This window comes from Passer domesticus, chromosome Z (genome assembly GCF_036417665.1).
Source record: "Passer domesticus isolate bPasDom1 chromosome Z, bPasDom1.hap1, whole genome shotgun sequence".
In the NCBI taxonomy this organism is placed as follows: domain Eukaryota; kingdom Metazoa; phylum Chordata; class Aves; order Passeriformes; family Passeridae; genus Passer; species Passer domesticus.
The window spans coordinates 78196707-78268795 of record NC_087512.1 but is presented as its reverse complement, the minus strand read 5'-3'; the positions used below and the strand labels follow the sequence as shown (position 1 = coordinate 78268795).

Sequence of the window (72089 nt, the reverse complement as noted above, 5' to 3'; positions counted from 1 at the left end):
TTAATGCAGGCCTTTAATGCCCCACATATCGACCTAAGCATATTGCTCTTTTAATGTTGCTTTTTCATCTGCCTCCATGTTGATGGTGCAAATCATTAAACCATCTCCCAGGGACACATTCCCAGCTGGGTTAATGGGATATGAACCCCATGACCAGTGAAACTCTGGTAATTTACATCTGCAGATGCTCTGGCCCTCGCAATGCTCTTTGTTTTTCTGCTGCAGAAGGAAAATTAGTGGCTCCTTTTGTCAGCCCTCAGCACTCTGAACAGTGATTGAATCTTATTTACTCTCAGCCTTCCTTACAGGGCTCTGGCTTTGGAAAGAGGCGTCCAAGAGAAGTGGAATTTCCAAGGCTCACTGGCTGTTTCAGTGCCTCCTGAACCTGCCCTCCTTCTCCTTAAAGCCATTCCTCCTTCTCCTCTCCCTCCATGCCTTTGAGGAAAGTTCCTTCCCAGCCCTTCCTTTAAGGGAAAACTAAATTTTTATTATTTTTTTTAATTACAAATCTTAAAAATTTGAAATGTAATTATTCAGTGCAAATTATCCCCTGCTTTGGCGTGAAGGTCACAGTGTCTTTAAAACTTAAATAATGAAACTTAAATAAATAAATAAATTAATTAATTAATAAATCGTAATGTATTTATGTATTTCAATGTATAATATAAATAATCATAAATAATAAAAATAATAAAAATAATAATGATTATAAATAATGATAAATAAAGGCCTCTTAGGAAAGGCCTACATGGAAAGGCACTTGGGAAAACTTCAGCAGCTGAGATGTCCATCAGAAAATAAAAGAACAGTTCAGTAATGGCTATTAATCTAAATGTTGGATGAGCTCAGGCCCATCAGTGTGGAGGAAGGTGTCTAAAGTAACACAGAGGGAACAGATCCCACTGAGGATTTGGAGCTTAGTGCCCAGGGTTTGAGGTTTTCCATCAGGATTTTGAGGAGAACCTCGTTTCCTAAGGGGTTGTACCAATGGCATTGATAAATTGGGGTATGTTGGGGTCCCTTCAGCCTCCTGCACTCCCTCCCCAAACCTGTTCAAAAGATTTAACTGGGACAGAGGTTCAGCACCCTTGGGAGGTTAAGCAGCCTAAGGCAGGTTGGTCAAGCTGAGGAGAAGCAAACTGTCCTGCAAGCTCCTCCACATGCAGTTGGAAATCAAAAAAAAAAAAATTCACATGATGGGGGAAAAAATGTTTTATAAGCATCTCAACATAGGGAAAAGTTCTGTGGGGGCTCAATGAGAGCCACAAACCCACATGTAAACCAAGCTTTTATTATTTCTGTCACTCAAGGGATTTCCTGGCAGGTATTGTCAGATAAAACTCCCATAAAGCCAATTCCTACTTACATTTTTCTTCTCCATTTTGTTTTGCCATAAGTGACTAAAGCCACCAGTGCTGAGTCAGTGACAAGTGACCCAGCTGCCAAAAATTCAGTTTGAGCATCCCATTATCACAGAAAGCTTTCCAGAGGACTGAAAACTTTCAGAAGAAGCCAAACCCTCACCAAGCTCCCCATGAGGACTCTGCAGTGGCTTGGGCACGGAAAGCCCTCCAGCTCTGTGTGAAACACCATGCTCAAACCCACATTTAGGTCTCACAAAAAGCCCCACTTTGGCCGGGGTCACAGAGGTGATGGTTCCTCTTTCAGGTGGGAGAACAGATTGTTCCTCATGTGAGCCAGATTTGCATTATGATCACAGGAGACTTGTCAGAACCCAGGACATCCCTCTGGATACCCTGGATGGCTCAAAGCCCTGGCAGGGGCTCAGAGACCCTGGCAGGAAGCCAAAGACACCTGGGAATTGGATCTGAATTCATGGAGCAAATTACCAACCTTGTATGAAGAACTACAGGTCACAAAAGTTTAAGTAGAGTAGTAGTAGCAGTCACAGGGTGAAGGGAAAAAATGTTGGAGCACTGTACAGGGGGGTTTTGAACCTTGTACAGGGGGGTTTGGAATTCTGTACATGGGGGTCAGGGGTTCCAAGATGGAGGGATTTGGGCGTGCCCTGTCCTTCTTCTTTCTTCTCCCTGGCATCCATGTTCAGGATGATGTTGGCATTCACAGATTGGTTTAGAGTAGAAAGTCACTGTCTAACATAGGTGATAGGTATTGGAAAATAACTGTAAACATCGTATGGGTAGTTTTTAGTATAAAAGACAGCACCAGCCCAAGAGGTGGAGAGTGTGCCTCAGACTGACCTGCAGAACAGACCTTGGCAGGCCAGACAGAAAATGTTTGAGAAAAAGAAATAATAATCAACCTTGAGAACGTGAACCGAAGGCTTCTCGTCTCCTTCTTCGGCTGCTGGGTTGGGGAAAAGAGACTTTTAACAGAGACACACCTCGGGATCTTCCCAACCAGACCAGACCAGAGGAGATCCCGAGAGACTTGCAGGGATGAGAGGAGGCCTAAGGTAACAATGTCCTTTAGCTGCCTTGGGCCAGCTGATGTGAATCATACCCCCATTTTTTACTTTCTTTTTCCACCAGGCTAGACCACAGTGAAACAGAGACATGATCTGGGAGGCACCTGGGTTATTTTGAGCAAGGAGTTTGAGAAAAACATCCTTCTTGCCTCATTACATCACTTACACCTGCAAGTCACCATGGAGACTCCATTTGTTATCAGGGTGACTCTGCTTCAAAGGTGATCTTCAGCACTGGCTCCAGGATGGAAGAGAAGAAAGCAGATCCAAGGTCTTTAATTTGCTAATACAAATCAGAGAGCCGTGCAGAAAACAGGCACCATGGAAACAAGCCACTGCATTATGGTGCACGAAAAGTCTAAAAAGCAGGCACGTTAATTTTCAGCCTCTCAGGTTATTTTCAGGCATCAAAAGGATTGTTTTCAGTCTGCTCAGGCTCAGATTTGGACAGAGGGTGGGCAAGCAGGCACTCGAAATGCAGGCCTCCATTCAGGAGCACAGCAAAGTGCCCTCTTGGCCAGAATATTTCCCTCCACATCCACTGCAGTAAGACCTGCTCAGTTTGGGTTTGCCAGGACCCTTTTAGCACGCTGAAATGAGCTCAGGGCTGTGCAGCCTTGAGGCAGCCCATTCTGTGCCGTTAGAAGGGTTGGGAAGCTCCTTTCTCCCCCTCAGTTTCCTCTCAGATGAAAAGGTGCATCCAGGGCTGATGGTGAGGGGGCCCTCTGAAGTGAAACAGAGCTTTGGGTACCTCACTTGGTGCTGTGGCCTGGCCTGTCCCATTCCAGAATGGGAATTCCTCCTCCCACCCCCAACCTGCTCTAAATTGTCCAGACATTACAAGGTGACAAATCCTCAGAGAAGCTTCCACGTGGATGCTTATTTCAAATGCAATACTTGTTTATGAACCTTAAAACACAATGCACAAAGCTTTATTATTAAGCTTAGAACTTCTTAATATCTCGCTAGATATATTTTTTTTGCAGCTTAGAGAGTTATTTTAGACAAGTGTTAATAATGCACAGACCATTGTTCTATTTGTCCTTACTTTTCTGCTTTTTACACAGTTTTTCTGCGGACTTATTTTATGGCTACTGCCTAGCTCTAATCACAGTTCTGCTGCCTCTGAGGCCTGCCTCTTGCAGAGTTCCCAAAACCCTCTGACTTTACAGATTCCCACAGTGGATGTTCCTTTCCACATTGTCATTTATCAGTGAAAAAAGTGCTTTAGTGGCACGGAGACCAAAGGAGCTCTGCCTTGAAGGATCAGGGGGATATTTTAGCAAGCACGTCCCAAGAAGCTAAATGCATTATTTTCATGGATGAAAGTCAGCTTTGACCTTCTGGCTCCTAAAAGTCTTGATGAACACGACTGCTTTACACCTTGTGGTGTGACAGACTGGTTCAGGGTAACAAGAGCCTCATTTTCATTTCCAGAACAGCTGGAATAAGCAAGTTATAAATCATAAAATCCCAAGAAGATGCAACAGAAAGAGTCACTGCTCATTTGTTAGTGGTGAAATACTAATTTCGTGGCAAAATTTTCAGTACCAGCTGTTAAAAGGAGAGGGAGAGATTTCCACTTCTTGCTAACTTCCAGCCAAAGATAAAACTTCATAACAAAACAAATTAGTTTAGAAATGTTTAGGAATGCCAGGATGCTACTTCCCCCTGACTCACCAGTGTTAACAGCTAAACTTAGGTACCCAAAAAAAGTAAATTAAGCCATACTACAGATCCATCACAGCTGTCCCAGAGTGAAAGGAAAGAGAAGGTAGCAAGAAACCAACCCCAAGCAGAAGGCAGGAGGAGAAAGCACAGGCTTGTGCCTCTGCTTTGTTCCACTCCCACCAAAATGGCTGGAAAACCCAACAGACCCTGAAAAAAGAGATTTCCCTGCTTCTCCCAGCAGGATGATTTCAGCACACAGATTTTTCAGGTGCTCCCTGTCACAGCCTGCAGGGAGTTCACTGTGAAATTTCTCCAGCAACTCGCCCAAGGGACTGAGCTGGTTTTCTCTTCAAGGCAAGCCTGGGAGCCCGGTAACTGAAATCTGTTTGGTATTTGTGATTTATTCTACTCACTTCTTCCCAGCCCTGGAAGGCTGAGCAGGAACCCTGAGCTGTATGGAAAAAATAAGGGCTTTCCAGTCACATTTTGTATTCAGTCCTCACTTTAATAAACTGGGCAATGTTTAAAACAAAAATGCCATGCTATTACAGGTTTTTTGTGGAGGACTTTTGCCTCTTGAAAAATTGTCACAAGCACTGATAGATGCTCTTAGCTGGAGGGGGTGAGGTGGGGAAGTAATCCCACTGTGGGAGCAATGTTTTTGAAATAAACAAATGGGCAGCTGCTTCCACAACAATAAAGGACGTCAGAAAATTTCACAGTAAATAATCCAGGACACCTATTTATATGCCAGCTCAGAAAATCCTTCCCTCCAATTCATCACTGGATAAGTCACCTAACTCTTTCTGATCCTGCAAATTCTTTTCTTTTCCTATGAGAAACTAGGAAAGAAATAAATTTAGGCCTAATTTAATTTTTCATGACAACACTGATGGATTTTTAAAGAAGTAACAATGTCAGACAAGCTTGCTTTGTTAATTTCTATAGGCCTGCTAAAAAAATGAAGAGGTGTCAGAATTCAGTATTCAAATGGTGTTTAGGCAGCTTCCACACTTCAAAAAAAGAAATAAGAAAAAAAGAAAAAAAAAAAAAAAAAGAAAAAAAAAAAGAAAAAAAAAAAAAGAAAGGGCAGGATATGGAAATTGAGGCTAAGCTTTCACAGAAGATAAATCCCCGCTGGAATGGTAAGGCTGCATGACAAAAATAATTAATTTTGAGGACCTGGAACTGGAATTTTGAGGATCTCCTGGATCTGGAGATCTTCAGTCATCCTGGGTGAGCCACAGGATTATATCAGAGCACTCAGAGCTCCAACCAGGCTGGACCTGGAAACCTCCAAAGGTGGAGACAGCACAACCTGCTCCAATGTATGATTCAAATCTTATTTCATTCTATTAATAACAAAGTCCTCCAATGCTCAGAAAAGCTTAGACACCACTGAAACCTGGAAAACATTCTGTGTGAACAGTGCATCCCCCTGCCAAGCTGACCATGAAGTCAAGGCTGCCCAGATGAAAAACCCAATCAGATTCCAGCCCTTTGTGGTTCACTGATGATGGCAAAGCCACACAGCCTTTCCACTCCAGCTAAAGCAGCAGATAATAACTCTGGCAGGACATTGTCCTTCAAGCAGAGCACAGAGAAGATGACACAAACTCTGCTGGGAGCCTGCACAGGCACTTGCTGTCAGCAGAGGACACGATGCTCCAGATTCTGAGGGTTTGCTTGCAGAGTTCAATGTGCCACAGCTTGGTGATTCACAGCCTGTGGTCTGCACAGGCAGGACCACGAGATGGGACAAACAGAATTAGGGCACCTCAAAAGAAAAAAAATTTAAAAAATGAAACAGCATCAGCAAGAAGTGAGGAAAAAAAATTAAATTATTAACAATGGCACCGACAGAGAGCTCAAGTTTTACAAACTTGTAAATGGAAATTATTGAAGGAGCACAACAGAGTTTCAGCTGCCTTTGGGCTGACTCCAAGTGCCTCAAAAACTGCCTTTTTAACCAAAGTCTGATGCAATCTGCTCTCTTCCTTTCCAGTGGTCCAACCTCCAAGCCTACAGATTCCACATGCTCTAAGCTGTCACAGGAGTCAAGAACCAACAGCTTTTCATGCCTGCAATAAACAGGTGTCCTGTGCATGAACAGCAACACCAGGATATCCAGAACAGGGCAGATAAATGTTTATGCACAGGACCAGAAACATTAAATTGCAACATGGAAGTTTTCAGATTTATTGGCATGGGCACAAGGGATAAAGCCAAGACTTTCAGACTTTCAGCATCACAGAAACTCTGCCTGGGCACTTAGCACTGGCAACCAAAGAGAAAAAAAATATCAATCCTCATAATTTTTCATCTTCCTGGCCCCATGCACAAACGTGGGGGAAAATAGAATTGGGGGAAAGGAGAATACATTAATTTTTCAAATTTCAATTTTCTTTCACTGAGCAGAGGCACTAGGTATCTAGATGTTATTGAATGTGATTTCTATTTTCCAAAAGAGTAAAATTGGTTATTATCTGAAACATCAAAAACAAAGAATAAACAACCCCCCTGAAAAAAAACAACAAAAACCCTCACAACAGAAAAAAAAAAAAAACCCAAGCAAAAAACAAAAATCCCAAAAAAATCCCCAAATTCCCCCAAACCAAAACAAAATCACAGGCAGACACCAGGCATGGGAAGTTTCCTTCCAGTTCATTTAAAGCTGCAAACTTAGAACAGATCAGAAAACCTTAGAATAGAGGATGTAAATAAGGTTATGTTTAGTTCAGCAAAATACCAGAATGGGAAATCTTTCCAAAAACCTTCATCCTACCACCTTCACAATCATGACTTTTTCCAAGTGAAGTTTCTAGTCCTTAGCACTGTTTAAACTGTTCACATCTGATGAGCAGAGCAGTGATCCAGCACAGGACCAAAGTCACAGGACTGCCTTTCCCACCCCTGCACATCTCTCTCAGGTGTTTCTTGCCCTCAGATTCACATATTCAGATTTGGGATAGCAGCCTCCATCGAGATTCTGGCACACTCAAAGTCTGTCTGACAGAAGTGACACAGCTTTGAGTTGAAATTACTGAAGCCCAACCCTAATATTGCCAGCTACACATATTTTTGTGTATCTCTAAACCCCTCAGGGTTTCTTCAGGCATCTCCCTTCTCCAGACATCTCACTGGTGTGTTGCTAGGACTCTCAAATTTGTGATTTCAGCACTACATCCCCCACAAAACTCCCCAGATTTGCAAGCATTTTTCCTTCTCTTTCCCCAAATGCAGAATGAATCACTTCTCCCCCTTTTTCCCGTCCTTTTTTCCCAGTTACCTTGCCAGCCCTGGTCAGCTCTGTGTGACCTCTGCCTACGCTTCTCTAAATCCTAATTTAGTTTGACAACTGAGCTGCTCATTCTCCATCTCCCCAGTGTGGCTCAATTCCTGACCACAAAATCTGAGTGTTAAGCAGGAGGACAACCAACACTGTGGCTGGGGTCAGAGGTGGAGGGAGAGCAGGGTTAAAAATAAGCAACCTGTATTTCCACCTGAGCAAGGCCAGTGTAAAATGATGACCCTGCTTCTGTTCCCAGCAAAGAAAAAAAAAAAAAAAAATTCAGAGCATAGGGGTGTCCACAAACACACAGAGCTGGATATTAGCAGCATCCAGGAAAAGGTGAGTATACAGAAAACTTAAATTTGCCTCAGTGTTCTGATTGTCTTGTCTTCTCCTCACCTCCAGAGTTCAACTCCACTCAGCAACTTGTCCCCACACAGCCACTGAGCAGGGGAACAAGGGACAGAATCAGAAGGGTAAAAAGCTGCAAAATTCATGGCTTGGGATAAAGACGGCCTCGTAGGGACAGCAAAATCCATGCACACAAACAAAGCAAATCAAGGAATTCTTTCACCACCTCCCATGGGCAGGCATCCCCAGGAAAGCTGGACTCCATCCCTTGGGAAGACAAAACCCCTGAACGTGTGTGTCCCTTGCCCTTCCTTTGTGTCCTCACCACTCCCTAAGCTGGCCATGATACCACACAGTCTGGAATGCCCCTTGGGTCACTTGGGATCATCTGTCCTGGCTTCATCCCCTGCCAAATCCTTGAGCTCTCCCAGCCCCTCACTGCCAGGGTGGTGAGAGGAGCAGAGAAAAGCCTTGCTTGTGCAAACACTGCTCAGCAGTAAATAAAACATCCCTGTGTTATCAACACTGTTTGCAGCACAAATCCAAACTACATCCTCCTACAGCCATCTCTGTCCCAGGCAAAACCAGCACACTCACCATAAAGCAGAACAGAGAGAGGAAAAGGGATAAAATTCCAGTCCCCTGCAAAATAACACTAATTGTTCCATGCAGGCTATGATGATGGTGATGTGACAGCCACACACAGCGAGTTTATTTCAGCTGGAGCAAGTAATTTGATGACAGGCTGGCAGCTTCTCCACCTACAAACCACAATCATGCAAATAACATCTTACCACTGAGACACCTATTTATGTAAGCACAGGCCTAATCACTCACATCCAAGGCATTCAGAAGGTGTTATTAGGGCATGATAAGGCTTATTAGGGAATAACACAGCGCTCTAAAGACACCACAACCTTCAGCTGTGCAGCGAGGAAACAAAACTGCAGCATCAGTGGCTTCACTTGCAGAATCCAAAATAAATATGGCAGAACTCTGCACTAGAAGCAGCCCCATTAGGCAAACCTATTTTTCTTGCCACCCTACCTTGCAACAGGGTGTTTTTATCCTCTAAAAACACCAGTTTGTATCTGCCACCTGACAGCATGAACACCATGTGAATCAAATCCATGGCTTCAACTCTCAGCCTCATTTTGCACCAGAATGGTTAAATAACAGGTGTGTTAAATTCATTATCCAACACTCCATGTTCTATCTGGTGTTGGGTGAATTTTGTGATAAGGGTGCTTAGATAAACTGCAGTCCAATATTTAAACATTTGCAAATAAGATTAATAGATTAGCAACCAGTTTTAACGAGTTTTTTTGGCATGGAAAGATTATCAACCCTACTTTTTCTTTATCCTCTGGAATTTTATAATATCAGTGTTGTTAGTAAAGACACTTTACATATTCCTGTCCTCTTGGGAGGAAAGATAAATGCTTAGAAGGAACGTGATATGTAGTCTGTGAATTTTTGGTTTATGTGGACACCATTTTTAGTTCCACTTCTTGGATGGAAATAAATGTCTTAACCACAAACTTCTTTCTTTTTTTTTTTTTTTTTTCTTTTTTTTTAAATGCACCAAGTGCAATGTGACTGCTGATATAATAAAGACATTTGGTAAATATCTAAATCATGCCAGAGGTTTAGAAAATACTTGGCCTCTTGATTCTTCCTTGAGAAAAGGAAAAATCAAGACACAATGATGTCCCAAGAGTGACTGCCAGAACTCATTTTTAGTTTTTGTGACTCTTCCCAAGAACTGTCTTACCCCTTTCATCAGGGATCCTCCCTGTTCTCCCCACCTCCACTCTTAGCTCCCAGCTACCTTCCTCTTTAAACAGGGCAGGACTCATGAGTGACAAAGGGCCACACTTGGATAAATCTGGAAAGCAACAGGTCATCTCCAAACAGCCCTGGAGCAAAGGGAATTCTGAACTGGGATCACAAGGCTGCCGCTTGCAAAGAGCAGTGGATGAATTTGCAAGCCTCTCCCACAGCAAAGAGTTAATTTCAGCTCTCCATCCTGCTGCACCTGCCTGGGAGCAAAATCACCCTTGTTCATGGCAAACTGAGTGCTTCAGGAATGACCATTTGCCACGGCTTTTGAGGCAACATAGGCACCCTTAAACTAGATTTAGAAAATGGCTTTTTGTGTATTCTGCCTCCTTTGTTTGTGTACCAGAGAACCACTTGCTGCAAATTCTGTGAAATGTGAAAAATACAGCTATGTACACATTTAGCAACAATTTCTTACTGCAGCTGAAAAAAAAAATTACAGCTTTCTTGACTTAAAGTCATATTTAATATATTCCTGTAGCTTCTCATCTTAACCCTGCTGCTCTTCCAAGATTGAATGTTACCAGTTGTTTTTTTCAGCTTTCCACAGGTCACAGCTCAGATTTTAGGACTCTCATGGATCACAAATTACGTTCATGCTCAAAAAGCACAATCCCATCAGGAACAGTTGTCCAAATGGACTCTGCAGCACTGCTCCAACAGTGTCCTGCACTATCCTGCCATTTGCCAAAGGGAAATTTGATATTTTAACATGGAGACAGGGGAGGCAAGCAGTATGTTTGTTAATACGAAATGCAGGCTCCTAGGCAGACAATTTCTCTCATTTCAAGCAACACAGAGATTCATAGAAATAAAAATCAAATTATTTTCCTCTCCACCTTTAAGCAGGAGGACCTTAGTGCAGTCAGACTACCCAAGAGTACTGTATCATGTCTGTGAGGTAAATGCCATGGTACAAACTGTTTTTTTTTTTACTGCCCTTGTTGTTTTGTAACCTCTTCATCATCTCCCTCAGAAGTGATTTTAGAACAAAAGAGCTACACTAAAAGCTACTGGATAAGCTAAAAGAAACAAGTAATTTCTTTGCCTTTAAAGTGTCCTTATAGATAAACATTGATTTTGTTCCCAAATGCTCCATCCATCTCTTATTTACACATCCAGAGACCCACCAAAGGTTTGCTCACTCTGACTCTCCATTTGGCCCTGTCACACCACTCCATTCTTTTATCACACTTGTAACTCTCCCAGGCATTTCCTTTCACACACACTGCCAATTCCAGGTCCAGAGTCCTCACCTCACCCTCCCTATGGAGATCTTTATCCCAGATGTTCAGCACTTTTATTGTCCTGTTTCATATCCCACTCTGAAGACTATTTCCTGCCCCTTTTCCTATCCCCAAATCCTGTTCTTCCATCCTCCAACAGAAACTGGTAGTGCTGCCTTTTCAGGAGGCATGCTTTCTTCAATAATGAAAAGAAATGGGAAAAAAAAAAGGAGATTTAAAGACAAGGTAGTTGGGGTGGGAAGAAACAAGCTTAATTCAAAGATATAATTAAAAATATATGTCTGACTTTGAACAATTCTACAGATACAGGCACACAGACATGTGGGAGACATTGCCCTTTTTTTTTTATCTTTGGCTGCTGCACATTTAAAGTCAAATGCTTCACATTACAAGGACAGCAACCAACCCTTCCCCTGGGATGGCAAACAGCTGCCTGCTGGTGTATCTGGTTACTCCTTGTCTATCACATCTAAAATCTCTTATCTCAGGCAACAAGAATTTCAAGGATGTTGCTCCTTGCCCTCAGCACCACAGAGTACTCTCATTTATGTGTGGAGCCATATAAAAATAGAGAGACACCTATTTTAAAAGACACTTTGCACCCCGGGTCCCTGAGGCATAACTGCATGGAGCACACACAACACAAAACCTTAAGGACTGTTTTTGGTGCCAGACCTTCAGCACGTGGAGGCACACAGCAGATAATGCTTTATATCAGCTCACCAAGGAAAATGCCAAAGCAAAGGGATGACGTGGAGGGAAGACCTTAAGACTCTAGCACTATTAGTTATTTCAGACTACTATCATTACTGAAGGGTCTTTTATTAGTTTCACTGCAATTTGGACAGGAAATGCCAGAGATGCTGCTGTCTTCATGAAAATGTGCTTTGATTGGAACTCGAGTTAAATTGTGTGTGTTTAACATTTATTTCTCTTGCACAGAAGGAAGAAGTTGAGCCCTGACAAAACCCAAGAAGTTTCACAACCCTTGTTTTTTCTCCCCCTCACAGGTCCTATATTCTTTGAAGAAATACATCAATACAGAACTGGCACTTGACAATCAGAAGTCAGCAACATCAGTTGCAGTCTGCAGATACATGCATCAGCAGCAGTCATATATTCAGTGGTAACTGAGTACTTAAATTTTTCCCATACATCACTTAATCACAGGTGGAATAAGCCTGCTTTTCTGGATGGTGTAATGAAGACACTACATTTTGTAAATTGTTGCTTCATAACCACATAGTGGTGGTTGTAGCTGTGTCAAAATAATGTTTTCAAAGGATGGTGTGTTGAACACTGTTGGCATCCCAAAGCAGGCAGGGATGAAGAAATAAAAAGGTTACTGACAAAGCTGTTCTCCCCACTCCCACCTTATTCTTTCCATTAAACTAGAGAGTATTCTCAAGCGCAGAAATTCTAGGTTAGTTTTGTGCACAGAACTGGATTTAAGAGAAATTGGAAAAAAAAAAAAAGATGGATGTGGCTGCCTCCAGAACTCTACAAAACCAAATGAAATATCCAATGAAACCACGGGTCACATATCTGCATGCATTATTTGAGGACTTGGCTTTGTGTCTCTGATTTATTCATGCATGTTCTTGAACTGAAGCTCAACCCAGCACTCCAAAATCTGGCTTCAGGAGTGATTATCTCACATTCCTAAAAAGTTCTGTCAGTGTGGGGCAAGAACAGGGCATTTAATCAGTAAAATGGCTTGGCTTTTAGCTGGATTCATCAGGCAGCTCTGGACGAGGTAAATGAACCACAGCATCAAAATGCAGCTGTAGAGAGGACTTAAGAACAGACAACTACAGAATTAATATGACTTCAGAGTAACTTTTTAATCCCAATTAAAAGTGCATCATAAATAGCTTTTGTCTAAGCAGATATTCAGAAGTTTTACAACAAAGGTAAGGACTACAGTACCAAAACTTAGGAAGAAATACTTTATTTTCTCAGCTACTGTTCAGAAAGCCCTGAGGAAACTGATCCCCAAATCCCTAAGAGATCTGCAGCAGAGAAGCTGAGAAGCACTCTGTGCAGACAACTCCTGGTAGTACTTGGTAGAAAACGAGGCACAACATACCTAGGCAGCTTGCTCAGGTCACACCTCCTCAACACCACATGAATTCCATGTATTCTTCCCTTTTGGCAGCTACTACAAAGAGAGACATGATTCTCCCTGGCAAGTATCCCGCTATTGGACAGGTAACAGTTTTTGCTAGCATGTAAGGTCAGACACCTGTTGTTCATCAGAAGTCACAAAAACACTGTTTCACTGCTGGAAAAAACGGGAACAGCATGACTAGTAAGGCTTCAAACACAGCAGCCATATATCCCTCAGTCACTCAGCATACAAAGTTACAAATGAACAAAGCTACTAGCTTCTTTTTTTTCCTCTTTTTTTTTTTTTTTTACAAAGAACAAGCTCAACAGACTTTAATTCAAATACATTTATAATAAGTAAACATTTCAAAATCAAAATTGGAGGGAGTGGACTGAAACACCCAGACATTCTTGCTTTACTCTCCACCCTCCTAGAGAAGGAATGGTTATTTCTCATAGCAGTTTGATCAGTACAGAAGACTCCCACAAACTAAAAGCTTTTGTCTCAGTTAGGTATCAGCTATGTAGTAAAAGTACATTCAAGAAGTCCTTGTATCAATTTGGTGTTTTTCAAGTACCTGACAGCTGGTCCTTTTACAGATAACAAACAGCCCCTTTTGGCGTGCAGTGTTACACCAAAATTCATCTCTCCCAGTTCACAGACAAACTGAGAATCCTGTTTAGATGAAGTTCACTAGCTGACTCAGGTATTAATGTTAACTTCTCTACAATGAAAACATTATGAAATACTTATTTCCTATTTAGCAGTATCACATCTCCTATTGATAGATTTGGGTTGTGCTACTGATCACTTAGACGACATTCACCTAAGAAATTTTAAAAGAATAAAATCTGAATAATTAAAATACACACTATCTGGAAAAATATCACAGATGTAATAGAAAAAAAAAAGTAAAAGGCTTTAATACATTTCATTGTTTTGTGCAGATATTTTTACAGACTATGGCCAATCAATGAAGAAATGAAATACAAATGTTTCAGTCTTTTTAGCTCGTTTTTCAAGACACTTGACATGTACTTTGAGCTTAAGTAATAGCTAAGTAGTTAATCCACTGATAAACACAATCAGCAGAAAATAATTTTTTAGTTTACTTGTACCACTAAATCATTAAAATCATTAATATCATTAGTAGTACAGGAATTCAGTGCTGTACCACTAATAATATTTTTTCCTGGTTACTGTAGAGGTAAAATTGTAATCCAGGTAATTGGACTACAACAGTAGAAAATTCAAACTATCCCCATGTTGTGTTCAGGTAACGTTGCACAGAACAGCTTTAGATTAAATTTACATTTGTTTTTATTCATAGTATTGCAATGATGGGCAAAATTACCTCTAAAAGTAAACATGTATAAAAAAAAAGAGATTGTTAACATTTTATGATGACTAAACAAAATAAATGGTAAGTAGGTATAAAGAAATAAGATTCTGTAAAACTCTGTAACCAGAGTTTATTTTCAATAGAAAGTTTCGAGTGTCAATTTTTTTTACATTGGAATAAATTCATAGTTTGCTTGATATCTCAAGTTTTCAACTTCTCATCCTTATAAAGTGAATAAATCCCCAAAAGTCCTTACTTAACAGAAATAGCTTGAACACTACAATCTACTCAAGAGCAACAGAACACTTACAGCTGTACTATAAAAGCTGGTTCAACAAAGTTGGGAAAGTGAAATTTGATTTGATAAAGTCTCATTGCAGCAGACAAAAATGAAGCTTGCATTTTGTTTGCTGGCAGAAAAAGAATATTCAACTCACTAGAGTGCATATAACAAAACCAAACATGCAATCTATTGCTTTTAAAACTTTTACTGCAAGATAACATTAAAAGAACAGTAATTAGGTATCTATAATTTTTTTTTCCCAAAGAGAAAATATGTAAACAGGATAATAATTTTTTTCTGTATGTATATAGTTTCTCAGATCATTTCAGGGGGACAAAGGAGGGGGTGGTGTTTCTCAATAATCAGGACACTTTTAACTGTAATGGGTTTTCATTGGAAAAAAAAGAAAAAAGCCAACACTGTTCTAATTCAGCATTAGACAAAAATACTGTGTTTCTTGCACTACTTTAACACAGCTGAAAAAAAAAAAACCCGAATACCCCCATTCTGGCATTCAGGATTACATTTGCTCAGATCTTTTAGATTTCACAAAGCTGCTATCCAGTGTTGCCATGAAATACAGACTGTAAAATCTACGTAGCACAGGCTACTTCCAATGTCAATACTAAGTGGAAAGGAACATGAAGCAGTGCATTACACTACATTTCTGGAACTAGTACAGTAAGAGTGAAAACCTAGAAAAAGTTAACCTACAGTTTACAGAAGGAACTAATTATCTGCAGAAGCTGATTTTTTGGTTGTATATATATATTTTTTTTTACACTGTGCGAATTTCTGCATCTGCTAATTTAAAACAGACATTTAAAACTTGTTGCTTTCTTTGCTTTGTTTCCTATGTTCTCCCTTACACCCACCCCCTATATTCCATACACCAAGCATTATGAATATAAGCCCAAATATCCTAGACAATCCAGTGAACAGAGTTAGTGTAATGCACTGGTGTGAGGTGTGAAATAGAAAAAAAATCCTCTCAGTCTTCGTCGAAGTTCTGCTGTAGAAGAAAGTTGGCAGCCAGGTTTTCATTCTTCTCGCAAGCGAAATATGCCTGTATGACAAGTCCTTCAGGAAATCCTAATGCCTTTAACTGAAGAAAAGAAACATATTTAGGAGGTGCATTTTGCATGTTAGGCTTCTTTGTATGTCTAGTGTTTTGAGACGTCACTTAAGCAATTACTGCCTTCTTGAAAATAACACTGATGCCTAGCTCAGTGCAGATTTTAGCAAGTAAAAAATAAGGTGCTGCCTCTGCCTTTAGTAAAGAGGCACTTGAAAAAGTGATTGGATCAAGTCTAATGAACCACCATAAAAACTTGTCACTTCTTTAGTGACACAGTAAGTCTAAAACAGACCTGGGTCACGGTATTGTCATGAAGTAATGGCACATTGCACTGCTGCAGGAAAAAAACCCAACTTCAAACAATGCTCATTTTAAACAATTATACAAAGCTCCAAAGCACTTTTAACAAAAAATTGCCTGGAACAAAAGCTCCCAGCCTGTGATCTTTAGTAAGCTGTCCAGCACATCACATTAAGCCATGTTTTCAATTGTTTATCTTAAAAAATTAACTACACACTGCAGCCAAGACAAGTAAGCTGAGAGCAATCTGGTTTTCAGAAGTCAAGGAATTAATTAATGTCTGGAACACAGTGACAACAGGGCATGAGAACATCAGAGAAGAACTTATTACTGTGCCAAGGGTTTAGCCAGCACTTAGGGGCACTCAGCAAATGAATTCTTGTTTTAGCCAAAGGCAAGTACACTCCACTATTTGGAGATTTTCTTAAAATCCTCACAGCACCTGCAAGGCATTTCATGTATGGGGCAGATCAAATAACTATGAGAAAAACTGTGTCCTATTATCCCACACCAGACATTCTTAGATTTTATTTCTAGCCCACAGACAGCATGAAGGCATCAGCTGCAATACTAAGACATTTAAATTTCAAGATTTGTCTTTAATGGAAAGAGAAAGAAATGTATGGATCTCTGCTGGGTTTCAGAACAGGCTGTAGAGGTAATAGAGCTCTACTGCATAAAATGGCTTTAAAAGGAAATGCAGCAGACTAGAGAAGATGAGAACCTGTGAAGAAGTACATGCACAAATAATTTTATTAGACTAATTTTATTAATTGCCTATTTCCTCAAGATGTAGAGGACTGACACCCATATTCCAATACGTATCTTCTAATAAGCCTTACTTAAATTTTGTTTTACCAGATGAAAAAACATTGTCTTTGCAGTACCAAACCACTATCACAGTATGACAAAAGTCTTGCAATTTGTGCTGAGAAAAATCTCAAAGGCATTGCCATCTATGCAAAACCATTTTTAGTCAGTTACACAGTATTTATGTATGCAATATACCATCTCAGAGTGTATTTTCATGCTTACCAGTACTTTTAGAAAACTGTAATTAACTAATTGTCATGGACAGACAAATAACTGGGTAAAGTCTTGATTGCAACTAATCTACTTAAGTGTTCTTACTTTCCAAGTACTTTGCAAACAGTGTTCAAGCAGCCAGGTCTTTGTACCTGTCATGGCATGATCTAGAACAGTACTGGCTGAGGCTTCTGCAAGAGGAATTACTTCCTGAATAATTCCTGAGGGAAACCCATTCCATCATCAATTGTCACAGGATGGTCTCTGATCACTCAAAATGCTCTGCCTCTTCTCAGTAAGGCAGATTTAAGATATTTTAGACTCAACTGCTATAAAGCAAGAAGAGATATGACTTGAAACAAGGTTACAACAAGCTGTGAAATGCCAAGCATGAAAATACCAAATATGATGCAAGAACTACTGAGCTAAACAAAGTTTAAGTTAGGTAAGTCTTAAGCATGCACTGGAGTCAACACCCAACAGCAACAAGAATTTAAAAGAAGAAAGGCTCACCCTTTCTATAGCTTCTTTTTCCTGAGGTGTTACTTGAATGTAGTTCATATGAGCATTCCCAGCATCTCCTATTCCTCCAGTGCTGGCACCATCATCACTGCCACTTAAACCTTGGCGAGACTCTAGAACTGGCTCATTCAACATATGAATAAAATGTTCCTGGTGCTGGCTTATTTGCTGTGATGCACAGAAAAGTAGAAGAAACACATGTATTTAAGTAACTGAAGTTTAAGCATGCCAAGAGGCAAGTAAAAATATTTATTTTTAGAGAATTAAGAAGTTAAAGGGAAGTGCAAAAAGTACACAGAAAAAAAAAAGTTATATCTAATTATAACAAATGCCATTTTTATGTTTCAGTTGAACTGCAGTGATCCTTCCCACTTCCTCACCCCCTCCTGCACCTCTTATAAAGTCCCAAATTTGTATCCAATGTCATAGAAAACACATTCTGTACAGCAACAACAGCTGGAAAGTCAGCAATAGAATGTTGTAACTGCTAGTAACATATTATCCCAGACAACATCAACATATGACTCTCTTGCAAAAGCTGAATCAGAATTAGTAAACATTATTTTCTGGTTTTAAGATCCACCTGCAGTAGTTGGGGGTTTTCCCGTCCAATCTGCTGTAGCAATGCTGGCAACAGGGAAGGATTTTGCTGGATAATTTGTCTCATCTGCTGGAACTGAGGCTGATTTCGTAAAAACTCAAGTGGATGTCCTGAAAAAAAGATCAGTGAAATAACATGTCTTTTAAAAAGTTATTGAGAATTTTAATAAAATGCATACCTACACTGCAATTGTAGATAGCAACAGGTGGATAATACACCACTCAATGAAGAATAAAAGAATTTGATTTCTCACTCTAGCTTTAAGCAAAACTTCTTTATTCTAAGATTAAACAATGCATTTCCTCCTCACCTAGTCTTCTATTAAGATCCAACAGCCTTGTCCTTATCTCCAACACTTTCCTCTGGACGGCTCATCTCTGGTTAATCTCAATCAGACACATCTACCCAGTCTCTCCTCTCTTGTATCTTGAGCACCATTTCTAGACAGACCTTTCCTACCCCTTCATTAGGCTCCTTTCATGTATTTTATCTATCTCCTTTCAAGGGGGAGATAAATACATGATAAATACTCTTATTTACAGCAGGCACCAACCACTGTCAAAGTGCTGCACTGCTGAGTGAGGAGTCATTTATAGGGCATTTATGGGTCCCTCCAGTGCTGTACTTCATGGCTTAATTTCAGGTTTCTCCCTTGATATCCCAGCTTCTGTGTGGGAAATACATTAATATAGTCATAGTGGACAGTCCCCAGTTAATCACAGAGAAGAAAATCAGAGTTTAAGTGAGAGAAAACACATGCTCCCACTCCCCCCATCCATAGTCTTGCACTTCAGAATCCAGAATACTGAATTAAACAAATTGTGCAAGTTCACTGCATTTTTTGAGAACTTTGCACATGACATACAACAAGCCACTTGTCCCAAGAAAGTACCACACCTGGAATAATTCCCATGTTAACAGCTCTTACCCAATTCCCTCTGAGCAGCTCACAAGCACCTGGAACTTAAAACTGACTGAAAAATAGATGGATTAAGTGCACATTATTTATCACATCTCCTCCAATGCAGCCTTTCTTACCTCCTAGTGAACTAGTAGTCGTGGGTATAGTTGCTACTGCTGCTGCCACTGCTGAAGACTGAGATGCACCAGTGCTTGGTGGTTGAGGGGGGTCAGCCACAGCCTGATTATCTCCAGGTATACCCTAAAGCCACAGTTCACATCATTACCCACAGATTGCTGACAGACACGTTTCAACTGCATGCAGTATTTGGGTTTCAGAATGGAGGGGGAAAATAAAAAACTTAAATGCTTCCACTGCAAATACAAGGCAAGATCCTGTGAGTTATGCATTTGTAACTGACAGAACAGCGTGAAAAGATTAATTTTATTTTTTGGCAGGAAAAATGTGTGGTTTGTATAAAAAGTCAGTAAAGCGTGCTCTGCATCACTTTAGAACACGCTTGCTTTGAATCCTGTTTAAAGACATTTGATATGAGTGAAAAAGTTAAACTAAATATACTGTTACCCTATGTTATACTGTTGTGCAAAAGTGACATTACAGCAACAAACTGCAGTACAAAATGCTAACTAAGATTAACTTCCATACAACTGGCAAGGAACTGAGAAGAGACATGAGAACACAGCTCTTGGGACCTCTTTCCTCAATGAAAAGCTGTCACTATATCTTAAAGGTGAAAAGGTCACCCAGCTTTAGCAAGTTTGGAAAAGTAAGTTAACTTGCCTTTTATTTTTTATGTGAAAGCAACTTTATATAGGAACTGACTGCTCAGAGGGCTGAAATGGACAAAGATAAAACACAGTATTATAATAAACTAGAATGCTGGTTATACAACAGTGATACCTCACTCTACTACTTTTCTCCTGCATGGAAATCCTTCAAGCTTCCTACCCTAAACCTGCTTTCCTCACTGTCACTGAACTCCTGCACCAAGTCTGTCCTTTTAATCTACCTTTCTGAAGCCTGAAAACTTACTCATGGGAGAGACACAAAGAATATTACAACAAACCCTGTTGGAACAGCCCAGAAAAGTTACCCAAATGAGGGTCACCCTTTTGCTGGGGAACCACAAAACGTAAGGAACTGGGTGGGTGAAAATATTACAGAACTACAGGGTAACCAGACAATGAAGAGGTTTGTCAAGCCTACCATAAAAATCACTGGTAGGTAATGTAGATTAAAAGTCCTGCTGTAACATGATCTTCACATGGTATGCTCATCATTACACCTGAACAAAAAGGACAAATATACAGCTAATATAGAGGGCACATCTAGGAAGGGAGAATTGGACAGTGCTCCAAGCAATGCTCTTTGCCTTACCTGTTAATTAAGAAGCACATCAAGGTATAAATCACCTGATCATCAAGTGCACATTTAAGCCACTCAGAGGAATAAATGCAAGATTTCCCTGTCACACACTTCATTACCTTCACATGGCTCAGTAAGCTCAGTACACATCCCTCCTTCTGCTGAGGGGGAGGAGGATTCCATTCATGGTATAATTCTGATGTAACTCTCCCTTATCAGTGGCTTACAGAGCACTGATTAAATACCTTTTCCATCAAATCAGTCATTTCTGGCAATCCAAGTATAATGTAACAATTTGGGGTAATCCTATGAAATTACTAGTTGATTTCACCTATTCACAGGCATACGTCATCACTGCAATCTGTGTCCAGATCAAACAACATGTGCTTGTTTAAACTTCTAAGTTTGCTCTTGAATGGAAGGACTGTGTAAACTAGTTCAAACAAATTTACTTAGAAATTTATTTGTCATCTTGAACATCATCTTAACTCTTGAACACAAGCTTGAAGCACCACTCTCCAAATAACAGGGACTGTGTACAGCTGTAATCAGACAATGCCAGTGAGGCGTATGGACCTTGCTCACACAGCCACACAACAGAATAAAGCATGGTATTAAACCACACACAAGCCACTCTCAATGCAAACACTGCTTGGACAGCAAAAAAAGGCCACTGTTGCCTTATGGTGGATGAAACAATTGTTTACTGTTTAACGGAGCAGTACAGCGGTTTTCAGCTGACATTGCTCTCTGTAGGGTAATAATCACATCAGGTCCAGCTTCTGCACAGATTAGAGAACAAAATAGTTCCAGCTGGGAGGTACTTACTGTGATCATCTAGTCCCACTGACTGACCAATTCATGGCTGACCAAAAGTTAAAGCCTCTAAAGGTCATTGTCCAAATGCCTCTGAAACACCAACAGGCACAGGACATTGACCACCTCTCCAGGAGTTATGTTCAGTATTTTATTTTACTCACACTAAAGAAATGCTCCCTAAAAATATCCCAAAGAGGCTGGTTACTGAAGAGATGACAAAACTCATTCTTAACTAGAGGGTCGGAAATCCTTGGCTGAGAGAGAGATCTGGATGTAAATGCCTCCAAAGATGAGTGAGGGGCATAGAAAAATAAAGATCATCTTTTGCAACTCCTTCCACAACCACAGGATTACATCTATAATTCTCAATGATTCATGAAAACTGAAGAACTTGCCATTTGAACCATGGACAACAAGTAGACTCTTCAGGGTTCGTCTGAGGAACTGCTGTGCTTTAATTACAGTTTAAGTCCTTCCCAACACCTTACCCTTCCTGTACCCAGGTTTTTGAACCTGGATAGTGTTGTTACACTTACAGATCTCAATGTCTTAATCCTAATCTGCAGATTATATAAAAGATAGCGCTGATGATAGTTTGGATGCAAGTAATGTAGAGAGGGTCAAAGAACAGTGTCCTCAAATGATCAGATCAATAATAACTAAAAAGACCCTTTTTGTGATGCAGCAGGAGAGTAAGGAGGAGATCCAGAACAGTTATTAAGATCATTTAAAGCAAAAGGATTCTTCTAGAAGGACAACAAAATGTCTGTCATCTAATATGGTCTCCAAGAGCAAGACCATTCCTCCCTACTCTTCTTCCCAGCAGGAGGAAGAGGAAGAAAAAAGAAAAGGTATTTTCCAGGGAAGGATAACACGGCACATAAAGGGACATCTTAAAACACTTTATACACAAGACCTACTGAAGGACTTAGAAATGAACTGCTCATAGCAGTCAATGCATTTGGCAGATGTGCCATGTAGCTCCATCATGGGGACACTCTATTCTGGAGCTCCTGAACAGAAATAAGCTACAGGAAGGGAATCCCAGAAACTGAGTGTACAAGAATTGCACACTGTGTAGGACTGCCACACACACAGCAGGCCAAACGCTTAGGGGAGGCACTGAATTCATGGTGTATTTACAGACTAGATGAACACTAAACCCAACATTTTTACAACATGAAAGACAAATGTTTGAACTTGAGTACTTATGACAGAGAGTTGGGAGCTATTGCATTCACCCTTGCTTGGCCTAATGCTAGTTGGGAATGAAACTTTTCATATTCTTGTACTCAAAAACATTTGTTGTCAACTTAGAATCTGAGGATTACAGTCTTGGGAACATTAATGTAAGTAATGTAAGTAGGAAGCATGCCAGGGAATTGAAGTTTTAACTACTGAAGGAAAATTTCATTAACAAAATTGAAGTTTTATAACTGGAGGGTAAAGATGCCAGATTTCTTATCAATCAATCAGAAATTCAATCCTCATGTATTTTGCAAGGATTAGGTCAAGATATCTGGTTGCCAGATTTTAATAAAGTTCAGATCTTCTAAAAGGAAAAACCTCATCAAGGGAAAAATGGTGTGCCAGAGAAAAAATTAAATGTACTGAAAATACTGATTAAGCAACAAAATCAGACAGATTCTATGTGGTTACAATTCACCTGTCAGATTAAGGTACACAATAAGAAAAAATCCAAAAAGCCCAGGGTTTTCACTGAAGTGAAACAACACTTCTATTTCCTCTCATGGCAATGAAGTTTGTTTAACCCTTCAAGCTTTATTTATTAAATGAAAACTGATTCTTTTCTAAAACACTGCTGAAATGAAAACATCAGTTAAATTAGGTACAGTTCAAAAAAATTCTCTCTCAAACCTTTTTGTTTGTGAAGTATATTAAGAGCATGGTATTATTAGCGAAAACAGTAAACTGGAACCTAAGGAATGGTGACGATATAGATACAAAAGTACAACTAATCAACTAATGCTGTCACTAAAAAGTGACATTGGCAGTAAAGCTATGACTGTAACTGGACATAGTTTACAGATACATCCACATCAATCAACAAAAAATGAAAGCAAAGAAGTGGCAGAGGTGGTTAGGGATTACTTCAGTGTTTTCTATAACACACCATGTCTGATCAAAATTTTGATCTCATCTTCCCAGATGGCAAATGTCCCTCTCAGAGACTGAGTAATGTTCAAAACAACACCAAAATCAAAGTGAAAGGTATTAAGTGGAAAACAAAGGTGCAGGTAAGGGTAAGTGCTCACCATCAGAAGGTATTCCACTGCTCTGTCAGGATTGTTGAAGCTGGCCCTCAGTGCTGCAATCACCTGCTCCCGCTCGTAGCCCATGGACATGATCTCAGTCACCATGTTCTCATAGGACTGACCGGTCACTAGGAGTCACAGGACCACCATTTTAAGGGAATAAGATAAAAATAATCACACACACACACAAAGAAGTTTCAATGGGTAAGTGTAATTTCCACCTGAATTGCAGTTGTTCATTGAAAAGCGTACTTCATATTAAACATGCCGTGGTTCTGTGGCTTTAATTCCAAATATATTCAGTAGTTTCATTATGAATTTGATTGGAAGTAGTGAAGGGTAATGAAGAAAATGTAAACTTCTACTGACAAAAGCAGTACTTGTGATAGTTCTGTACTTGTAATTGAAATAATGTTCTCTCTTCAAGTTTTCATTTAAGGTCAAGGGCATCCTCACAGCTAATATTCAATTCCTGATGTAATCAAGAGAAGTCTCCTGCAGCTTACATTTGGAAATGTATTAATTTGAAATCTGCCTGTCAAATTATTAGCCACTGAGGATTTTCCAAATGAAGACTTTCTGCTATGCTGTTGTTAGATAGATGACAATTAGTGATTAGATATTGCTATATATTGCTACATGCTGGTGATGATGATCAAAGTAATTTGATCAAATTAATATGGACCAACTCAAATCATGCACAAGACTTAGAAGCTGTATCTAGAAAAGTCACTCAAGACTTCAGTGGCAGTTCAGGAAACCAAGTTATCTCATTTAATTTTTAATCTTTATCTCACTCAATGTAACATTTGACTAGACATCCATCACATCAAATCTGCCACCTCTTACAGCAAAAATAGATGAAAACTGTCCCAAACCTGCAACAATCAAGACAAAAGGTACACACACTATATATGGAACTATTTAAGGGCAACTGTTCACTAATGTCACTGTAAGGACAATTATCTCTCTTCATAATCCATTTAATTTTCCTGCCTCAAATGCAGACAGTAAGTATTACAATTACAAAAAAAAAAAAAAGTAACTAGTCTATTATACACTGTAATTGGGCAAGTCTTCAAGGCTATCTTCCTTGAGGGGGAAAAAGCTACAAACAAACCCAGGCATTAAAATACCATCTCCTTCCTTGGATAAAGGCATTCCTCATCTCAGTGAAATCCTACTACTGACTGACTCTGCAACTAGCAAGTTAGCAACAGGAAAGTTAAACAATTAACAGTCATCATAAAAAACAACTAATTAATGATAACATTAAAAAAAACCCAGAGGAAACAAATACAAGAGCTACTCTGTTAACCAGGTAAGTTGTAATTAAAAGAACCAAGGAAAACATGATGTTTTATTCCCTTAGGGAGAAGGTGTTTAAGTCAAGCCAACATTAAAACAGACCCACTGCCTGTTTCTTAAGATCTGCTTCTAAACAATCAGTGGGTGTATGACTTCAGGCAGTATGCTCAAGAACAAACAACAAAACAGCCCTAGCCCAAGGGTACTTGTGCATTATCCATAAATAAAGAATTTAAAAGCCTTGACTAATTTGAGTATTTTTTATTTCGGCTTCAAAGTAATAATGCCAACCTGAGTTTAAGGAATGGTAAGTTCTCCATGTCTTCATTCAGAACTACAAGATCACTCATTTCACATCTACCTGCATTTTTTCAAATACTAAATAAAAAGACATCACCTAAACTTTGCTCTAAGGATACATACTTCTATACATATCTTCAGGGAAGCAAAAAAGCCAAGCCAAAAGTCATCCCAACACAATGATTTTGCTACTTCTGTTCACATTCTTCCTTACACAGCACTAGTTTACCCTTACCTAAGAATCTGATAAAGCAGACAAACACCTGTTGATGTCATTAGTTACTACTTGAACATTTCTGTATTGCTTTTCCAATATAAGAAAGGTAGAGACTAGAAGATTTGATACAAGAAAAAGAAGCAAAAAGGCTGGCAAGCTCCACACAGGCTGCTACATAAGGCATAATTAAAAGCCAAAGGAGGAAAACAGAATTGCTGAAAATGTAGATGCATGTACTCCATACAGTCTACTTCCTAAAATGTGCAAAAGAGAGATCAAGAATAATAATTCAGAAGCTGCACATCAGCAGTGTCATGATACAGAGTCAGGCCTATCTGTCCCTAATGCAAGTAGAAATGTTTGAGGTCAATGCTGAATTGATTCTGCTCTTGGCTTTTATCTTTCAAGCAACATTTTAAAGTGGATTAACTCTCAAATCCAGTTCATCACACTCCCCACAATAATTCTCGTCCTATGCCCTAAAGAAATCTTAGGCTGCTCCTGTGAAAGATGTGGTTGCACAAGGATTGCAAGACGTGCAGATCTTCACGTAGCACACAAACCCACATCACTTCTCAGCATTTAACTGAAAACAACAGCAAATCATAGAAAACAATCCCTGTTTTTAAATTGAAGTCAATTAATTTCAGAAAATGCAATTGAGAAGCCACAGTAAGAATACATGTTGGATCCAGCTTAGGAAGTGAAAACATACTCCATGGATTTGTGCAAGCAAATTCCCTTCAGGGCAACTTTTAAAGAAAAAGAACCACAGAGTTCATGCCTATTGCCCTTGAAAATTTATTGGCTGACAACACTTACAGTATGCTTACCCAGCAAATCACACTCAATATCTCTTATTTCCAAACATGTTAGGGACACATGGGTTTACTCCATCAGACACCAACCAAAGAACTCCCATACAAAATGAATTGTGAGGTGATGCTCTTGAAATATTTTGGGGTTTTTTCCCCAGTTTTGAGGAGATTTGAACCAAGACCACCAGCTTCATTTAACTTGCTGATCAACACTGCTAACACAAGTGTTGGTGATGACATCATCTTGGCCACTAAGATATAATGAATGGTTAAGGAAGCACCTTTGGAAACAACAATCACTTCAGCCAGTTTAGTTTCAGTGTTACATTTCAGTCTCCTGCTATCAGTCTCTATCAACTCTTTTGGATCATACAATTCAAAACAGTATGTCTCACCTAAGATCTAAACTGCAGCTGGACAGACTAAACCTAGCAGCTACCACTAAGTCTTGTAAAATATCACTGCTGCTTCTAAATCACCCTGAGCTGCTTAATTACAGCACCTGCCTCCAATATATCCACATGAAAACATAAGTGAAACTCTTTACATGGTTTCACTCTTTGTGCCAAATTGCAGCTTCATATTTAAAGTCAAAAGAGAGAATAAAACCCCCACCTCCTCCGTATTTCTGTACTGGAATTTGTTACATTCCAAAACAACCCAAAAATTTCAGTAGGAGTAAGGAGTTGTGGGTTTGCCTAATAATTTCCTAGCTACCCAAATCAGCATAAATGATGGGCAGAGCTTCCTGTTGTCTTTATTCTGTCTATTCCACTGAGAAACAAAGATTATTTAAACTGTCAAAATGAGAGTAAGTTGACTGTAAGTACATGGAGGCATTCATTTCTCAGCCCAGACAGCAGCAGATCTGGTGAATTTATCTCATCTCAATGTGTCAAAAAACAAAGCACTTTCAAAGCTGGAACAAGTGAATAATAAAGGCAGCCATTTTACCAGCCCTGCACTCTAGTGTGCAAAAGTGAAAAGCACACACATATCTACATCTAGTATTCTATTCAAGCTACTTCAAAGTGAACAGTTAGAAGAGAAATTAAAGCAAATGGGGAAAAAAAAGCAGGAGTGCAAGGATCTTCCTCTTACACGATAAAAATATCTAAAGGGAAGTATTCTTCAGTAAAGTAGTTCTTGAAGCTGGTTTCAAGATATTAACTTCAGGTCTTAGAGAAGAGCACTTTGATTATAACTTTAACAATGACAGATACAGAAGAAAATGCCAACATCTGCTAATCCGTCATGTTTCTGCTGCACCAAAATAATGTCTACATGAAAAAAACTCTCCACTTACCAAGTGCACTTATAGCATCCTCAAAAAGATTTGATCGAGATGTATCACCTGTTGTACTGTAAGATGAAGACAAGTGCAATGGTAATTATAAAACTTTGGAAAACTTCCTGTTTTTCAAAAAAAAAAAAAAAAAAAAAAAAAAAAAGAAAAAAAAGCAGCAGCAGCTGTAACTTTAATAGCCCCTCTTGTTTCTAAAAAACCAACAAAGCTTTCCAAAGAGCTCTCTTTTGGTCCTATAGTGAGAATAGATTTTAGAAACTTACAATGCTAGCATTTTTAAACAAGGCCAACCTTCCCCCGCTGCCCCCCAGAAGTTTGGCTCCTGCCCATCTGCTCAGGGATTAGCCATCTGCTTGCTTGAATGCTTTAAAGGGTGGGAGAACAAGGTGGATTTTCAAAAGCACACAGCAGTCTCACTAACTGCTTCCCCACAGTCACCAGTTTGACCTCAATGAGGACCCAAGGAGGTCGGTGGCAAGCACTTATTAAAATTTCAGTATACTACTTTCCCAGGAATATAAACTGCTAACATTTGCAATTACTCCATCTCAAGTTATCAAAGTTGTTAAATTACAGGATTAAAGGCTCACCTCCATGAACAGCAAGGAACACAGAGGCACAACACTAGGCAGAAGAATACCAGTTTCAATCAGCCACAGCCAAGGGTGCCCAGCTCCCAGGGCTGCAAAATTAAAGCATCAGCCCCCTGGTCTCAGGGTGACACCCAGGGTGGGTCAGCAGGACTCCTTCAAGGGCATTACAGCCTACAGGGTGGTGACAGAGTGGGGTGCCAGGAAAAAGTGTTGGGGGGAAATCTAGAGGAAGAACCAAAGGCAGGGAAAGAACCATGCAGAAGAAAAGCACGGGTCAAGAGAGCAAAAAGGGGAGGAAAAAGGGCCAGTCACATGAAAGAAACACTTGCCTGGCTGTGCTCTGCTCCTCACCACCCATCTACCCTGTCTTTTTATTAAATTCTACTTAAAAAAAAAATTTGTAGTGCAGTGTGTGTGTCTCTGTTCTACATGCAAGTGTGTATGTGGAATTCCAAGTGTTCACAGGGACAGGGAATTGTGAGATGGAGGGGATCCAGACACCTGTGGATCCAGCAACTTCTGAGACCAGAAACTGTGGAAGTCTGAAGGCCAAGGACTACAGCCAGCTCCTGGGTGAATCCTCTGTGTGTATGTGTGCACGTGCAATGGGAATCTGAGCATCAGGGCCTGGAGCAGGATGGCAGGGCTCAGGCAGTCCCCATGCCCTGGTACCAAAAACTTGGTGAACTCTAAGGGGCCAGCTATCAAAACAGAAATTCGTATTTTTCATTTGTGTTTTGTACATATTCATTTTGCAGTAGTGGGCTTTGCCCTAAATAGTCAGAGGGGAAGGGGATGTGGCTGATGTACCTTGCATAAGTGCTGGGATTTTCCCTGCCTGAGCTGACCTAAGCAGCCAGACATGTATTTATAGGCATATCCAAATTGTGTGTATATTTTGGGAATACACAGTCCTGATAACATGATAGACTTGAGGACATGGAGCTGCAGAAGCCTCACACTTCTCAGGCTACCAGAGTTAGCAACTCCTACCAGCAAGTGAAAGATCATCAGACTGATCTGAATGTTTTCAGAAGATGCCACCAAAAATCCAACAAGGCACTTACAGAGATCTCTGTAAGATCTGTGCAAGAAATAATTTGTTCCAACAAGAATGCTTCACTAGAATCTGTCAGTAGTTAAGATTTACAATCAAAAAAAGATCAAAGACAAAGCAGGACGCCAGCTGGCCTGGCCTTGGGTCAATAAATCTTGCCTTAGTAATTTGGCTTCTAAAGCAAATCAGAAGCAAACAGTATTCACTGAAATCAAGGCAGGTGATAACTTTGATGCATATGTTAAATTATTTTGCTCCTCCCTGTCAAGTGTGTACAATGAGGGTCCCTTACTGCAGTTTTACAAAACTGCAATCTGTACATGAAAAATACTATTTCAGTATGACAGATTGATCTTTGAACCCACTGGACAAACTCAGCAGGGGAAAAAAAAAAAGAAAATAACCCCAGTCATTAGTAATTTTTAACAACTAATTTAATTTGACTGATAAATGAAACTTTATTTGCATTCCATTTCTAAGAGATACTCATTTCTCAGAACTACAAAATTAAATCATCAATTTGCGCATTTAGTGCAAGAAATTTGTGATGAGTTTTTCAAGACATTAGGCAATTTCAAGTTTTGCTTTGTTATCATCAAATCAGTATTCGATGGTGTTTAAATACAATCACTTAAAAAATAGTCTTGTGCACCAGTATTCCCAGAAATAACACACAAATAATTAAAACCCAGAGCATGAAAAATAAAGATTTGATGCTATGCAGCACTTCAGGGGACATTAAATTCCAGTTAACAACATTTTAATCCCATGCAGTACTTCAGCAACTTAAGCAAAAAAAAAGGCAACAGCATACAACAGGGATGAAACCTCTAACTTCCACTTGATTTTCTCAGTTGTAGAAAATTGAGGTGAAAAGTTTTCCCAGGTCCCACAATTAATTACCTGCAGATGGACCAAGGAACATTCATGGGGGGGAAAAAAAAAAAAAACAACCAAAAAACCCCCCAGCCTTGTAGCTTTAAGGCATTATGTGACTAAGAACAATAGCACATCCTACATTTTGGAAGAAGAAGCTCTTTCCAGAAAAAGAGACTCATACAGCAATAAGGAATTTATGGTCCAACATTATCAAAAGCACAATCAGAGGGTTATGAGCAGGACAGGACACATTCCTCTTCAGACTTCAAGAGCTTTGTGAACAGTAGATCCCCACTGCAGGTGAATATTCTCAGTCTGAAAAGAAACTGGCAGGACAGCAACTCTGAAATGCCTAACAGGAGCTCAAGTCTCGTGTCGTTTAACTTTCCCCTCCACAGTTTGCTCCCAAGACCACACTTCCCACAGGAGAAGGCATAAGCAAGGAGAGGTGCTTCCCACAATCAGTAATATCATACTTGAGTCAGATACTGAAATTACAGTTAAGAAAGAAGAAAAATTATATAGAATGGAGAGAGTGATTTTAACTAACACTGTAATAAAAACTTAAAAACAAAACTAGAAGCACCAGAAACGGGAACCCGTTTTTGGAGGCTTATTCATACCTGTCAATTGATGATGGGCTGACAGCAGCTGGTGCCTCAGGTGGTTTTTCTTCTGGCTTCTCCTCTTTCGGAGCACTCACAGGTGCAGGTTCACAAGCCACTGCATCTGGTGCTGGTGGTGGAGGGACAGGAGCTGGCACAGGGGCAGGAACGGGGATTGGTGCAGCAACTGCTGTGGGAGCTGCAGTTGTTGAGCCAACAGTGGAAGTGGCATTTGACGGCTGAGTCGCTCCAGCTGCTGCTTTGGGCTGCAGGAGGACAAAAGAGTTCAGGCACAGAAGAAAGATCATAAATCCACGGCTCTCCAAGTTCTCTTATGATCATTTGTGTTTGCTACCGCTGCCTCAACATCAAGCACAACATTAAAATGTTGCAAGACATTAACTCTCTAACGCCCTTCACTGTGTTTAAACAAGCAACTGAGGGTGTCACTGAAGTACTCACACACCTGAGAGCTCACACTCTGAGGACAAAGTGAAATGCAAAGATCTAAATATTTACAGACCACAATACTCTAAGTATGAAAACAATCCTGTGTTTTACAAAAGCATATTTTCAGGAAGAAACCAAGAGAGTTGCCAGAAAACATCTGCAGAACAAGCATAAGCTTTTCTTACCACTCAGATTTTCTTACCACTCAGAAATCACATTTCATTATAAATGCTGTTTGCTGGAACACCACAAGATGCAAAAAAAACCTTCACCTGCAACATGTTTCAGTTATGCAATCTTTGCATTCAGAGCACAATAAAATCTCAAATACTTCAGGTCTGAAGTAAGCACCAAGGATACAGCAGAATGAAGGACTACTAAATTTACAGCAGAATATTTAGAGTGAATAATACTTGTATGCAATTGTGAAATAATCTTCACTTCTCTAACGGAAACCTGAATTTTTCTTGGATGTATTATTAATCCCATTACATAGCAATAGCCCCAAGGGCTGACAAAGCTGACCCCAATCTTTGCCTTTCCAAGCAAAATAGCTGAACTTTAACAAAACTACTTATTCAAGGTGCACCACTTTCAGACATTGACTGCTTGAAGAAGAAAACACTTACTTCCTCCTTTGTCTGCAAGGAGAAGTAATGCTTAAAAATGAATAGCTTCCAACATGATGGGCACAGCAAATAACATTTTAATAAGCACTCAAAGAAAAACACTGACACAGTCGGAATGCAAGGAGGGTTATTTTCTGCTGGATTCCTAAACCCTTAATGCAACAACGTCTGAGGATCAAAGTTAGCAGTCTGTGCCTACATGACTGGGCATGTCTTACCCACAATAGAATCAGGAAAGGGCAATTGAGCTCCAAGACTAGCAAAAAGACTGTAAGACTCAAGATATGCCCAATGTATGGGTCCTTTATTATCAGAATATACTGAATTTAGCAGTTCTTCATGGAGATCTGCCTTTAGAATCATAAAATTGTTGAGGAGACCTCTAAAATGATTGAATCTAACCCAGCACTGCCACACACACACCACTAAACAGTGTCTCTAAGTGCCACAGCCACATATTTCTTGAACACTTCCAGGAGTGGCAATTGCACAACTTCTCTGGAGTCTTCTTCTAGCAACAAAATGAAACACTGGACTATGACATCTCATCTGCACCTGTTTTCTTGTACTGATAAATGCCCCTGTGGCAAACCACAGATTAGGAAGCTGTTCATTCAGGAAGACAGCAACAACATTTATCTTTAACAAGCCCACATGTTTAATTATGTTTACTATTACCAGATAGAAATAAAGGGTATATCTGGGAGTAATGGGAATATATGTTTTCTTTGTCAGGAGGAGGAACTCTAGCTTCAAAATTAATTTCATATTCCAAAACACAGATGAAGCCAGTTGTATTCAGATTGCAGTGGTCTGGAATGCCTGGAAAATCAGTGGCTTGATTCCTGGAAGCAGAGTGACAAGTGGTTCAGAGAAGAAATACTTCAAACACGTGTCACAGTCATTCCCTATAAATTGCACTTGCAGTCTTTCAAAACCCACAGGTTTGTTTACTGCCAGATGTATCCTGTCTCTGCTGGTTTATACTGTTGAGTTTGAAAGAAGAAAAAGCCATGAACTATGAAAAGCAACATGGCAAGGCTGGAAGAGTTCCACAGAGAGGATTTATCAGCAAACTACCTAGGCTGCCTTCTTCGTTTTAACAATAAAAAGGAAAAAAATAACAGATACAAGAAAGAATAAACAGTAAAATCAGCCATTAGCAATTTTTTTCTTTGATACAAACATTCAGCACAGAGCAACAGCCAAAATCAGCTTAGGCAGACCAAGACTGTGAAGCAATATTTTTTATCTATTCACACAAGCTTTTTACTGTTGACCTGAACTTGCATATGATGAAATTCCACTGGTTTTAAGGATGGGCATATACAACCATTCATCACAAGAAAAAACAGAATTAAATTAATGAAGCTTCCTACTCAAAAGAAATGATTACTCACTTTTGTCACCATGACCACCACAAAGTTCTTCTCATCTATCTTGTATTCTTTAAGAGCAGTTTCATCATTAAGGATTTTACCTGGGAAATTAAACACGCATAAATTAAGAAACTGTTTAACAAATCAACAAATGATCTTGGGATTTCTTCACAAAAACACGTTGTATGCAGATTTATAAATAAATGTTAAACAGCCCAACAAAAAGCAGTTTGGCCATTAAGCTTTGGCAGCAGAGCTACAATTTTCCTCATATGATGTACAGAGTAGTGGATAGCTTCAGGGCTGCTGCCTGAAGTGCTGAAGATGCTTCAAAACCATTTAAAATAAAAGCATGAAATCTAGAAAGATTCACTGGAACCTGGAAAGATCCTTAAGAAAGATACATGTAAAACAGAGGAAAGGCATTAACACACAAAAAGCTTAACCAAGTAACTTATGTCTGCTTACACAGTAAGGGAAATTCCTTTCTACTTACGTTCCATTTGTTCTTCACATAAGAGCATTACTTGCAATAACAAGTGTTTGACCTTGCAACTTCAACAATTTGCAAGGCTAAAACATTAGAAAAAGCTAGAACTATTCCATAACTTGTCACCTTGACAGAAGGATGAAAAAGCTATCAGACAAACCTAGAAACATCTGTTGTACTACAGCTTTTGATGTTTCATAAGCAGAGGTGGTACTGTGACAAAATAGATTTGCATCACTTCTACAAGAACTTAAGAACACAGTAAACCACATACTTTTTGCCTTTTCTTAGAATAAGCTGACTTAGAAGCAGGACCACAATTCAGAAAACAAGTCTGTGCTTCAGTGAGTTTTATAGCACTGATTTCTACTACAGAATTTTCAGGGAATACTTTATGATATAAATTGATTAATTTCCTGAAGATGTGCCACAGACTACTTCCATTTCACCACCTCTCTAGTGGACTGCAACAAGGACACATCCTTATCCTGATAATTGCAAGGAAATCAACCAACACATACATTTTAGGGCATTCAGAAGGCAAGAGACTGGTTCCACCAGTCTTGCAGGTCAAACATTCAAGGAAGTATTGCATGTAGTGCAGTAACAGCAATACCTGTAGCATCTGACTCAGAACCTACAAGGGTTTACTCACAATTTTTATAGGCACTTCGGGGAAGGCTTTAATGAGTGTGTATGCAGTATAATATATATACTTTATGAAAGTATATATACAGACATCCTGTCTTCTCAGAACACACCACTCGGGGTTTTAGAGCTCACCCTAATTCAGATGTCAACTCAATGGAACTGCCTCTCTAATCAAAGTCAGCTGGGGGTATCGCTTTGCTTTACCAAACTATGAAAATCTACAGCTCATTTTAGTAAAAGTAAAAATGTCACCAATATACCCTCATACGTCTTGTCCAAGAAAAGAGACAAAAAGAGACCCCATCTTTAGATAATATTATATTCTCAATCTTCTTTCCTACATTTCCTACTGCTTGTGAAGATTATTCAATATTGCAGATACATTCTGACTTCACAAAACACTCAAGTCATGCCACAGAATCTTATGCAATCTTTGATTTTTGCAATCACAGTAACACAATATTAAGAGTGCCATGCAGTTACACATATTGTACAAAGCCTTCTGCCTGGCTCATATTTCTTGGTTGTGCATGAGTCTTCCACCTTTATGTTCTTGACAGGCACTCCCCCCACTGAAGTACCAGGGACATAAAACTTGCTATGAGATGTATTCCAGAGGAGCTGTACAAACACAGAGACTCACAACTTCTCTCCCATTAGCCTGTCTCCACTGTTAACAGGGGCTTTGGTTTATCACAAGTGAAAGAGACAATACTTGTTACAAAGCAGTACATAAAAAAAGTGAAAAGTCCACCAAAGTTTCTTTCAAACTCAGTTTTAGAGGAAAAACAAAACACTAGAGGGAGTACTGGAATAGCACCAAAGTTCTGACATGAAGTGAGAACAAAAAAAAGGATTTCTGTATTAACTCCAGAATGAACAAGGCAAGTAAAATGAAGCTCAAATGAAGTTAATTTCATGTTTTTAACTGACATTAGCCTGCTTTTTGCTAGTACATAATGCACGTTTCTAGTGACAGAGCTTAAAAGTATTGAAAGTACTTTCGTAAGGATTTGGTGGTGGTTTTCTTTTGTCAATCCCAAAGAAATAATCTGGTTTTTAATTCTCTGTGGTATATACAGCAATGATTCAGCTATATACAGCATAAATTAAGTAAGAAAAGAATTAAGCCAGAGCAGCAGCTTTGACCTGCTGAAATCCTGAATTCATGTAAAAAAGAGCTATTTCTTCTTCACCCAGCATATCCCTAAGACATCATGGTACAAGAGAAAAAGATGACAGACACACATGCATTAAAACCTAAAAAATTCTAATTCAAAATTAAGTGTTCCCTTTGACACTAAGTTAATTTTTGTGTTTGTGGGGGGTTTTTATCCTGTCGGTACTTCAGTTCTTAGAATTCTTAGAAGACTTAACATTCACATCCAAGTCAAACAACAACATAAAATAAGGCAGGTTCAGATAAGTTATCTTCAGAATATCCATTACCTGCATAAATTAGTTTTTGGCCAGCTACTGGAAAGGCATCTTTCCCCCTTTCTGATTCAATCTTCTCTTTCAGTGCCTTCACCTAAAGCACAAAAACAGTCTTAATGAAAACAAAGTTCAGAGTAGAAACCTAATTAAGTATACTTTAAGTTTTAAATACTGAAGAGTAGTTTCAATCATGCCTTGATTATGTCAAGTTTATCAGTCTTCTGAACATGTCACTGTAACCACTTTGCAGAGGAACATGCCCTTTCCCAAACAGTCTCCTGTGCTGAATCAAATCAGGTAATTAATTCTTCCATGAGAAGTTATTAGTATGAGTGTAGAACACAGTGAAAAAGTAAATTAAGAAATGAGGGGAGCAAAATTGTTTCCATCTCTTGACCCATTTGCCCTGTTCTTTCCCTGAATGAAGAGGGTACACCTGCTATAAACAGAGCAGAAGGTTTTCATCATCATAACCACTTTTCAGGGAATGCCTGGGTTTTTTTTTTTTGGTAAGATCACCATGACATCCAACCTTGAAGTTCCCATACGCAAAGACTTGTGCAAAATGTTCAGATTAATATCTTATATAAAATTGCCTTCAAGTCCTCCCTCTCCACCACAATTTCTGGAGCTTCACATACATTTACTTGCTTGCACTGATGCATCACCCCCACCTTCACAGCACCAATAGCTCAAGTGGCACTGCTAGCTGCTGCCATGTGTAAGAATGCTCCCAGTTCTCCAGGAGGACTCTGTAATGCTACCCTGAGGAGGTAAAGCAAGCTCCTGTAAAAGCATTCCTGCACCGACACATCTGCAGTCACGTTTTAAGACAAACTGCCTGCACACACAGTCAATTCTTGCTTTTCTGCAGACACTCCCAGTATTCAGAAAACAAAGACAACCAATCTGCTATGAGCTTATTACTACAAGCTAACACCATCTTCTAAAGGTTGGGGTTTTTTTTCCCTGAATATTGAAAAAATCTATTTCATAAAACTCTGCAAGGATACAGAACGCAACATATTGCTTCCCTCTATGGAACTAAACAAAAATAGGGAGCCAGCTCTTTTTCCCCAGCAGATGAAGAAAGGATGCTTTTGGTATTTTGTACCATAGATGCCATCCCAGCACCTGCCAAGTGCTTTGGAATTAGTCTCCAACCAGGCAGTTGCTTTCCCACAGCAAAGCTAGGAGCAGCTCACTGCCACCCCTAAGTCCTGAGGATAGTCAAATTTGACAGTAGTTTGCTGAAAGCATCATCATTCTCACACACTTACTTTACAACAATCTGTCCTATCGTTGGATTTACATTTATTTTTAAAGCATATTTTCTAGAAAATTAAAAATATGAACTTGTTAATTCCTCCCCAGTTTTAAGGATGGAAGTGACTCACATTGCTACTGAACAATCTCCTTCACCACAGAGAAGCCATCAAGGATTTTTTTTCCTAAACTTTAATAATAATACTGTCTAATACTTCACACAACTTCTGTTAAAGTCCTTGCACTAGGGCAAATCCCTTGAATCATGTAAAAAGCCTGTTATGTTTGCAAATGTCTAATTTTTACCACTCTCCTTAGGTATTTTTATGCACTTGTACCAATCACTCAAAGATAATGACTCCAGACTACTTTTATACCCAGGTACCATGTTTGTCACAGATTTGTAAGAAATATTGCAATGTGACTAACGTGCATAATCTATTTCCAGGGAGAAAATTAAAGTTTGTTTCATGTCCACTGCATCAATCAAGGTACTGGCTTCAAATGTCTACTTAGTCTCCTTTATTTTCTATTGTTTTATTCCAGACAACAGTCTTTTTCCCACAAGGAACAAAACCAAGATGTGTTCTTTCAAACGCAAATGTTTGAACAGCTAAAAATCCAGGTCAGGACACACTGAACACACATGTTGATTTACTACACAATAACTGGATCCATGAAAAGGAGTTAAGGTATTTACTGCAGGAGGATCCAACAATTCATTTGCCTTTGCTGACCACCTGTGTGTAGCATTTCCCCTTGTTATTACTGGGCTTTGATTGATGTACTGCAAGCGACCTGAGGCACTCCAGTGTTCCAAAACCTCCCAAAATGTTCCCCCTTGCACAAGTCTGCAACAAACAGGATTGTGCTTTCATCCCTTTGGCAGGTGGCATTCATCTCCAGATGTAGGCAAACTTCCATTTACAATATGGAGCCAAGAGAAATGAGAAAAAAAAAATCTGGGAATCTGTTAGAGAGTTTCACCATCCTCACTGCACAAAATCCCTTCCTTACATCTGCTCTTAGCAGGCCTGCTAAGAAGTCTGTCCCCATCTTTCCTATAAAGAACCTTCTGTTTGGCACTGGAAGGTTCTCCAAGATCTCCCCAGAGCCTTCTCTTCTCCAGCCTGAACCACCCCAGCTCTCTCAGCCTGTCTCCACAGGAGAGGTGTTCCACCCTCTGAACACCTTCATGGCCTCCTCTGGATCAGCTCCAAAAGGTCCACATCCTTCACGTGCTTCATGCAGCCCCATGTTCCACAGGATTACACCTAGGAAAACTAACTCAGCAGCCACAGGCAGTTTCAGCCTTGCTGGACATTCAGGTGGCTGTGCTTCAGCTGTGCAGGCCCCTTCCACAACTCAAAAACCCTCTCTGCATACTAGTACTGACATAATTTTTATTATTGTGGTGGTCTAGGTCAGGACAGACTAAAGACATATGCTAATTACTATGCAGTAACTGGATCCACGTGCAGCAGTTTGATATTTATTGCCTCAGTGAAATAACAATGCAAATAACACCACGAGGTGACAGAACCATGGTGGTTCTGAACATAAAAACAAACTACAGGTTTTCTCCTAGAGAACAGAGACAATCTTTGGCTAAAGCTTGCCAATACAGGGGCCACCATTAACTTCTTAATTCTTGAAAAGACTGGAAATCCTGAGGAGAAAAGGCAGTTACAGTTTTCAGTGCTGGTCTTTATTCTCTGCCTGTATTCTTGCCACATACATCAATCAGTTTAAGAAGAGATTACATCCTAAATTGGAACACAAATTACTTCTGCTCTCCAGCTGACAGCTTACAAAAATCTAAAAGAAATTTAAGCTTAACATAACTGAGCCAATTTACAGTTTTTTGCTATCTTTGCCCAGGGACGCTGCCATTTGCAAAGGGGAAGATCATTTACATAGGTCTCTCATTTGAATGGACGGTTCACTCTACTGTGAACTCTTGCCATCCAAAGATATTTTATGGTGACTAACAGTAATCCACCATGAGCTCCCTAAGTACAAATTTAAAATTCTGTAATGTCATTCAAGTTGCCCCTTTAAAACAGAAAAATACACCAAATAGTTGAGTAATTTCAAGATTACATTCAAAAACATTTCAGAGCATTGCTTAACTGCTTTATAAAGAATAGTGATTTAGATAAGGGAGTCTGCCCTATCTCAAATGAATACAATGAACTGATTGGATCACACCTATTCAAAGGAACAAACAAAAGGACTTAAACCAACTCTTAACTACTAGAGCTTGAACCTGCAAGAAATGCTCAGGCTAAAATAAAAAGAGCTTGCCTATTCTGGCTTTCATCACTGCCCAGCCTAGGAGGCCAGAAACACATCATTTGCAGAGGATACAATACTAATTCTCAGAATAAAAAAACTAATATATAAGGTCAGATACATCAATTTTAGCAGTAACATTCCAGTGGCAAAGAATTTCCTCCTGTAGTTCTAACTGGAGTGACTGAAGGCATAGTGAGAAATAACTGTGCCATTATTTCTGCTAAGAGAGGAAAATGTATAATAGTGCAACAACCTGTATGTCAGGTGCAATCCACTTTCATTTAGATTTAAACCATAGATATTCAATTTTCAAGGAAGAATTAAAAAAACAAGGAGAGAAAGAGAGAGAGAGAGATTGAGAAGTCCTTTCAATGCTTTTCAGAAAAGACAACTGCATCTTCCAGCTGCTGGTGCAGTGAAAGGCTGAGAAAAGCAACATCCTAAACTTTGCCTCCAGCAAATTAGGTTGCTGAGAACCTAACTTCAGCACTGCCATTGGTTATTAAGTGAAAATTAATTTTGGGGAAGCACACCAAGCACATTGATCCATCAAACTAAGAAACCATTCATAGATTATGATTTATTTTACTCATAAATACAGATCCATAAACCAAACCTTCAGGCTTCCTAGCTTTATTCAACCTGATTAGGGTTCAAAATGTATTTCAGACCTCACCAAATCCCATTTTTCCTCTACCCTTATAAAATTTCACAGCACAATAAACAGAGCCTGTAGTTCATGGCAATAACTTTAAGAATGAGCATCAATTCATCTACAAACACTTTACCCTGAAGATTCAGAAGCAGCACACTTACAGGCCAAGATTACTTTCTTCTGTCCCCTATGAATTCAGACACAAAACTCTCCCTACTACTCAGAAACTGAATGCAATGTCCTCGAGAATATATTATGCCATGCAATCTGTTTAAGGAAGAGCTAGAGATGACTGACTCCTAACTGAAAAACCGAGGTCTTCCAAAGAAATACCAGTCATCAACTGCAACCCAGACAGGCGTCTAAAAACGGGCTTCACGAAATCACCAGTGCTGAGTTTCCCAGTCACTTTTTGCCAGCTAAGCAAGCAGGGTATGCTGGGTTCCATCCAGGCAAGCAGTTCCCATTGATCACACATCGTCCCCCTACCCTCTCACACACCAGTTTTCATCTCTCCTACCTCATATGAATGCTAACATAGAAAAGGCAAGACTCATTAGTTCATTCAGAGACTCATTTCATAAATCCCAATGAAAAGGTGAACAGTGTACTTTCATCGGTTTAATGTATAATTACATAGGCAAGACAAATTGCTGAATTTCTTGAGATGTTGGGCGAAACTGAATACAAAGCTGGAAAGGATCTCTTCTGACACCAAGCCACAAACCCATCTTCCACACCACAGCCTTCATCAGGAATCCGATGCACCCACAGACAAGGTTGTTTGCTACCTTTACCATGAGGCTGCTAAAAAGTTTGCTCTGATATTGGATGTTTTTTCCTAGATTCCACCCCAAGTTATTTCATAGACAATTAATACTGATTTGTTCTTATGCTGATGTTATCATTCAAGCATGAGGAGCCTTCCCACATCCACTGGTGCTTGCTAGTGTAAAACATTTACATGATTTCACCAAGACTTGCGAGCTAAGCCAAGCAGGTCTCTTTAGTTTAATTTCCTTTAGTCTCTTTAGTTTCCCACAGGCTCCAGGCACCTCTTTCCAAAGGTAGAAAGTAATTTCCCTTGGGAACAGGTGGCCAGCACACTTGAAGCAGAATAGCATCACTACTCTCCCTGGACATTTCAGGATTTATGATCTTCAGGACTTCACCTTTTAATGAACCTGATTCCAATTAATCCATGCTGCTCACTTGAGAGCTGTTTACCAAAGTCTGACCCTCAACTAGGCAGACAGGTACTAATGCTAAACCTTGTGTTTTTCAATGTTATCATGCATTTGTACTCAAATTCTTATAAAAGCAATTAAAGGACTGTGAAGAGATGGATCCCAAGATCAACTCTGAAAGACCCTCTCTACCAGCCCAGCTCTGCTGAACTGCTTGTCTTGGAGAATAAAAAAAAAAACCCTCTGTGCAGCATTTATTCTACATTATAATTCTGTACCACTCTTCATCTTTTTCTGTAGTAAGCTAATATGTTTCTCCCAGACTTTGGGAAAAATCATAGTTAGACAAGGACAAAAGCTTTTACTTCAAAGGGCTTTGCTCTTTTCCTCCTCCCTGAGGGAGGGCATCATAGTCCAAAAACTTGTTTAGAATTTATGTTAAATGTTCCTGAGTTTTCTCCTCCCACTGCCCTTGCAAAAATATTTACCACATGTTACACTGCTACATAGATACTGTTCAAAGTCAGGCGAGGACAATGCGGCTGCATCAGACAATAAACCTGCTAATGAAGCAACAAAATGACCAGTGCAACAGGTTTCACTACCCCTTAATCAAATTCCATGATCAGCAACTGATTAATGACAAATATTGTGCCTACTACTGAAAACACGCAGAGGATAAGAAATTACCAAGCTCCCAAGTCAATGCTTTACAGTACTTTTACTGGTAAGAATCTATCTGGTTCCTGCTACTTCTTTCTACAAATAATAAAAGCAGGCTTTTCTGGCACAAAACTCCATTTACAGTGTTCTCTTATACTGCCTTTCTAAACAGGACAGTCATATTTAGTCAGAAGGCAACAATAATGGTGGTTACATGAACAGATCACTGCCCTACTTCAGGCCTCAAAGGCATAACAGATACAGTAATTGGGAAGAACCACAGGAGAGGAAGAGCCTTGTGAATCCAGTCAGGCTTAGTAAGCTTAGTAAGTGCCTGGAAAAAAAAAAAAAAAAAAACAAAAAAACAACAGTTGTACTCAAATAAACAAGGCATCTAGAATTACTCCAGCATTTAAAAACAGACAGGATAGAGCATTCATAAGTTCCTTTATTTACTTGCTGTGTTTACTGCTGATGAAGTTTGAAGACAAAGAAAGAAGCAGTATTCTCTGAAGAAAAATAATCTGCAATTGTCAAGGTAAAAATCCAAATTTAACCCTGACATTTACTTTCTCTGCAATTACCTCTACCTTTCACATTTCCTCTACAAAATTGAGCTCATCTACAGGCAAGTGAAATTTATAAGTCTAGTAATTGTTATGCACTGACCAGAGATCAAGAGAAATAATTTCTGATCTCAAAGCTGGCCTCCAGGCCTCCACACACTTCTGCCCTGCATTTCAAAATTGACATAAGCCCTACTGAAAGAGGAGACACCGGGGCCAGTTTTCTGATGCAAAAAGGTGACTAAAAGCAGCTTTGCACTAACACAGCAACACAAATGTCAACCTAAAGCGGAGCTTTCAGCTATCTGCAGCTTGAAGAAAAGCAGCAAGATGGACAGTCCTGCTTCTGAAGCCACAAAGGCTTGTTTTAGGAAGAAAGGTTACATTCTGAGTGGTGACTCTTGCATGGTCTTGTTGATCAGCAAAAAAAATCCTCCTGTAGCTTTGGGCAGATGATTTTTACAGTAGGCATATTCCCCACAAACTAGTTTACAAGTATAAAAGTGATACAGTTGTTTGAGTATGAACAAAACTGGCAGGCCATTTCAATCAATGATAAAAAGACAATTAAAAAACCCTTTTTCCAACAGTGCATGTTGACCAGCCATTTGGAGGGGTGCCTCTGACACAAAAACACAGGGAAAGACAAGGAGAGGGAGAACCAGAGTCAGTGTGTAGACAACACTCTGTATGCTCACAGCCATGGCAAGCCCTTCCCTCTCCTTTTCCCGTTCCTTTGGTGCTCCCTGCAGGGCAGCATGCAGAGAACAGCCACCCTTACAGGCTCTAGGTGAGACATGCTGCACATCAACATGTCCTGTGAAATAAAGAGAGATTTGTTTCACTGAGTCCACTCCACCCACAGGCACCTTGACCAAAGACACCAACCTTGGTGAGAGAAGACATTGCCAGCTGTACCCTTCAGTGCTGTAAGTTTACACCCCCCTGCCTCACACCTACAGATAACCTTTGCTGTGTTTTGGGAATTCAAATAAAATGTTTGAAAAGGTTTGTCAGTAAACACAGCCATTTACACACAAGGGCAGCAATAGGACTCCAGACAGCATCAGAATCATCTGCTCATATTAATTCTCTTTAATTAAAATGCACTCTCCTTTTTCACCAACTTCCAAAGGGAACACATTCCAGCCTGTTGTTATCCATATCAAGGACAGATGCCCTCGCTTTCTAGTCATATCTGCAAAATAGACTTTATGTATATGTACAGAACCATCTTTAAGTGTGTACAATCTCTATATTTAATACAGTCTCTATATTTAACTTCCCAGTGTACTGGCCACCTGGGGAAGTTTAGATTTTGAGAAGTACAGCACATAATACTGCCAAATTACTAAAAGTACAAAGCTACCTTTTCTTTGCTGACAGCTAAACTGGCTAAGAACATTCTCAACAAAGTAGTTGAAAAATTATGGGCAGAGCCACATCATTTGAAAAATGGGCAACATGTAAAAACATATTCCAATACAAATAAAATAACTGCAGTTGTATCAAGTAATTCACGCTATCTTATCCTTTCCTTTATTAATTTTTTTAACAATGCGTCATCCTGCCCAAAATTCTTTGGAAATTATATTTAAAACACTGACTAGAATTTCAGGAAAATACTCCTGAACTTGTGAAAGCCTAGCCTTCTTCAGCCAAGAATCAGAACAACCTCCTTACTTGAAAATCCTGACTCTTACCAGGAAAAAGAAAAGGACTATCCACCAAAGAAAGCAGTAGCAAAAAGCCCCTGGAGAGTTAATTAACCAAGTATAAATTGTAACAGACCAAAATTCCAAAATGCTGCAGTCTGTGAAGAAAATATGACAACAATGGGAAAAAAAAATGGAGCTACTCTTATTCTACTGATCTCTGAAGTTACAATTTTGCAGAGTCATGTATCAAACCACAAGCAGCAAGTACAAGCCCTTCAAATTCACACCTCCTCTGTCTTTGCAAGCACACACAAACGAATAATACAATCCTAAAGAGAGGCAAGAACAACAAAACAGATGAGGAGAAAGATACCTGCAGTACAACGCAAAGAGCCAATTAAAAAAGAATACCAAGACCTGAAAAACATCTTTATCCTAGAAGGGTACTTCTGGATTTTGAACTGAGCACTTTAAGCATAAAATTATAAACCCCCAGGGAAATACAAAAACAACCCTCTTGGTCACAACTGCTGTAGGATTAACCTGCACCGAAACACATGTAGGAAGGAGGTTTTTAAGGGTATGGTCACACTCATTCACAAGCTCCAAGCCCAGGACTCATCTTTCACCATGTCACTCAGCAGCAGTCTCCGATTCTTCCGGAACTGTTACAAAGTTAATTCTTCTGACACAGTAGCGTTAGCATCCAGAAATGTCCACGTGAAGCAAACACATGCTAAGGACACACCAGAAGGCAGCAGAAGCTCCAACTTCCACAACGGAGTGTTCTGCTGACACGGTGTTAAACAAGCTGGCTTTCCCTGGGTGTTCAAGTGCTGTGGTGCAACAGCGAAATGTGAAAGCCCATATTATGTGACACAGAGACTGCAGCCAAAAAGACTGCTGACATCCTGAACATTCCTTGCACTTCTCTGCGTTTTGACAATCAGGTTTTTAGGTTAACAGCGCAGGGGGGAAGCTGAAAACGAAGCAGGACAGACTTAACTTTTGCCTGGTGTTTCACTTTCAAAGTTAAGAATGTTGAAGATTTTTAAAACCCTGCTTTGTGTCTACATGGCTACAACAGAAGTGCCATTTTAGAAGCCTACAGGGTCACCTCAGACAAGTGATGTGGCTACACAGGTCTGCACCAGTGTCAGACAGCGCTTCTTATTTGCTCCTAACACAATGTTTAACAGATTTACTTTCTCACAGAGAGCCAACAAAAAGAAGCAGCAGCTTGTGCAGATGGATACATGCTTTCATTTACCCTGGTTAAATCTAAATGCTCAAGCCCTGAGTGGCCCCACTCGGAACACCAGAACGGCCAAAATGGGTAAAATCCCCCCCCCCGACGTGTGGAGCTTGATGGGTGCATCACAGAACTTAAGGAGAAACAGCCAGGTTTGCAAAATTTAAATTTGATAACAGGCCTTCCCCAATAATAGGGCCTGAGGCTAAATATTTTCATCTTCTTTAGTCAGTCATGGTACCATAGAGTCTTCACCCAGTGCTTTGGCAAGCAAGGTAATAGCTTCAAGTAGAGTTTTCACTCACTCAAAATACTCAGTTGGCCAATGTTTTAAAACACAACCAAACCAAAACTAGTCACACTTTTGAAGGCAAGCTTAAAATTCAACTGTGTGATTTAATAGGGGGAAAAAAAGGCCAGTTGCTTGTGCAAAAAACTAATCAGCAAGGGTAATTAGTTATTGCAAAGTATGCTGCTTCAAATTATTACTGGAGGTTGGTTTAAATATTCCTATCAACAGCTCTCAGGGACAATCATTAAATCTTGCTACCTTGCACAGTAGCATCAAGTCTCTCCAGATTAACTGGGTACTCAGAGTAAGGGGAGAAATTGCTGGGAACTAACACAAAAGCAATTTTACAGAACCAGAACCCAACTTTAGAGCAACAAGTTTCCTGTGCCTATCGCAACTAACCTGATTTTTGGCCTTGTCACAGCACAGGGCAGAAATCCAAGTAAACAAGCCTACCTCTGAGAAACACACACATGGTCCAAAGACTAAAAGTAATGTTTCCCAAACTCCATGAAACACATTGCAAGGTCTCAGGAAAGTAATCTAAGAAACCAGCACACTTCTGGCTAAAATTCGCGTATTCCAAAAAATCTGACTGAGAACTTCAAAGCACACTCTTGTGAGGCACTTCCTCAGCATAGCACATTTCAAAGTGTTTTCTGATTTTAAGACTCAGTTTGTAACTGAAGGCTCAAAGCTGAGCTTCTCTTTACTAAGTTCTATGATTTTTAGTATTTCCAACAGTAATTTCTTAGTTATTTTCTAAAAAGTGTGCCACAGAAATTAAAACACATTTTTCACCCCTACAGCTAATCATAAGATCAAGTCTTTATCCTGCCATTTTTAAAACACAGTTCCCCTCAAATTCTACCAGATTTCCTCTGCCTTACCACCCATTCCTGGCCAAAACCTGAATTTATGCTCATGAGGAGCATTTTTATTTTGAGCCACTGTAGCAGCTACATTTATAAACAGAGGGTGCAGTCTCATTTTCCCACAATCCAGCTTGTAGTCATTGCATTCTGCTGTCTCATAAACTGGTGAGGGCTTTGACTGGCAACATTCCTTCAGTCCTCTCCTTGAATTTACTTCCCAGGACCTTAGTGAATGCAGAGAGCAAGAGAAAAAAAAAATAGGAAAAAAAGAGTTTTTTCAGCAACAGCAAAGACTTATGTTTCAAATATTTGAAGGTTTCTGACCCCTGCTTCTCCTAGGCATTTGCCATGTCCCCCAGTCACAATGGTAACCCAAATGAGCTCTTAGTCCAACTTTCAACTGCCCTCCTTTATTTTTCTTGAGATGGAAGAGGGTAAACCAACAGACTTTATAAAAGGAGATACAATGCTCTATAGCTTCTAGAGCTTTGCTGCCCACCCAGATCTTTCAAACCAGGGCCACAAGTGTGTCTTGGCTATCAAAACAACCATCTCTGCTCAGGCCAAGTGACAAGGCAACTTCCAACCCTGCCAACTCACTTAGGGCCCTTCCTCTCATCCCAGAATACCGCATCTCCCCGAGGGTTTTCCAGCAGGCTCCCGCGAGCCAGAAGAAGCTTCACCTGGAAGCAAAACACGTCTCCTCCTCGCTCACAGCACGCCCAAAGGGAGGGAGGCTGCTGTGAACCCCAGCACCGAGGTCAGCAGAGCCTCTCCCGCACTCTCCTGCTAAGTGCAGGCTGATTAATCACTGCAGCTCGCCCCGCGAGGCCAAACAACAAAGCCTCCCGCACTCCGCCACCTCCACAGCGATGCACCCCGCAGCAAACACCAGCCCCTCTCCAGGCAAGCCCCACAGCTCTCCCAGCCTTCGCCTCCTGGGAATCCGTGGAGGGATGGGAAGGAACACCAGGTTTTCCTTCTGCTGGACCCCCCCAGCCCCACCCGTCTCCCCGCAATATCCGAGATATCCCAGCCCTCCCACCACAAACCCCACCGACCGCCAACCCCGCTTCCGAAAGGGAAAACTTTCGCTTCCTGCAGCGCTCCTCTCCTCCCCAGGACTACGTGAGGTGTTGATTCCCCCTCCCACCTCCCGGGCTGTTTCCCCTTTCCACCTCAGAGCTATTCCCCTTTCCACCTCCCGGCCTATTCCCCTCTCCACCTCAGAGCCATTCCCCCCTTCCCATCCCCCGAGCTATTCTCCCTCCCACCTCCGGGGCGTCCTCCTCAAAAACATGGGGGGGAAAAGTCCTTCCGCCGGAGGCTCGGCCACGGCAGCCCCTTTCCTTCGGCGACGGCAAGTCCCTCTCGCCCACCGGCACCCCGAGGAAAAGGGCTCCCCTCATCGCCGCCGCCTGACCTCACCCCCTCCCCGCGGCCCCGAATCCCCCAAAATCATCATCCCGCACCACCCCCGCGGCCCCAACCCCTCAGTGGATCTCCAGCCACTCCTCCGGAGGTCTCCGTCCCTCCTTCCCCCGGGGGTGAGGGCACAGATCCCCGCATCCCTCTCCGCGGCCGCGTCCCGGCGATGTGGGGGCGGCGGGCCGGGGGGGGGGGGGGGGGGGGTGGTGCGGGCGGGGGAAGGAGCCCGGGAATGGCCGCACCGTCTCCTCGGGGTCGATGTCGATGCGGAAGGTTTGCTGCTGCAGCGTCTTCAGCGTGATCTGCATGGCGGCGGGTAGGTGCCGCGCTCCGGCCGCCCTCGTCCCTTCCCCGGGAAGAGGTGGCGGGGAAGAGGCCGGGAAAGGGAGGAGGAGGAGGGAGGCGGCGCCGGGCTCGGCGGGAGGGGGGGACGCGCATGCGCCGCCTGAGGCGCCCCGCACGGCGCAGGCGCGGGCGCGCCTGAGGGCGGGGAGAGCGGGAGGAGGGGCGCGGGCCGAGACGCAGAAATACAAAAATATATATTTTTATATATCTGTACAGAGAGAGAAGGAAGGGCGCGAATGTGGGGGAGAACGTCTGCGAGTCCGGCCTGTGAGCGGACAGCACGGTGTCAGCACGCCGTGGCACTGAGTGACGCGTCCAGTCGTGGCTGGAGCGCCTCCGGGGCAGTGACTCTGCAGTCTGCCCAGTCACGCTTTCTTTGGAGAAATTTTTTCCTAATATCCGGCTAAACCTCCCCTGGCCCAGCCTGAGGCCGTTCCCTCTGCTCCTGTCCCTGTTCCTGGGAGCACAGCCTGACGCCCCCGCTGTCCCCTCCTGGCAGGAGCTGTGCAGAGCCACAAGGGCCCCCCTGAGCCTCCTTTGCTCCAGGCTCAGCCCCTTCCCAGCTCCCTCAGCCTCTCCCGGGGCTCCATTCCCTTCCCAGCTCCCTCAGCCTCTCCTGGGGCTCCATTCCCTTCCCAGCTCCCTCAGCCTCTCCTGGGGCTCCAGCCCCTTCCCAGCTCCCTCAGCCTCTCCCGGGGCTCCATTCCCTTCCCAGCTCCCTCAGCCTCTCCTGGGGCTCCAGCCCCTTCCCAGCTCCCTCAGCCTCTCCTGGGGCTTCATTCCCTTCCCAGCTCCCTCAGCCTCTCCTGGGGCTCCAGCCCCTTCCCAGCTCCCTCAGCCTCTCCTGGGGCTCCATTCCCTTCCCAGCTCCCTCAGCCTCTCCTGGGGCTCCGTTCCCTTCCCAGCTCCCTCAGCCTCTCCTGGGGCTCCATTCCCTTCCCAGCTCCCTCAGCCTCTCCTGGGAGCTGCAGCCCCTTCCCAGCTCCGTTCCCTTCCCTGGCCACGCTCCAGCCCCTCAATGTCCTCCTTGGAATGAGTGGCGCAGGATACAACACTTGTAAGTTGTTAGACGAGTTTATTAATACACGCTTGCGGGTTCATAGCACCTCAGTTCCGCCAGTGCTGGTTTTGTAGGATATAAAAACCATCTAGTCCCAATCCCTCTGCCGTGGACAGGGACACTCCCACTAAACGAGGTTGCTCAAGGTTGCTTTATCCAGCCTGTCCTTGGACACCACCAGGGGTTGGGGCATCCACAAGCTCCCCAGGCAACCTGTTCCAGTGTCTCACTGTCTGTAAAGAATTTCTTCCCTATGTCCAACCTAAATCGGGGATAAAGAGGGGAGATTCCCCTAAAAAGGGGAGATTCTCTAAATCTCCCCCCTTTCTGTTTGTACCTATCCCTCCTTGTTCCATCACTACAGTTCCCAACAAAATGTCCCTCTCTGGCTTCCCTCTAGGCTCCTTCAGATGCTGGAATCTTCTCCAGGGGTTGAACAGCCCCAACTTTCTCCACCTGACTTCGCAGGGAAGGTGCTCCTGATGAACTTGGCCTCATCTGGACTTGCTCCAGCAGTTCCATGTCCTGCTGGCATTGAGGACCCCAGAGCTGGGTGCAGCACTGCAGGTGAGGGTCTCACGGGAGGAGAAGAGAGGCAGAATTGCCTCCTTTGACCTGCTGCCCACGCTGCTTTGGATGCAGCCCAGGATTCATTTGGCTTTCTGGGCTGTGAGTGCACGCTGCTGGCTCATGGTGAGTTTAGTGGTTTTGTAGTGCAGTGTTTGAGTAGCTGATGCGTGCCTTTGATGGGTTATTAACCTGTGTTTGCCCTGGTGCTCCTTAGGTAATATAGGAGGAGAGCTGCTACGAATAAACTTTAAAGTTGAGCCGGCTGTGTTGGTAAAAGAGACCCTTTCCCCTGCACCTTGTCACCTCTCCCACCTGCAGGTGTGGGGATCTCCGGGGGCATTTTCCTTGTATAAAGGCTGTCTTTCTGCAGAAGGGGATACTTATGTCAGGCTGACTTAATTGCAGCTAAACTCCAAATTTCCTAGTATTGTGTAATGGCCGGAGAATTTCTAGCCTGCCACATTGTCAGCTTAGTGTTTGTAATAAGAACCATCTTCTAGCTCCTTTTTTACAGTAGTCTTGGCTTCCTCACCACTTCCTCCCAGCAGCACGGCCAGCAGACGGCATTGCCGGGCAGAGGGAAGGAGGGAGACCCCTTTCCCTGCAGGAGGGAGGGGATGGGGACGTGCTACACGTACACACAGGGCTGGAGGTGCTGCTCATGCTCTGACACACGGCTGCCAGACAGCCAGAGCTGCCTCCTGCAGCTTTCGCAACTGAAAAGAAACCGCTGACTGTTGCTAGTAGGAATCCAGCATTTTTGACAGCACAGAATGACTTGCTTGCTCTGCCTGGAGAGCCATTAAAAAAAAAAAAAGGATAAAAAAAGAGAGAGAGAAAAAATATCACTTGCTATTTTTTGCTTGGGTGGTTACAACTTAAAATATGCTGCTTGTTCACTTTCACTCTTGCCTGATACCTAAGTCTATACTTTGAAGATAAAAGGGATTTTTTTTTAACTTTTCATTCAGCAGTCCAGATATGTAAGTGCTGAGCTTCATGTGCAAACTAAAGTACCTCATGCTGAGGGGTTGTGTCAGTTTCACTACTCTTTTCTTCTCAGATTTTGTTAAACTACTCATTCTGACTTCTGTGTTTGCTGGTTAGTGTGTGAAGCAGTTCTGCCCAGGGCTAAGGGTTCATTTGCACAGTGGCTGTTTAGCTGTTCTTGTAAAAGCCACAGAAAAACTGGGAATTCCCAGAATTCCAGAGGCTGTGAACAGCTAAGGATGAAGTGGTTTTTTTTCTGGCCATTTATTTGAATTTTGAAATAGAATGAGGGGAAAAAAAGAAGCCGTGATTTTTTTGGTTTTTTTTTTCCTTCTGAGTGGTTCAAGAACTTATGACAATTCACTATATGGGGAATATAATAAATAAACAGATTCCTGGTATTTCCTCTAGCTCAGTCCATTCAGCTCCATAAAATCTGGCAGGGCTTGGCTCTCCAGTTCTTTCTTGCAGCTGCAGAATAGAGGGCTGGAATTTCTTACCCAGAGCACTCTCATAATTTAGTTTTGCAGTGCTTCTCCTTGACAGCCAGTGCTTGGTGTGTTTTTGTTTTTTCATTCTGTGTCTGAAGTATTTTGGGTAATCGCCCTGTGTACTGACTGAAGCATCACAGTTAGCTAACTTCATTTACAACAGTTTATATGCTGACTCAGTCAGCATACAAACCTCTCCTATGCAAAGAGAAAAAAACTTGGATTGATTTGAGAGAGATGTGAAATGAAGCCAAAGACTTAGAAAGATGTTTTGGTGGCAAATGCGTACGATGATTACTTTTGGATTCTTGCTTCCAAGTAACTTGATTTCCCTGGTGTGCTTATTCCAGCTTTGTGCTGCTGTGGCTTTGCCCCTCTCAGCTCTTTTTGGGTTGTCCGTGATTTCCCAGGAACTGCTCTCTGCCCATACCTGTTCACTCTCCTGGGTTCAAGGACCCTGATTGTTACAGAACCTGTTGTAACTGTATCAATGTGTCACCTCAGGTTATGTGCGTGTCACCTCTCCAGCCACAAAAAAAGTCTCCCTTGCATGATACTCAGGTTTGCCTGCTTATCTTGGGAAGAGTTTCTGTGGTTTTCATGGCAAATACAGAGGCAAAGACTGGAGTCAGTGTTCTTGGTAAGTCAATTCAACCTCTGCAGTAACATGCAGTAAGTACACACACCTTCCTTGTTACCTGGGCCGTCCCACTGTCTTAGATGTCTGTGTGCAATTCAGGCTGCCTTATCACTGCCATAATTTTTACAAGTCCTGCCCAGACCCTGGGACTGATGGCAGATAAAGGATGTGAGGGTGGATCTCACACCAAAGAACTGTTTGGGGAAGCAAGGGGTGAAATGGTGCTTGCAAGAAAGCAGCACATTGTGTTTCAGACCTTTTGAGGTGGGGGAAGGCTTTTCAAAAACAAGAGAGTGCTGACAAAAATGGCCTGAACAAGGCCCTGAAGGTGTAAAAAGCAACTTTTTTTTGTCTGTGTTGAGCAGGGAGGAGGCATGCAGAGGGCAGTCCTCCAGGCAGATGCCTGTCAGTCTGGAAAACAGAAGTGATGGAAGGCAGAGGAAAGCTTTAGAGCTGCTGGTGGTGGTTAGGAAGAGTTGTTACACAGGTAGCAGAGCTCCAGAAGGGCAGCACAGCCTGGAAGGGCTTGGGATCAAATGGAGCACATGCTGGTAATGGAGAGGTGAGGGAAGTTAGCACCATTATTGACAGGCAGAGACATGACCTTACCCTTAAAGAAAGGCAGCATTTCACACTTATTTCACAATAAGTGAGCTATCCCTGAAAAATGCTTCAAAAGCAGTCTTTTCCCACTGGATGTGGACGTGAAATAGAAATGAATTAATGTGAGTTGTAGTGTTTATTTGGCATTAGGGTGAGGTTTTCCATTGAGTTGACTGGTGTCTGCTGTTCCGCACTTCTCCATGCAGATCTCCCACTGGCTTTCCCTGTATCACAAATTTGTTGGGAACACTAGTGGACCTTTTGTGAAGGCTGAACCAGCTGCAGGCCCATCTCTAGAGCAGGTGAACCTCTACTTAGATTCCATTTTGCAGTAACTCAGTAATTCACCCTCAATCTTATTCCACAGGCACTTTGTAGCTCTATCTGCCTCCTGTTGGCAGCATTGTTTCTTTTGGTACAGAAATCATTTGGGGTTTTACTTGTGCTGTGAAACTGCTACCGCCCTTCCTCAATCATCCTTACTTATTGTGCAGGACTAACACCAAAGCAGGTTCACACTGTTTGTCACTGCAGTAAAGAGCAGCTGTGCAGGTTAATCAAATTATTAGACAGTGACCATGGAGGCAGTGGTTACATGCAGCAAGGTGGTTGTAACCACTTCAGCCACTACCAGCTGCAGGAAGAAGAGGATCTGGAACTTGCTTTTCTTTGGATTTATTTGTAATCTCTCATGTCTGCATGCCTGAAAAAATAAAAAAGGTCAACAAAAAGGGCTAGATCCTTCAGGCTTGGAGACATCTCTCTTTGAAACAGTGGTGCTGCTTGGATGAGGGAAATCATTGGGTGCATTTTCAGCAGCACTCAGAAGCATGGAAATTTGCATTACAGTTCCTATCAGGCCTTGGACACCATGGATGTTAGCACTGGAGTCTGCAGAGAAGAACCTACAGTTCAGTTTTATTGCACACACTGATGGAAAGTTATTCTGAGATCAAAATGAAGCCCAGTGGTTACTGATAAAAGGGACTACAATTTCTTTTATGCAGGGTTCACAATTGAGAGCAATTTCTATTTTTTATTTTGAGAGCAATTGCTTTTCTGTTGTTAGTATTTTAGCCTGACTGACACTCAAACAGCTGCCAAGAATACTTGGAATTCACTATAAGAAAACAGCGTGGCAAGTGCATTAGACTATCAGCTTGACAGGCTTATGTATTTATTATGATAATTATGTGGGTGTAGTAATTGTATTAGGAATATCTAGATATTTTCTATCAGTAAAATCAGTACCAAGTGTGGGGAAACCCACAAAAGATTTCTCAGCCGACTCTAATCTGCAAATTTTCCTTAAACGTATAATAAAAGTTCTCATTCAGCTGCAAAACTTTTTACTTTAATTTATTTCCTCTATACAGGGATTTGGGAGCAGTAGCTATAGTAGGTGTATGAACTTCTTAATTTGAAATCACTATTAATTTATTTATGCCATTTATTAAGGAAGTAAGGGACAAGGGGAGATGGGGCATCTCAGTCCAGGGTGTGTCTGCAAGGCATGCTGCCTTCAGGAGATATTCCTATGGCATAGTCCATAGCACTGGGCTTGCAGTTGGAATCTAACCCCTTTATGTATCAGTTTGTTTGTTTGTTTGTATGCTCCCTTGCTGTCAGGTCAGTGTCATTTTGCAACTGCAGGAAATTAAGTTTTCCAAGAAAGGCCAAATAGGACTTGAAGTTGAGTACCAGGCTGCATAGTGCTTCTTGCTGCAAGCATTTCAGAGAAGAGGTCATCTTCCAGGCTTGTAACAGCCGTGGCTACTGACTCTGGAGCTTATCCCAGCAGTGTCAGTGCCCTGAGCATGCTATTGACTGGCATTGCAATCAAACTTTAAATCTCTGTGTGCAGAAACGACCTAGGAGAGGGAGGTATTGAATTCTTGCATCAAGAGAGTTTATCTGGGAATGAAAAAATATTTTTACCCATGTAAAGTTTCCTTATTTAATCACTGGTTTCTTTGGAGTGCCAGACAGCTAAAAGGGAAGGGAGTAAAAATGATTGGGATTTGACAAATGCCTCTGAAGAGAGTTATCTGATGTCTGTGTCTGTTAGCAGGAGGGGCTGCTGTGCCTCTAGGGGGGTTTACAGTGTTTCAGAGAGCAGACTCTTTGCCAACTATTCTAATATTTAGGATTTGTTTGAGCTTCTGTCCTGTCTGTGTCCCTGCCTGTCCTGTAATAACAAGGACAAGCGGGAGCCGGAAGCTGTACATTGTCCTCCTGCAGAGCTGCTGTGGAAAGCCCAGACATCTGAATATTCCAAAGCAAGGCCAGTAATTGCATGAGCCATTAGAATGGCAAATACTGCAGCCAGCCAGGGCAGGCCATTTCTATTGACAGTTATCACAGGGTGAGTCTTCCCAGCTTCAGGACAGGACTGAGCATTTCCAGAGTGGATTGCTGAGTGCTCTGTAAAAAGCTTCTAGGAAAATGATGTCAGGAATCATCAGAAATTAATGTGGAACATCAATTCCAAGAATAATATTTATCTGAAAAATAGTGAATCAAATCCTACAGGTCTAACTGTGCCCACTATGAGTAAATTAGATCTGTTTATTTTTGTATGAGTCATTAATCATATTGCAGTCATCACTGTGGTTATCTGAAAGTATTTTAATTTAATCAAAATGCAGTTAAAACTCATATAAACAAATTTGGCCTAAGCTGAACAGCCACACACACAGACCAGTCCTTTCCAGTGTGGTGTGAGGAACTAAACACCAAAACAGATCTTCCTACAGAGACCTGACTATGGATTTTTACATTATTTGATTTTGATCATGCACTTTCCAACACGTTGCTTTCTGTACTGACTGCCAGATAAAAGAGAACAATACACTGTGCTCTGAAGCTTTTGTCACAGTGTTTGTAGCTTGTACAGGCCATCTGCTGTGGAGTAATGTTGCTGCTACACTACATTGCTTTTCTAGCATATGTGTAACCTGACAGCTGGGGAGTGTGAGCCCTCTGGATTCAACTTGGAATTCACTTGGATGTGTAGTTATTCTGTCTACATAAAGCCTTGGGTAAAGCAATACCAACTCCTACGTCACAGACCACAAAATCATAGTCGTTGGCACAGATATGGATATCTTCTACCCCAAACTTTTACTTGGAGGAGAAGAATGGATTCCAGAATGAATTCAGACCCTGGTGCTCAAAGCTTTGTCCAGCCAGACTTTGAAAACCTCCAAAAATCCCACAGCCTCCTCTGGCTCCTGCTATAGTGCATAATTATTCTCATTTTTTCCCCTTCTAACCATATGCTGAACTTCTCTAGGTTCTTCTGGTGTCACTGTCCTTTCCCCTCCTGCCAGGGAGTGTTCTTCATTGGGAAGACCCTGGCCCCATCCACTTGATCTCATCCCCACAGGCACAAGGGTGTGCTGTGGAACTGCCCCAAACCATTCTCTGTTCCATGTTGAACCAGCCCCAGCCCCTCAGAACCTCCTCTCAGGGTGATTATTTCAGTCCCACAGCTCCAGTGGCCTGCCCTGAGCCCTTCTGGTTTGTCAGTTCTGCCTGGGACCCCAAACAGGACACAGAGCCCCAGTGAAGCCTGGTGGGTGCTGAGCAGAGGGGATCACCCTGGCCCACCTCCCTGCACCCTGGATAGGAGAGAAAATACATGCAAGTCTGTGGGGCCCAATGAAATAGATCCCAGAGTCCTGAGGGAATTGGCTGATGTTGCCAAGCTACTCTCCATCATAGCTGAAAAGTCATGGCAGTCAAGAGAATTCCCTAGTGCCTGGAAAAAAGGAAACATCACTCCTGTTTTTAAAACTGGGAGAAAGGAAGACCAGAGCTACAAACCAGTGAGCTTCACCTCTGTACCTGGGAAAATCATGGACCAGATCCTTTTGAAGCAATGTTAGGGCACATGGAAGACAAGGAGGTGTTCTAAGATATCCAGCATGGCTTCACTAAGGGAAAACTGTCCCTGCCCATCTGGTGGCTCTCTGTGATGGAGTGACTGAATGGTCAGCAAGGGAAGACTGACCAATGTCATCCACCTGGATTTCTGTGGGGCTTTTGGAGTGAACTGGGTTTGAAGGGTGTAGGATTGAGTGGAGGGGGAGTTGGCTGGATGGACACAGCCAGTGGTCAGTGGTCAATGGTTCCATGTCCAGCTGGAGGCTGGTGATGAGTGGTCTCCCTCAGGGCTTTGTTCTGGGATTGGGGATCTTCAATACCTTCCTAAGTGACCCAGACAGGGAGAGCAGCTCCTTAACAGGCTTGCAGCTGACACCAAGCTGCAGGTACAGTGACACACCCCGAGGATGGGGCCATCCAGGGGCACCTGGACAAGCTCAAGAATGGGGCCCAAAAAACCCAATTAGGTTCAGCAAGTCCAAGTGCCAGGTGCTGCACCTGGGGCAATCCCAAACATGAGCACAGACTGGCAGAAGGATTCACTGGGAGAAGGACTTTGGAGTTCTGGTGGAATATAAAGGTGGACATGAGCCAGTGGTGTGGGCTGGCTGCCTAGAAAGCTGCACCAAAAGCAATGGGGGCAACATGTCAAGGGAAGTGATTTTTCCCCTCTACCCTGCCCTTATGAGACTCCACCTGGAGAGCTGCATCCAGCCCTGGATATCCCAGCACAAGAAAGATGTGGACCTCTTAGAGCTGGCCCAGAGGAGGCCACGAAGATGCTCAGAAGGCTGGAGCACCTGTGCTAAGGAGAGACAGGCTGAGAGAGTTGAGGTTGTTCAGCCTGGAGAAGTGAAGGGAAACCTTAGAGCACTTTCCAGTACTAAAGGGGCTACAAGAGACCTGGAGAGAGATATTTTTTTTACAGCAGCATGTAGTGATAAAACAAGGGGGAATAGCTTTTAGCTGAAAGAGGGCAGATATTTGGAGGAAAATCTTAATTCAGGTGGTAGTGAGGCCCTGACACAGAGAAGCTGTGAGTGCTCTGTATGGAAGTGTTCAAGGCCAGGCTGCATGGGGCCCAGAGCTACCTGATCCCTGCTCTTGGGGATGGAGGGGAGGGATGGAACTAGATTATCCAACCCAAACCTTTCCAAGATTCCATGAAAATCGCCTTGTGGGAGGAATGAGGGGAGCCCAGAGGTCTGGCCAGAAGTGCTGAGATGTGGGAAAAGCCTGTGGAACTTTGCACTGCAACCTCCCAGGGAGACACAAGGTACTACCTAATGAACCTTCTTCCCTCACGTGCCTGGAGTTCACTGCCTCAGACAGAGTGACCTGATGGAGCCCTGGGAATCATAGGATCATTAGGTGCCTTCTAGGTGCACATAGAATCATCAGGGACCTCGCACAGGCTCAAAAATGGCCTGAGAGTGGCCTCACATTGTCATCAGCCACCTCACATCATCATCAGCCACCTCACTCAACCCCCTCTGGACAAATCCCAACCAGGTCAATGGAATTGTATAAGACAAGATTTTCTAGGAGACCCCTGAGCTGAATGTCCTCTACTCCTGGAATTCCTCTGCCTCTTCATCCCTGCCTTTGGGCCAAAACACCTGGGAACAGTGTCAGTGGAAACTGAGAGGAAGAAGGCACCAAGTACCTCATTTTTGCCTGCATTTGCTGCCAGTGTACCGCTCAACCCATTTGTCATAATTTCTTTACCTGAGTTACTTCTTACCTAGAAGCAGAAGCACTTCTTGAACCCTGGCTTAGCTTTAGTTCTTCTGATCACACTTCTGCACACCCCAGCAGAAATAATAATATAATCTCTGTCATAACCTCTCCTAATTCCTGCTGTGCTTATAATATTTTTTTTTCTTTTTTTGCATTGCTCTGTCATGAATTCTCTTTTTAGGCAAGCCAGCCTCCTAAAATATCTGTTGTGTTTTATCCTTGAGCATCAGCAAGGACTTTTTTTTTTTTGAGTTCCTTTGCCCTTCAAACCCCACAAGAGCTGGCTCCCATAAGAGCTGCCTCACACCTACCCCTTCCTGAGTAATCCACAGCTTTCTGTAGTGAAGTTCAGGGCTACTGGCCTTCCTTCTCCCCACCCTGGCTCAGGATCTTGAACTCCCCTGGGTCTGGATCATTACAGTTATGCCCTGACCAGTTCTTCCTTATTTTTAAGTAACACATCCAGACCAGCTTAATCCCAGTTGGTGCAGCTAACATCTGTGTTATCCCTGACATCCTCTAGAAATCTCCCTAATGGCCTTTCCCTTGCTGCGGGTTCCAGGGATAATGAATCTCTCCAGGAGAACCAATTCTAGGGACAAGAAACTCAACCATGGCAGGAGCACTGTGGTTCTGTCTCCCACACTGTGCTCTATCTCAAATGTAGAATGCAGGAATATGAGACAGGGCCAGCATATCAAATATGAGTCCCTGTTTCCTAGAAATATCTTAAAGCATAATTAAATCAGGGATTTTGTTGTAGGTTTTGTGTTGTTGTTTTGTTCAGGGTATTTTACTGCATATGATCTCTCCTAATTAATTATGATGAGTCAGAACTGCTTCTCCTGTAACTGAATGTTTTCCTATCTCCTGTATAATGTGTTTGTGATCAGTTTAAACCTCTTTAGTCTTGGGCCAGCACGACCACTTAGGTTTTCAGCATTCATTTGTATTCAGGTACAGTAATTGCACTACTCTCTGCATTTTGTGAGACTAAATATGACAAACTTCTATAGTTGTGCCTTCTTTCTCATGAATATTTTAGTTGTCATTCTCTGCAATTGTTCTGAATTGATTCAGTCTTTCTTGAACTTGAGCTGGAGCCTATGCAGCATCTCACTGATGTGGTTTGTGCTTCTGGATCTTGCTTTGCACCTGCCCTGTGGAACTGCTTGAGTTTCTCACAGCTCTGTCTTCTTGGTGACATGTTGATACATTTAAGACACAGTTACACATACATTTCTGTCTCTTTCACCAGTTTTCAACCACTGATCTCACGGAAATTCTTACTATTGTTGCCAAACAAGGGTCTGGAGTCTATGCTGCTTACATTTATACACTTTCTTCCAGTTTTCAGACGCACATCTTTTTCCACATGGACAGTGTCTGTAAACTTTGAGCCAATACACCTAAGTTTCTGCAAGGTATTTCCACATTTTGCAACACTGTCATTAAAGGAAACTACGGTGAGTCAGTCCCCAGAGAATTTCTCAAAGATCTTACTCCTGAAATAAGGTCCTCTCTGTGCACCTGCTGTTCCTACTCTTCCTGGAGTCAGCTCCTTACCTGCTGTACCTTGATGGCACTGATCACCATTCATGCCAGTAATGCTAATTATTTCTCAGACGACCTTGAGTTATGTGGATAATGTTTTGTCTGTGCAAAGGGCATCAGCAGAATGCCCAGTATTTTTTGATGGCTCTTGGTACTGAAGACTATTTTTATGTTTTACATTGCTTCAGATGACGTGGGCTGAATGATGCTGTTGTGCCTAGACACTCCTAACACCCAAGTGGATACACACACACACATATCCCTGTTCTTTACTTCCCTTTTATGTTGTCAGTGTCATTTTTTAGGAAGGCATCCACAGATATTTGCACACAACTGCCACAGCAAGTGCTTGAATGCTAATGGGGCAGCAGGCTCACAGGGAAGCACTGCCTTGCTTCATTAGGTGGCTGAGAAGCGTGCTGGGTGCTATCTTTAAGAGAGATCTGCACAGATTCTTAGTTGGCTGCAGTACACATTCCAGTTGAGCACTACTTACCAGCCAAATTTCAAGGTTCAGCAAACAATTGAGCTAGGGCAGACGGAATAATTACAGAGTTGTGAAAGGCTGAAATGTAAAACAGATGAACAGATTGTTCCGTCTACCTGTCAACCTTGGCGGGGGAAAAAAGTTCAGCTTCTAGGTAGCAGCAGTCTCTTAGCTCAGAGGGGCCTTCCCTCTCTGCCAAAGCCCAGAATCATGCTTTAGGCTGCATTGCACACAGCACTGTCACATCTTTAGTTAGTTTATTTTGTGTTCTGACACCCAGCTTATCACCAGCACTCATGTGCCCAGGCTGCACACACCAGGTCACTGCAAAATACCAGTCCAAGGGTGCTGTTCCCGAGCAGAGTCTCTCAAGACTTCCTGGACATTTCATATTTAGTATTGGATCTCTACTGAACCTCTCAAGTAAACTCTTTTCTAGTGTTAACTGAGCCACCTTTAACTGATATGCCCTTCTCCATTGCAGCTCCTCTGTCTCTGCACTGTAGTGAGGGATTGCAGTACACGAGAGGGTACCAGGTTTGGCTCCAGTTTCCCATGGTTACCAGTGAAATCAAATATGAATAAAACAGAGGGCTGATTTCCTTGGGATGTAGTAGCATTTTTTTTCCTTTTTACTCCCAACATGCTAAAATCTTTTCTTCTTTTCTTTTTCTGCAGTTTCCAACTGCAAGTTTAAGAAGTGGTTCAGAGGAGTGGGTAGGGTGCCTGACTGGGAGTAAAGAGCCCTGCCTGCTAATCCTGCCCGAAGTAAATGATCAGCTAATGGTTTTGATTTTAGCTGTATGTGGCTCAATCCTCTCTCATCAGGCAGAGTCTGCAAAGTGCAATGACTTGAAAATTAGTTTCACAATATTTTTTTTTTAAATTAAAATGAAAGAGGAAATTAAATTACTGCCAGTGAGAACGAGAAGTAACAGTCATTCACTAATTGTGTGTCAGAAAACAGGTTCAGTGAAGGGGAAAATCAAACTTGATCGGTATTGCTGGGTTTGTCTTCATACTTTCTTGGCTAAATGGTGTTTTCTGAGATCAAGGAGAGAACCAAACAACAGCAATTCTGTTTCAGGATTTATGCAAAGTTCGCTTGCATGTCAGGTTACAAATATTCGTAGTTACGGTGGCACTTAATTTCTGCTGCAATTGTCACATACAAATAAGATTATTGGAAGTGCAAGAGGCCTGAAAGGGATAATTTGCTTGAGGTAAGAACTTTAAAAGAACTAAGCATAAAGTCATTCAAGTTGGGTATAAAGGGCAAACTTCAGATCAGGCAAAGCAGGCAGACTTTAACCAAGCTGCAGTGAGACCCAGTGGAGAGGTCATGTTGTCCAAGTTAACTGGCACTGAGGAGAGAAATTAAACTTAGAGTTATTAGGATTATAAATTTATCTGTTATAATTCTTTCTCCTGAGCATTGCTGTTGCATGGCTGCTGTAAGAAAAAAGACTGAAAGGACCCTGCCTCCATAGAAGTGCACACTTTAAAAAGGAGCAGAAGAGAAGTAATGGGGAAAACAGAAAGAACCTGGCAGTGGAGCAACAATAGTATATATTCAATAGCACTTCACATTGAGGGGCAAAAGACCCAAATAACCACAACCCTGAGCAGTGTGCTGCTTCTTATAAGGGATGGGGTTTTCATGTTTCCAGCTGAAGCACAAGAGACAGGCAGCTCATGTGAATTACATGCTTATCCATGTACAAATGCCACCCAGCGCACTCAGGGTGGATTAAACCTCTTCTACCTGCTGAGAACAGGACAGAGGACCTGGCAACCCAAGTGATATTAGCCCCAGCTATTCAGCACAGCAGCCATGCATGATTGCTGCAGCTGGTTGCCATGGTTCAGGCTGTTCTGGGATCTCATCAGAGACTTCCAGCTTTGCAGAAGACACTCACAGTGTCTTGCTGGAGAAAAAAAGACAGGGTAAAGGACCCTCCAAAAGAGCAGAAAGCTCCACAGCCAAGACTGCAGTGGAGATTGTTTGGCTTAGCATGAAGATTCAAGGAATACAATTGTAAAAGCTCACCCCTATAGTAAAAATTTAATTGTAATATGATAAGTGCTGTTTTTTTCCAATATGCACACATTGACTGTATTAGGTTGGGAAAAATAGTTAGCTCATGCCTCAACATGCACTTCTCAAGTGTCTGATTGCTGCTTCAGGTAGGAGGTTCCCAAATCTTACTGCTCACTTGCTGCACTGCCTCATTTTTCTCTGCCAAGTGGCGTTGCCATTTGCTCTCTGAAGTGGGAGTGTCACAGAAACCTTACTGCTTGGTGAATGTCACAGAATTTGTCAGTGTAGCAGTCCAAACTTGCACAGCTGAAATCTGGAGTCGTGTAAAATAGACTAGAAATCTCACTTTTGTGGGCCTTCAAAGGAGATAAAGTCCTTTGGAATCTTTTATCCCTGGAGTTTTATTTGTCAGTCTCCTGCCATTTACAACCAAGATGTAAATCTTAGACCATCTGTACTTGCAGTTTTGTTGTAGCTTCTTCTCATGTCTCTTATCTTTGAAGTGTAGGTCTTGTTTACAGATAAGACTCCTGTCCTAACTTTAGGACCCAAGCAGACAGGTTACTGTCTTGAAAGGAATCTTGCTGGAGAAACTTTTTGAAAATATGTGAAGTTGGTGCCCACTTCCCTCTTTCTTGAAATAGTTATTCCCTCTTTGCATGGAATTGAGGTGTCAGTTTACTGTTTTATATCTTTCTTTTATCCCTCCTTTTTTTAATTTTTTTTTCATTCCCTGGAGAGCTGCTCAGTCCCAAGAACCTTTTGGTTTTGTTGTTTTTTTTTTTTTTCCACAATTCTGCCGTCATTTTGTTAGGAATAGGCAGTTGTGAGGCCAGCCCGTGGTCAGTTTTCCTTGTGGGAATGGAAAAGTGCTGTGTGGATGTCGGGATCACTGCACTCTTTTTACCCGGACAGCAGATGGCATCGAAGCTCCAGAAACGTCACCACTCTCTCGGACCCTGACCAGGTTCTTCTTGGCTTGGACATCTTGGTGCAAACATTATTATTTTAATAGGCTTCCATTTTGCTGCTGTTAACTTAAAAGAACCTTTTGATAGTAATGTGTGTACCCGTTTTTAAAATTTGGTGATCTTTCTCCTGAAGCTTAATTTACCTTTCTCTTTCAGGGTACTTGGAGGAAATTTAAGAATTTCTCTTATAATGCTTTTAAGTGAGGATTCATTTTATATCTCATTTTAACTCTGATGTCTCAGGTTAATTTTTTAGAATAGTATTTGTTCTCCAGAAGTTTGGTTACTATGAATGCTGACTTGGGTAAAAGAACAGATGTTAATCAAATGTGTTAAAGTAATATTATTTCTAAATTGTATTGCTTCCTGATGTTAAACTTCACAGTTTATATATAGCATTCAATAACTTATGAATACTCAGTGCAAAATGGCTGCTTACATGTCTTAAAAAAACAATACAAAAAGCCCATTGTGAATATATAAGATCTAATGAATTCAGTTGCAAAGTTGACTCTGATTTCTATACTTTGTTACAAGAAAAGAATTTGTAATTATCTCTTCAGTTCTTATGAAAAGTAAAGTATAACCCATTTGCTCTTTCATTTCCAGGATGGCAAAAGACAGCTGACTATCTGTGTCTGATCCCACACTAGTCTTCATGGAAAGTGCCTTGTGCCAGTTTCTTTCTGAGGAAACACTTTTTTTAGGTGCAAACAGAACAAGAAAAAATATTCAATTTTTTTGTAGGGTTTTTTCCTGTTCTTCTTTTTTAACAAACCACTTTAACACTGCAAACAACAGGAATATTAAATTACACATGATGGGGGAGTCCAAATAATTATCTTAGTTCAACAGAACTTATGTATGGTAGAAATCCAGAAAAGAGCCCTTTTGGGGTGGTGGGGGGGGAAAGGTGTTGATCCATTTGTCTGACTAAAGTATTTATAGATTAAATAACTGTAGCTCATCCCTCATAATTTGTGGTACTCAAATATCTTTCTGTGTCCCCCTGATATGAACAATAACATAGATAAGAAAAGTTTAAAAAGTGAAGTCCATTTGGCCTTAAGTAAGACAGGAAGCTAACCTTTTCTGACAATAGGATTTTTTCTGACTTACAGAACCACGGATTGTTCAAGATGTATGGAGACATTGGACAAGTAATTTTTGCCTGTTCCCAGTTTATCCATTGTAAATTCAGTTACTGGTGTTGGGAAAACAGCAACATCTGGATCAACAACTTTTTATGTCCCTCAGTGGTATGGATTTTGTGATGAAGGTATTTGTTAAGGATTTCTTGAAGTGTTACTTAGGTTTTGGGTAGTAGATTTTTTAGATTATGCAGGACATTCAAGTGTCGTATGGATTATTTTCCATATAATTAAAAATTACAGGTCATATTAATTCTAATTCTACTATTATTGACTCTACTCTTAAAAACTATGCTAATTCTCTATCCCTAATTCTGTTTCACTGAGGTTATCCATGCTAGTTAATGATAGTTTTTTTCAGATGTGTAATATGACATAATTTATCACATTCTTAGTAAATAAATAATATGTTGGTTGTTAATAAGATTAATTTAATGCATATCTGCATGGTTGCATACTTGCATAACATTCCCAAGAAGACAAATAATACTCCTTCTTGAATGATGCTTCAAAATATTTAATTTTATTTATTTAATCACTTAACAGACATAATAATTTAATTGCGACTACACCATTGCAGTAAACAAAAGTAACAACTGTAGAAAACATAATGTGAAATGAAGCTTCTTAAATATTGAATAAGTATTGAGGACTGCCAGGTTAAGTGATCATGTGGCTGACTCAGTATTCTGCTTCCAGAAGCCAAAGTTTGTTCTCAGAACAAAATGCAGGTGTGAAAAAGAAGGAATGGCAGGTGGGGGGAATCTGTCTGTGCCAGTTTTTGATTCAGGCTGCTGGGCAAAGTCTCACTGCTTGGATTCACTGCCAGTGGCCAGTGATCCGTGTGAGACTTGGGGCTCCAAGTGCTGTGTGACCCTGGCTGGGCAGCTCCCGAGCTCACCATTCACTGCTTTTCCAGGACACAGGTTCCACCAGCTGACAATGGCCAGACAGCTCCATCCTGTTGGAACCCGGGGCATAGGGAATGTTTCTCTGCCTGTCCTGAGAAGTCCTGATCCCCAGGAGAACACTGCTCTTAACCTTTGTCCATGGAGAAAGCTTCCAAGACTTTGGGATGAATCAGGATATACGAGTGTGTGAAATAGACAGTAGTGTAGTTCATCACAGGGTGAAAAACTTAGAGTTTTGGGGGTTTAGTATGGAGGTAGATAGAACACAAGATGGAGGATTTTGGGTGTTGTCTGATCGCCTTCTTGTTCTTCATCTACTCCATTTTCTGCAGTGTTAGTAGCACAGAGTGATTGGTTAGAAAGAGCCGCAATGCAAATGTTGCATGAACAGACAAATAATCAGCTGTTAGTAGAAAAGTAGAAATAAAATTCCTTCTCTATACCCGAAATTCCAACACCATCTGAACCCCCAGTGCTGCTGCAGTACAACTGACAAAGAGTTGTCTATTGTTCCAGCAGAATTCCTGCTCAGATGAACCTCCACAGAAGTTGGATTTTTTAGGAAATTGAGGGTGGCAATACCCAGATTGCCAGTTCTGCCGGCAGGGGAAAAAAATGGGTTTGTGAGCACATTTTGTCTGCAGGCTCTTTCTCTGCCATCATCAAAGTCAGTGGAACAGTAGGGAGGGTCAAACAGAGGTGAGGATCACTTGAACTGGTGTCCTCAGCTTCTTTCTTTGTCGTGGAGGCAGTGAGCAGGACTGTAACTGTGCTTAGGAGGCAAGGTTCAGTCAGCTGTCATTGTCTCTATGCCCACTGCAGACAGTAAATGGCAATTAAAATGCCTTCTCTGTTCCTTCAGCAGGTAGCTCAGGTTCTGTTAATTCTATCAGGTTCTAATAATTCTATTCCTCCCTGATTACCTGTGAAAAGGGTCTTTTTCTTCTGCATGCTTTGAAGCCTCAGGTGCTCACCCGCAGCCATAAATTTGCCTTATGCCTGTCTTACCTATAATCAGCTCTCAGAAGCTCCTCTCTGATTCTTTGTTTCTCAGTCTCAACTTATTAGAGAAATCACGTACAGACTCACAGCAAATCCTGCATGGGTAGGACAGGCTCTCTTCTCATGCCTTTGTGCAAGAAAACCACCCCTTTGTCAAAAGCAGCTTCCTTTGATTATCAGCAGCTCATTCAAATGGCACATGCAAGCTGCTGTCCATCCTCCAGGTAACTCAGTATTTGCTGGGAAAACAGCACAGTGCTGCACCAGCCACCCACCTTTCTGTGCCCCTTGGAGGGCAAAGGAGCTCAGGAGTACTGGAATATTTTCAGTTTCAAGGCATAAAATTGGCTTACACTCTTCATCAGAAAAAGTAACAGTCACAATAAGAAAACATCCTGTAAACAGTGAGTTACTGAAGGAGCTCCAATGCAAAAGAGAGATACAAGAGAGATGGAAAAGGTGAGAATAGCACAAAGAAATATAGAAATAGTGCTCCTGCATGCAGTGATGTAGTTAGCAAAGGGAAAATTCAGCCAGAGCTCAAATTGGCAGATGATGTCAAACACAGCAAATAAAAGGCTGTTATTGCTCTATTACAGAGTGGAAGCACGACGAAGCTGCAGGTGTGCTGCTGAATGGGGATGGAAAGTTAATTAAAAATGCCCACAGAAAGGATAGAAGTACTCAGTGCCTTCTTCACTTCCGTCATCATGGGTGAGATCAGCCCCCAGGTCTCCATGCTAGAAGCAATGACAAAAATTGTATCAGAGAGTTCATTTAAGGACCATCTCCACAAACTGGACATCTACAGATACCTTCCCCAGTTTCGGGGGGAAAAAAATCACCATGAGAGTAATTAGCCATGGGAGCCAGGAAAGTGGTGGACTTTTCTTGATGAAAGTATTCAAGAAACAGCTTGACAGAGAATGGAGAACGTCATCTGAGGCATTTCTTTCCATGTAAATTTGAAGTCCTGTTGAAATCTGGACCTTTATGTTGTTTTTATGATCACCTCTGGTTTCTGCAGAAGAATTACAATGAATGAAAGAAATAAGTTGTCTGATTACAAACCCCTTGTACATTTCTAGTGGTGACTTTAACAAACATTTGTACACAGCTCATCCCTTAAACTTTATTTCTCTTTTTCTTGCATGTCTGACAGTCCTGTCCCCCTGCACTAAAGATCACAGAAGCAGCTGCAGAGAGAGAGGTTTCATTCCCCAAAACACTGAATTTTTTATTCTGAATTATTTGCTCATAATGTTTGAGCTTTGGCTTCTGTCATTAGCTCTTAACTTCTGTTTAAGGGTCAGTGGAAAAGCACTTTTCCTTAATTACAAAATTTTGTTGTAATTTCTGGTATTTGCGGCTACTCACCAGGTTATGCCTTACAGAGCAAGATGTGATAACTTTTCACAGCTCCCACTAGAATAATTTCCACTTTGTTGCTCTGTTGCTTTGGTGCACCCTGCTCTGCTTTTTGGAAAGCTTTTGTGCTACCACACAGAAAGAAGGAGGCACAATTTTGTGCCTCCATTCCAGGAAAATTCTGTTCTCAAAACTATCCCTGAAAGATTTTGGCAGATCTGATTTGTGAGGTCTTAGTGAGGAACATCTGAATTTCCACCCTGCACCAGAACAATATCCAGCTGACTACTATGTTTTTCCAGGAGTGAATAATGTGTACTCCCCTAAGGTGTCCTGGAGCCTTTTAGGGCCTCACCAGTCAGCAGTGGTGTGATTACCTCCCGAAGAGGAAGAGGCTGTGCTGTCACAAACCTGCAAATACTCACCAAATATTGCCTTTTGAGTTCCAACGGAGTGAGTCAACATTGCTGCGACTTCAGGCTCTGTCTCTTGGACACTCCACAGCCTTGGTATTTGGGATTTCACAGGCCAGCCTCCCAGCCCTGCTGCTGGCATCCAGAGTGCTCTGGCTAATTCCTTCCCCAAGCTGCAAGTCCAAGAGCTCTCTGAGCTTGCCACATGGTTTTCCCAGGACACGTATGATTGCCAGCAAGCCTAATTACTTTTTGGCTGATGCAAGACATTCAGAGGGGAGAAAAATATCATCAAAAACCAAAAAAGAAAGGGCACACTGTAGTCATTAGCCTGCCTCTGTGCCCCTGCAGCCATGCAACCTTAAGGTTTGGATTAGATGCTTTTAAAGAGCCCACTCTTCTTTGTCTCCCTTTTTCCTCCTGAAAGTGGTCTTTTCCTCTCCTTCCAGCAGATGTTTTTCTGCTCTCAGTCTTTCCTCATTTTTTGGCATGACTGAAGAGAGAACACTTCCTGGGTTGTCATTAGTCTCCTTGTCAAGAGCCTCACAGATCAGGCCTGTCAGATGTGCAAAATCTATCACCACCTCATCCACAGTTTACTTGTTACCCTGCCGAGTTTCAGATTGGAATAATTAGTTTGCCTTGAGCCATTGCCAATTATTTTGCTGCCGTATGATTAAATGGACTGTAACTGAATAGCTGGTGACCAAGATTTAATGACTCTCCACTGTTATATCTAGCCAAGTTAAAGGTTTTGTTTTTTTTTTCCTTTCTGTCACCTCCCAGAGGACTTCAGCTGAATCTGAAGGCAAAAGGTCACAGGCATGCACAACAATGAGAACAGAATTTGCAATGTAGAATAGAATAACATAGAGGGTCCCTAGTATCAGAGTTTATAAGCAGGGTGGTTAACAGGTTGTTTTGCATACACACAGAGACAGACACAAATAAGAAAAGTGCAAAATGGACTTAATTATAAGAGCTATATATTTTTCCTGATTAAGAAAACTCTATTCTTTAGTATGCAACCCAGCTGGATCAAAGCATACTTTTAAATAGAAAGTTATATGCTCAAGAAAATGGATTCTTCATCTATGACTAAGATTCTTGCAATAAATTAGTGTTTGTTTCCTCAAATTGATTTCCTGGAACTTAGACATTTGTTCTCTAGTTGTAAATTGCCACCTCACTAGAAAAAAAAAAGCATGGTCTGTTTTTAATGTGTCTATGCCAAGTTTTGATTACTATTATGTAACTCAGCTGTTGAAACTGTACATGTATTAAAATGAAAGAATTTTGTTTGAGTCTTGGACTGAAACATTGTGGGCAATTAATCTACAGTCTGGACCAGCACATTTGAGCACATCAGCAAAAAGATGTTGATAGTTCTGTGTCTTGCTCAGAAAAGAAATCACAATGTCCCTGTAGTACAATCTGTTAAGCAAAGCTTTCAGCAAATGTGGGTTTGTGGGTGATCAGCAAAAGCACTGATGTGATTTTTGTAGTTGGATATAGATGTGTAGATCTGATCTATTAATTCGATCACGTACATGCAAAGCAGTGCCTCCTACATCCCTTGGTATTGCAAACAGCCAAGCAATGATTCATCAGACCAAGGTCCTCTTGATGAGAAAACTGAGTCATTGAAACCCTTCTGTGTTCAGATCAATGAAGAAAAAGATACTGCCATTCATACACATTCTTCTGCAACTGCAATATGCAGGTAGTGCCCCAAACACAACAGGCTTTTCCTTGTCCTGGAATGTTCCTGCTGCTCAGCACCACCACCACAGACAGGGAGCTGGCAGCTGTGCATCCACAGGAGACCTTTGGCTGCCTTTCACCCTGAACCCCTCTTCTTCAGCTCCTCTTTCCCAGCCAGGACAAAATGCTGAGTGCCTCTGTGCCCTGGACAAGGCCAGCTGGCACAGTCTGGTGGCACACATTGGTTCAGTGAGGGAAGAGGCCACTTCTTGCTGCCTAGCCAGCCATGGTGCCAGCCGTGGGGGAGAAGCTGACACTTCTGCCAGGAGCATCTGTCTGGGCTGCACCACATCTCTGTTCTTATCATCACAGGGAAATAAATAGTCCCTGTGCAGAAGGAGCAATGGGAGAGCCTTTGGGTGCAAGGCAGGGGCTGGCAGTGGGGTGCAATGCCTGGCCAGCAGCAGGCAGGCATCCTTAGGGACTGGGGGGTTTAGCCACAGAAATGTTGTGAATTTGATTTCAAACCATTTTCTGGCTGTCTGGAGGCTTGGGACAGGTTGAAAGAAGAGGCAGGGACAAGCAGGATATGCAGGAGTGGCCTGTCCCAACAACCTTCTGAGCTGGCTGTGACAAAATCTGGGGCTGGAGCAAAACCCAGGAACCCAACAGGGACAGATTTTTCAGATAATTATATTGTGAAAGTCCTGGACCAGTGAGGTAAACTCAAGACATGCATTTTCAGATTAATGCTGATTTTTGTTGGTTCATAAGTAACTTTGACAGGATTGTTCCTGGACTTCAGACTTTAATCAAAGCTTCAGGATAAGACACTAAGAAGAAAAAGAGCATCTATCAAAAATAACTCCTCACAGTCAAAGCATATATAATAAAAAATCCTCAAATCTGGTTTAACCACTGTTCTATCCTACTGCTGTTAAAGAGAAGAAGTGCATGTAAGGGAATGTTAAAATAAGATACAATAAGTGCATTTACAAACAATAAGACAAAAGAAACCCCAATTCTAGTGTGTTTGTCTGCATGGAACCTTCAATATCCAGTGGAATAAGGTTGTGCAGTTGCATAGATACCATTACTGTTTCTGTCTTCACTATCAATCCACAGATTTTCACAGATTTTCACAGTTCTTACGGGGAAACTAATTGCCAAGTCTGGATGAAATTTGCAAGCCATTTTGGAGGTCATACAAACTGTTTTCACAGAAGCTAAATGTCAACTAGGTCTTAACTAACCTCAAGCAAGTCCACTACACCTGCAGGTACTGCTGTGTATGAGCACTAATTAATTTTTGCTAATTAAAATTATTCTGAGGCAGGTACAGCTATCTCTGGCTTTAATGTAATCACTAGGTAAGCCTGGGTGGAAATCAGAAACCCTTGTTTTGCATCTTCAGAAGTTGATTGTGGGCACATCCATCTGTGCAAAAGAAATATGATTCTCTCCTGCAGACAGCAGATAAATATCATGTCAGTTCTCCTCCGCTGCTGAATCCCTGGATGATCCTGTTATCTTTCTTTCATTGTTATTCTCCCCGGCAGCAGGAGCCCTTCAGCAGTCCTTACTCTGTGCCCGGAGTGGGAGGTGGGGTGTGAGGCACTCGGCCACCCCCGGGCATATCCTCATCTCCGTTTCACCAGGGACCAGCACTGGGAACCTGAGCACAACACTTCATTTGTGGTCTGCTGGCTTCTTCTCCACATTTTTTGTTTCTCTTGTCTATTCAGCCTGTAATCTTTTCAAAGGCTGGGACTGTCTCTGACTGTCTAGACACACAGGACCTATTACAATGGGACATTGATTTCTGATGGGGTCTCCATCTGCTTACTGTATTGCAAATGATTACTGCTAACTTTAAAAGAGCTACATTTCAGCATCAGGGTTCAGCAGTAATAAGGACATTTGGACTTTATTGCAAAGGTAAATAATGCCTCTACTAATGTACTAATGAACAGAGAAATAATCTATTTCAAAATCACAGGAGTTTGTAGGTTAAAGGTGGATTTTGTGGTTTTCATGCTTGGCCAATGATGTATGCTCTTGCTTTCTTTCTCTGCTATCTGCTGAAGCCAACTGAAATGTCTGACAAGTGGCTTAGTTTTTCTGTGCAGTGTCTATAATATATACTGCTATTTTTTAGCACTTTTTGTTGTTGTTCTTATCACTACAGCCTCTGAACGTCTCAAAACAGCTCAAGATTTTATTTGTAATACATAAATGTTATTGTACCCATTTTACAGAGTGAAATATAAGGGCATGAAGTGATACATAGACATGTAAAAATTATCTTCCAAGGAAGAAAAATCCAGATGCCTTGTCTAATGCTTTAATCATGGGTCTAGCTTTTCTACAATACAGTATTTTATTGGAAAGCCTCAAGGAAATCT

General features: G+C 41.6%; 1 protein-coding gene and 1 long non-coding RNA gene across 7 annotated transcripts; one reads left to right on the top strand and one right to left on the bottom strand.

Moving 5' to 3' along the window:
- Positions 1–12675: 12675 nt before the first annotated feature.
- On the bottom strand, positions 12676–48205 carry RAD23B (RAD23 homolog B, nucleotide excision repair protein). 3 transcript variants are annotated; one of them, XM_064402640.1, is made up of 11 exons: positions 47998–48205; positions 43378–43448; positions 35628–35709; positions 33059–33138; positions 30598–30845; positions 27446–27501; positions 23497–23624; positions 19153–19276; positions 18097–18224; positions 17505–17681; positions 12676–15692 (listed from the first exon to the last, which is right to left on the bottom strand). In XM_064402640.1, exons 1-11 carry the CDS (start codon positions 48191–48193, stop codon positions 15579–15581), a joined length of 1404 nt encoding a protein of 467 aa, XP_064258710.1. In that variant the 5' UTR covers positions 48194–48205; the 3' UTR covers positions 12676–15578. The 3 variants fall into 3 exon arrangements, with proteins under 3 accessions (XP_064258710.1, XP_064258709.1, XP_064258708.1); XM_064402639.1 differs by lacking the exon at positions 43378–43448 and having other exon boundaries at positions 47998–48184; XM_064402638.1 differs by lacking the exons at positions 43378–43448; positions 47998–48205 and adding an exon at positions 47602–47751.
- Positions 48206–48234: 29 nt separating this feature from the next.
- LOC135289969 (uncharacterized) lies at positions 48235–69854 on the top strand. 4 transcript variants are annotated; one of them, XR_010352710.1, is made up of 5 exons: positions 48235–48367; positions 49561–49727; positions 63745–63878; positions 64257–64414; positions 66799–69854. It is a non-coding gene; the product is annotated as an uncharacterized LOC135289969 (long non-coding RNA). The 4 variants fall into 4 exon arrangements; XR_010352709.1 differs by having other exon boundaries at positions 48252–49157; positions 63745–63842; XR_010352707.1 differs by having other exon boundaries at positions 48252–49157.
- The last annotated feature ends 2235 nt before the right edge of the window (positions 69855–72089 follow it).

Excerpts from the sequence above, each read along its gene's own strand:
- RAD23B (XM_064402640.1), bottom strand. The coding sequence starts at position 48,193 with ATGCGCGTCCCCCCCTCCCGCCGAGCCCGGCGCCGCCTCCCTCCTCCT. Across the intron at positions 33,139-35,627 it reads CCAAAAACTAATTTATGCAG|GTAAAATCCTTAATGATGAA; the intron begins GTAATGGATATT and ends TTAATTTCCCAG. Across the intron at positions 15,693-17,504 it reads AAAAAGAAGCTATAGAAAGG|TTAAAGGCATTAGGATTTCC; the intron begins GTGAGCCTTTCT and ends TCTTTTCTTCAG.